Source organism: Cnephaeus nilssonii, assembly GCF_951640355.1.
Source record: "Cnephaeus nilssonii genome assembly, chromosome: 9".
Classification (NCBI taxonomy): domain Eukaryota; kingdom Metazoa; phylum Chordata; class Mammalia; order Chiroptera; family Vespertilionidae; genus Cnephaeus; species Cnephaeus nilssonii.
This window is the reverse complement of record NC_137080.1, coordinates 17,216,810-17,288,898: the sequence shown is the minus strand read 5'-3', so window position 1 is coordinate 17,288,898 and position 72,089 is coordinate 17,216,810.

Genomic DNA, 72,089 nt, shown 5'->3' with positions numbered 1-72,089 from the left:
ATCTCCCTTACTGGGCTATATAGTCTCACTGATTTCAGTATCTCCTATGTTTCCCAAGACAGAAGTTACAAGAAAGCCACATCAAAAGAACTTCTATATAATTGAAAACATTTCCCTTTTTACATATCTAATTCACTTATGCATTCATTTCATAAACAAGCTTTCTATGTATTCGGTTCTATATGTGGCACTGCAAGGCATATAAACTCATGGAAGGCAGGGTCTCCCCACATCAGAGGTTATAATTATGAGGAGAAAAAAATGCTCCAAATCTACCTAAAAGGCAGTGTCAGATAAGCATTATAAAGTGGTACAAGCTAATTCTTAGAAAGGTACAGAAGAAAGAGCAATTTCCCTTGGCTGGGATGACCATGGGCAATACCAAAGAGGCAGACTTTTAGGTCAGACTTATAGGAGGGCTAGATTTTTAACAGAGGAATTCCTAATAGCTGAGAGGATAGGCGTGAACCAGAGAGAAGAGGTGAGAAATTTTCCATTTGAATACCCAAAAGAAGGGTGACTAATCCACAATGACTCATGCATGCATCATGACCTATGATGATCCAATAAATGGTCGGACCAGAGTGAAGCACAGGGCAACAGCCCAGGCTAATAGGCTGGGATTTAGCATAGAATAATGGTATTCAAACTTTTTTGTTCACAAACTTTAAAGGATTTGAAAACTAGATAACCCCTCACATATCTTTAAGTTAACATATAATGGGATCATTATAAAATTAAATAGTTGCAAAGGCTATAATTTCTGGATCATTGTGCATGTTGGCTACTTAAATAATGTCACATCACTCTTTTAAATATATCCAATAGAACCCAAGAGGTACTTCGACATATACTATCATCCACCTAAACAAATACAGGTAATCTCGCTTTTAAATTTTATAATGTTAGTTTTTTATCTTGAACTTATATCAATTCCATGCCCACAACATAGTTCTACCTCATATGCTTGAAAGTCTTTAATTGCTAAAACACTTCACTGACAAAAAATAATATAAATAGAAAGCAATATAATCTATTTCCCTTGTTGTTAAAGTCTGTAGGGTTAAAATTAAATATTCTATATTGAGTTATTAATACTCCTAGCAGTACAGAATTTATAAAAACAATATACCTAAATTATCAAATGTGATAAATAATTATTAAATATAAAAGTAAATCTTTGGGAGAGAAAATACTCTCTCAATGTGACAAATAAGGCAGTTTTTTCAATTGGCTCATTAATAAGTAAACATCCTTTGTACTAAGATGAACAGGGCATGTCATCAATTCTATCCTATTTTTCACCTTAATAAATGAAGCATAAAAATGTTCATAAAATAAAGAGATGGGAATGGAAAAAATTGTTTTCATAAAAATGTCATAAAATTCTTTGAACTCTGTCAGCACTTCAAGCCAAAATTCACATGGTGATCTATCATCAAAAATTATTTTTAATGACCTACCAGCTGACAACAAGATTAGGTTTTCCTTCAGTTTTGTTGAAAAATAGGAAACCACCTGCCTTGAAAAAAAAGGATGTGGAGATCTAATCATGCAAAGAAGTCCTGTGACTAGAACATTAAAGAGCAGGAACCAAAGGGAATGCTCATTCCTGCAATCATACTGGGAAGAACATTCTCCTACCTGTTTCCCTCACATAAATGCAAAATAATGCAGCTGCTGTAATATTTACTCTTAAATTCAGAGAGATAGTATGTTTGACTTCATCAACTTTAAAGTACTTCACCACAAACCATGTCAGATCTACAACTGTCTGCGACTTCATTTGATAAGGTTCTAATTGTGGCATGTGAAATATAAGTGATGATAACATGCATCTAAATGCTTAAATTAGTGGAGATTAAATAAAATCGGAGCCATCTTTATCATTCTATAGAAGATAAAGCCAGTGTTATATTGTAAAAAGAAAATAAATACTTTGTTATGAAAGCTTTTAAAGAGAAAGTCTATTTTTATACATTTCTTAAAATAATTTCAGTTGCCTTAAATTTAGGACACTTCTTTCCAGGAAAACGTAAATCTTTTCTTTTCTTTTTTTCTAATTGAAAAGGTGTTTACAATGTGCAAACAAGTTTCCTCTGTGAAATTCATTCTTTCCTTCAGAACTACCAGGAGAATTGAAAGTAAAAGCAAACCAAAGTCACATAGCTAAGCTGAGCCAAACTGATTCTGAGATGTGCTCCAAACTTAGAGACGACAGTTTTTTGAGTGAACCGTCTTTGAAAGTTGGCTAAACAACTTCGCTCCTATTCCACATAGAGCACAAGGAGATTTGACTTGGACCAGCAGTCTCACACACTGATCTTTTTACTAATTCAAACTAGTTTCCCACCACTCATTCTCAGAATTCTTCATCCCTTTCATAATTAAAATGTAGCATCTTTATTTAAGCATTTTTAATAATATTTTTTAAATATGTATTTTTTTAATTTTTTATAGAGAGTAAAGGAGAGGGACAGAGAGTTAGAAACATCAATGAGAGAGAAACACTGATCAGCTGCCTCCTGCTTGCCCCCTACTGGGGATCGAGCCCACAACCAAGGTACATGCCTTTGACTGGAATAGAACCGGGGTCTCTTCAGTCCATAGGCCTACGCTCTAACCACTGAGCAAAATTGGTCAGGGCACATTTTATAGTATTTTAAGAGATAAGATATGGACTCCCTAGAAAAAGCAAAATGAAACAATATAGAGAAATTTTACTCCCAAGAAGGATAACAAAATATTTTAAAAAATAAAATTGTGGTGAGAAAATATAGCAGCATGCAAACTGACTTACATTTCCTTCTATGACAGTGTGCTAAACTTTGCAAATTAAACACCTCTGTGGCACCTTCTTATTTAATGTTTCAAAATCTACCAACATTATCAACTTTATTGAATTTTGTTTGGAGAAAACAAGCAGGATTTCCATTGTAGACTCATCTAGGTTTCTCAGTATATTTAAATATCCAAGATTAAGAAAATGAAGGTAGAAAAAGTAAAAATTCATTCATTATTATTTTTTATTGATTTTAGAGAAAGGGAGGGAGGGAGAAAGAAACATCAATCAGTTGCCTCCTGCCTGTGTCCTGACCAGGAATCAAACTCACCACCATTTGGTATACTGGACAGTACTCCAACCAACTGAGACACCTGGCCAGGGCAAAAAAAGTCCATTTATTATTAATTAGTACTTATAAAAATCCATATTTTAGGAAATGGAAACTTTTGATCTCAACCAAAAAAGCAATACACAATTGATCATTTGGGGCAGTAAGAGTAGCATGTGTCATATTATTTTTACATTTTTCTATCATACAGTGTTCTCCCAACATCTGCATATGTCTAATACAAAAAACACACACTTTCTGGTCATTGAAAATAATCTATACTAATAAAAGGGTAATATGCTAATTAGACCAGATAGACCAGATGTCTTCTGGACGTCCTTACAGACAAAGCCACGGTAGCGAGGCTGAGGCAGAGGCGGTTAAGGGTGATCAGGCTGGCAGGGGAGAGCGGTTAGGGGCAATCAGGCCAGCAGGCAGAGGCGGTTAGAGGCGATCAGGCAGGCCAGGCAGAGGGATTAGGGGCGATCAGGCAGGCAGGCAGAGGGGTTAGGGGTGATCAGGCAGAGGGGTTAGCAGCTATCAGGCAGGCAGGCAGAGGCAGTTAGGAGCCAGCGTTCCCAGATTGCGAGAGGCACGCCCTGGCCTAAACTGGCATTCAGACATCCCCTAAGGGGTCCTGGATTGGAGAGGGTGCAGGCCGGGCTGAGGGACACCCCCCCAATGCATGAATTTCATGCACCGGGCCTCTAGTCTAAAAATAAAAGAATATATTTATTATTAAATTTAGAGAGTATATTTGATTTCATCAACTTTAAAGTACTTCACCAAAAAACCATGTCAGATCTAGAACTGTCTGTGACTTCATTTGATAAGGTTCTAATTGTGCCATTGATTGATGCTATGTTATCAGAGACTCAAAATTGTTCTATACACATGAAAGATGTTAAATAGATCAATATTTGGGGTGCTGAGAGATATATTGGAATAATATATCTCTGGAGGATTCCCCTTTAATTAATCAGTTGCTTTGCAGAAGGAATTCTGAAAGAAAAAAATAAATCCATATATGTAACCCTTATTCATTTAACTTATGAAGAATTAAGAAAAATAAATTTGCCTAAAATTATTTTTAGATTAAATCCAAATAGTTGGAGAACATTCAATGGTCTTAAAGTACTCAGAGAAATGGAAATAAATAAACGATCTGTTATAAAAATTATATTGCATCTGGTGATATCTGATATAAAAATGCTGAATAGCCAGTCAGAGAAAGACATATGTGGAATCTAATGAACAGAAATAAGCTAACAAACAAAAATAGGAACAGACTCATAGAGAAAGAACAGACTGACAACTGTCAGAGGGAAGGAGGTTACGAATCTGAGTGAAAAAGGTGGGGTGATTAAGCCAAAAAAACCTCATGGACACAGGAAACACACTGGTGATTACCAGAGGGCAAGGCGGGTGAGGGAGGTAGAAGAGGATAGTCGGAAGGTAAATGGTTCAGAAGGAGACTTGAGTTGGGGTAGTGAACACATAATGCAATTTACAGATGATGTGTTGTAGAATTGTACACCTGAAACCTATGTAATTTTATTAACCAAGGTCATTCCAATAAATTCAATAAAAAAGTAAAAATATTATGAATAAAAGTATGAATTAGAATAGAAAGAGGGCCACAAATATAACTAAGTATTGCATATTCCAGCATACCCTCCAACAGATTAATACAATTACATTTTCAAAATCCACAAGCTTAGTTCTCTTTAAAGATACATATCCTACCAAAGAAACAATTATAATTTGTTTTTCAAAAACAAGAAAATAATTATTTCACACCACAAAAAAGATCACAAGGGTCTTCCAATGATAACTGAATTTCTCAAGCCTTGAAAAAAATATGGATTTAATTAAGCAAAACAGCTGTTCTGGTTCCACCGTCCTTTGTAAGTTTTTAGGCTTTTCTTTAATAATGTTCTCAGAAAAAAAAAAAATCTGTTTCAAGGTCCATGAAAATACATGTAGTCCCGTGTATCTTGGTAAGTGCTCTCAAAACATTCAGGCTTGGTGCCCTTCCAAATACTTGTTAAAAACCCATTGCTCCAGGACACTGATGGATTTAAACACCGGGGCCTGGAAGCAAAAAGATAGGTGTGGTGATTGAACACTGTGCACAGAGTTTTCAAGGTAATCCAAATGAAAGCCTTAAACTAGCCAACGTGGGACAATTCAGCATCTCAGAATTATTGCCAACAGCGAGGCTTAATTTATTTTAATTATATTCATTGTTGTTGTTCAGAGTTTCTCATCAGTCATAAGATTAGAGCAGGGAAAGAATAAAAAATTCTGATCGTGTTTTACCACAGAGTTATAATTCATGTCCTCAATAATCCAAGTCATGTGAATAAAAGACATGCACTAATTGAAAAATAGCTAGGACAATACCATTAAATTTTTATGTGGAGTAATTTCTAGCTGGTATCACACACTCCGTGTACAACTCCAGACTCCCACCAAACCAAAGAGATGTCCCAGCAGGGGATGCTTGCTTAACAGAGAAAAAATCCTTTAGTGACAGCGCATAATGCATACCCCATGCACAACCACAGGGAAGGCTGATTTCTTTTAACCCCTTTAAATAACATTCACAGTCAATGGATTAGTTTCTTGTCTGCTTCTGAATTCCTAGAGTTTTCTCTATATTTTATATCCCTTTATTGACCTCAAGTGACAATTTTTTTATGCATCTATATTTTATTACTCTCTAGAAATTTCAATCACTTTTTACTGTGAATTTTAATTCAGTACAGTAGTGTTTTTATATTTATTTTAATTCAGTACAGTAATATATATATATTATCCTTTATAATAAAAGCCCAGCAACTAAATGGCAGAACAAGTCGACCAGTTGCTATGACACACACTGACCACCAGGGGGCAGACACTCAACACAGGAGCTGCCCCCTGGTGGTCAGTGTGCTACCACAGTGGGAGTGCTGCTCAGCTGACTGGGATGAGCAACCGCTCCCCCTGCGAACCCCGGGCTGACGGGCCAGAACCCAGGCTGCGATCATCACCTCCTCGCCCCAGGCTCCTCCTCCTCGCTCCCTGCTACCTCCTCCAGATGCCCGCAGCACCACCACCGGGTTCACAGAATTGACCCTGGAGGCTGGGAGACAGGTTCGAGGCTATGCGGGACTGAGGCCGCCTCTCAGTGCTATTGTCCCTGGGCCCAGCCCCAACCAGGTCCCCTGGAGAGGCGAGTGCTCCAGCTCCACAGAAGATGCCAGAGCAGGGAGCAGCCACTCAGAGGGCGGGTCCACAGCCACTTGGCTGACTGGGATGAGCGGAGCTCCCACAGTGGGCTGATCCCTTCAGGCCACGCCCCCCACCAGTGCACGAATCCCATGCACCAGGCCTCTAGTTTTATATATAGATGGCTATTATTTGCAGTAATATTTTTATATTTATTTTATATGTATATGGCTATTATTTGCTAAAATACATATATTTTAATATATATGGCTATTATTATATAAAAATAGGACCACTAGACTTCTCTATTCTAATTATCAAAGAGAATTTGGTTGGCCCATGGTTTGCTTGTTTGTTTGTTTTTAAATCCTCACCTGAGGATATTTTTCCATTGAGTTTTAGAGAGAGTAGAAGAGAGAGGGAAAGAGAGGAAGAAGTATCGATGTGAGAGAAACACATCACCACTTGATTACCTCTTGTTTAAGCCCCAACCAGGGCCCGGGCCAGGGAGGAGCCTGCACCGGAGGTAAGTGCCCTTGACCGGAATGGAACCTTTGGTCCCAGGCAGGCTGACACTCTACCCACTGAGCCAAAGCGGCTAGGGCTGGTTGGCCCATGTTCTATTCACTATTCAAAGGCCCCAGGGTGTAGCTGGGGAGGGAAGGAAAAACGGTGGTTATATACTGAAGAGAGCTCAGTTAAAAGTATATTTCAACTCCAGATTGGCAAAGGTAACCATGCTTTGAGGGCTGATTTCAAATGTCAGGACTATCAATGTGTTGTCTTTTGTACCCAAATGACACCCCTCACCCACCATGGGGCCTTGTCAGCTCTAAGCTGAGGCCTCCTTGAGAACAACTTCCTGATTTGTAAGGTAGCTGACTTGGAGATGTGGATGTCCTTTGTTATTACAAAGCAAAACTATTTATCTTCAGTGAAAACGGGCACGTTAGTGGGGCTTTGTGTTGTAGTCCACCTTTGACACACTCACTACACTTTTTATCTCAGTATTTAAGCACTTGTAAAAATACATCATTGACACACCCCTGGTGGGAGGCAAGCAGCAGAGTCATTTGGCATCCCTGTGAGAATGGGTTACAAGAAAACTGAAAGATGCTTATCCTTCGTATTCATTTTTCTTCCAAGGACTTCTAGGTGCTTTCTGTCTTGTTCATTCTCATGACATTTGCCCTAATAGGGCACAAACATTATGCTTTGCAGGCGGGACTGTTCAATCAATACTCAAACCAGAAATACCATATCACATTATTAAGGCTCCTCCTGTTTTTAATATCATCTACATTGAGTTAAACTGACATACGTCCTTCAAAAGTTTGTTACATTCTTAGACAGGGGTATGTTGCTAAGAACTTTGAATTTATCAAGGGTGGGTGTAGGGCATATCTCTCAGGGACATTTAGGTCTGATCCTGGTGGATGGCAGGAGATGACCAGGAAAACAGTAGTGCTCCTGGGGTGAATTGTCACATTTAGGTGACCCCTCTTCACTGTCACTCCTGTTGCCAAATGCTACAGACCCCTTCCTAAAGTTTATGTGTTTTGAGAATATCCCCTCTCTTCTCTTGTACATCATCCTTAAAAGTAAGGATTGGGGCAAATCAAAATGAGTTACTTACATGTAATTTTATTCAGGCAATTACATGAAGAAAATATAACCGAGTACACATTCTATTCTATGAGAGATGGTTTTAAAGATTTGAAACAGAATCTATCTATGTCCTGATGGGGAATTAAATGCAACTCAAAGCAGCTCAGCACTTTCTGAGTTTAACCAGTTCTATCGACCAGATAGCCCTCTTGCATGGCTATCTCAAAATCCTCATTCCTCTAAAACAGGCTTTGATTTTATTTTTCACTTCAGCTCAAGTTCTCTCCCTGCCTCATTCCTTTCTTTCCCCCTCCTCCATAGCACTTCTAGATTAAGAAAATGTATCTTTTTCTTCTTTCTCTCTTTTCTTTCTGCCTTCCATCATTCCGTTTTTCTTTCCATAGTATAATAGATGTAATTCTAGATTCCAAGGATAGAAAGATTAATAAGACAGGATTTGCAATTCTCTTTTCCTGACTAGTGTCAAATGACTCCCTGAGATTTCCATAAACTCCCATATTCATAGACACTAAGGCTAAGCCTAGGTATTGAGCCCAGCTCTATCTTCATGCCTTTGTTGAGTACTTTACTACATGCCTGGCTTTCTACTATATCTTGAGATTACTGAATATAATACAGTATGTCTTTTCCCTCATGGTATTCATAATAGAGTAGAAGAGGCAGGCACCTAATTAAAATAAATACAAGTGCTATAGAAAATTGTATGGAAACCTATAGGAAATAAATAGAGGCTATGCATGGATTTTGAAGGACATGACTAGTTGATCTAAGTCTTAAATAATGATAAATAATTAACCTGAGAAGGATGAGGTAAATGAGGGGTAACATAAAGTGTATGAACCTTACCCACAAAAGAGATAGTATGAGCAAATAAATGCATTATGGAAAGAAAAAAATTAACATGGTGAAAGCAGCCAATTGCAAGTAGTTTGGTGTTGCTAGCACAGGGCACAAATTGAACATCTTGAGCCATCCTTTGTCCTGAAGATTTATTACTCTAACCCAAATAACTTCAAATGGGGGGCGGGTTGCATACTTCAGGTTGCCACAGTTCCAAGAACACTTCCTACTTCTTCTACCATTCCACTTTACTTATCTTAGTTAACTGTCTAGGCCCCAGGGGTACGAGTTTGCAAATCCAAAATTTTTAAGGTAGGAAATGGACAGAGATGAGGCTGGAATGGTTGGCAAGACACAGATTATGGAGGGTCTAGAAAAATCATAAGTTATAAAACATCATTTTTATCTTCTAGGCAATGCAAAGCCACTTTAGGAAGGAAAACCATATGGACAGATGGGACAATATTTAGTCAGTTGTATGGGAGATGAACTAAAGGCAGGAGACCAGGTTCAACTTACTTTGCCTGGACCAGAGGAAAAAACATGTGCCTGGGGTCTGAACTGAGTCAATAAAACAAGAGATGGAGATGAGTATAAAGATTCAAAGAATGCTTTTGGGGGTTAAATTTGGCAGAACTTAGATGAAGAAGAGTGAGCAAAGGAGAGCCAGTGGGAAGAGAGAATGAGAAGATAACCAGAAAGTAGAGTTTTCATGGATAGAGGAAGAATGCAAAAGATAACACAACAGGTAGGAAAGCACAGGGTAAAGGGTGAAGGCTTCAGTGGTCGAAGCGAGGGAATGTTTACAGGCATCACTCCTCTGTGATTTTTCAAAGTTAGCTTCCTCCAGTAACTACACACCAACTTCTAACTTCCAATTTTCATCTCTTTTTCACCAGTTATTACATATGAACTGTGAGCCTTGCATTTGACTTACTATTTAATTGCCAACTTGAATCCTGGCCAAACATATACCCATTCCAAATTAACATATACAAACACATTCACTTACAAGGCAACCTCTTCTCCCATGTATAACCCCAAGACAGCACCTCAGAGACTCTCACTGGATAAACTAAAGCTAGTCTGAATAATTACTGTAAAAAGTTTTACTAAAGACTTCTACCACTATCATATAATATTTTAACAGCTGAGGAATATGTAATAACACAAACCTAATGCAACATTGTACAGTGACAAAGTTCTCATTTAACTTATAATGATAACAAATTGCCACATCTGATTAATATTACCATTCCATTAAAGAACCCATTATGGTGTTAGAACAGAAAGTCAAATGGTTTCTATTTTATACTGAGATTTCAATCCTGGCCAAAAAAAATTAAAAGGAAGGCATTCACAAGTTCATGTTGAATATAGCTCCATTTAACCATTACAAAGTTCATGGAGAGTACAGGAAGTGAACTACTTATTGCTTACATTGAAAGGAACACTCCATGTACTCAGCTCCCTCCCAGATAGATGTCTAAGCAGCAGAGAAAAGGAAATAAAGCAGATATTTCTAATACTAATTAGCTTGTGCTATATAAACACTTTATACTGAGAAAGGGCTTTGTTATTTGAATTTAGGGACATTAATCTATGGTCCTTATTAAAGGGGATAACTTTTGGCAAATACCATTATTTTATTTGTTCTTTCAATGTGAATTCTCCTGTGCTGGGCTTCATGACTCTAGTTTATGCACCACTCTCATTGAGTAACCAGGTTATTTTTATACTACATATCTAAAGTTTGATGAAACTATCATTAATATCCAGTTATTAAAACATGGTGAACCCTTGGAATTTTAGCCAGTGATTCAGAAAGTGACGGTACTCTCCTCATGTTGCTTGACAGGTTTATCATCCAGTGAAAAGTGGGAAAATGTTGATTAGTCTAACCTATAAAATAGCAAACTGTATAGCACTAAAGTATTCAGGAAGGGAAAAGATAGATTTTTCAGGGCAGGAGAAATAGCTTTTTTTTCCCCTTCCACAAAACGTTCTAGCAACATTATGAAAAATTCACATCTGTTTATAAACTGTTGATACAACATGTTTCTCTCACAGTATTAGACGTCTCTGGAGATAGTTGTTCAAGCTTATATAAGACTAATTTCAACTAGTGTCCTTATCGAAATCGAAGCCAATGTCTTTACAAACTTGATCCTAAAATCTGTGAACCCTGGGCAGCTCTTGTCTAAGTTTCGTGACTCTCAGTTTCCAGGTCAGGTCAGAAAAGCTGACATGAACAAGCCTCTTTGTGTTGCCTTCATTTCTGGCAAGAATTTAGGAGAGAGAAAAAAATGAGCAGGGTAAGATTAGAGTCCCTTTGAACCCCAATATAATCCAGGACTCTGGTTGAGTGAAAGTGGCTTCGGGTGATGATGTCATTTACACATCAATGTCTGTCTCTCCCGTTATCATTATTCTACGGGGACTGTTTCTGTTAGAACTTCAAACAGTCTTTATGGCTTGCAAGTGCGTGTGAGCTATCAACAGCCAGTTTCCTGATTTGTCCTTTACTCCCTTGGCTCTTTTTCTTTTCTTGACTCTTTCATTCACACAGACTTGAGCTTGCTCAGTAGTTCCGTTCTAACAATGCTAGCACACTCTGCTGTACGCTACTACAATCACAGCATGCTCAGGGCTCTCGGACATGATTCCGCATCTCAACAGAGCTGTCTGTCCCAGTCAACTAATTTGGAGCTGATAGTCATCCTTCCTTCAGCCTTGGCATTATTTCGGTACTATTTCGCAATATAATTTGTTGGTATCAGATATCTAAATGAACAAGTCACTTCAGTCTTTTTGACCACCCTATTTATTTCATCTTCTTCAAGAAATATATTACCAATTAACTGACTTGCCTTTTTAAATCTTCTTCTTTCCTCTTATTTTTTAAACCCTCACCCCATCCATCCCATGTAAGCATTCATTAGAAGAATGCCACAGATGGTTTTGGTGCTTTAAAATAAAATTCTCTCTTAATAATATTTTTTAAAAACCTGAGAATTTTTAAGTAATAAATAGTAATGTCTTCGACTTTTCCTACTTATTGACAAATCTTTGCTGCAAAAAAATCATGAGAGTTATTTATTGAGACTACCCATTTGATTTTTCAGCTATTTCATCAATGAATATTGTGAAATAACTAAAACAGAGAATGCATATCTTTCATTTGAAATCAACATAAACCATTAATACATAGATATGTATTTCTATAGATTGTACGAAGAAAAGTGAGAATAAAATAGATAAGATGCTTTGAGAGATGGTAGGTCAATGGAACCATCACTCAGCATTTCTGAAGTTCTTTTCCTAGACCCAACATCACCAGAGCCTCATTATATTAGGGATCAAGGTCTATGTTTAAAGATCTTGTAATAGGACAGACTGTGATATAAAGCTCTCAGAATTAAGGTAAGCCTCTGTAGAGCAAGAGTAGATATGTTTCATATTGAATGTTTTTAAAGAAGGGGCTTCGATGAATAAGTCTTAAATAAATCTTAAGGTATTTATTTTGAAGATGTAAAGTATATGTATCAAATATTAATATATAAAAATCATAAATAGTGGCATTGTTGCTGAGCCAGCTAATGAGGGACTCTGTTCTGAATCTGGCCATGCCAGGTGGCACCAATACGAATAGGAAACAAAGATGTTTCATTTCTTCCTCCGAGAAAATCAGTAAGCCCATCTGTAGGCTTTCTTGTCTCCAATAAATGTTATTTCCAGTTTCTTACTTTTCCTGTTAGCAAAGCATACAGCATAAAGAATCCCTTCTGTTTGGAAGTACTGAGAACAAGTATAGCACCATTATGTCATTTACCAACAAAACCTCACAATCTCAGCATAAATATTTATAAAGTTAAAGATGCTAAAATGGTTGATGTCAAGTTACTTATAATGAAAAGGGGCAAACAAGGACAGAAATACACCAATCTAATTAAAACTATCTGAGATAATGTACATACAGAGTCCTCACATGATCCCTGGCACAAAATCTGGCTAACCCATCCTTTCCACTTTCTGAAACAGCCCTCAAAGACACCTGAAACTAAGAAGGCATGGAGTAGCCTGTGTTTCTTCCAAACTTGGTGAAATTAAATAGCTTTCGTATTAACAAAAAAAAGCATTCTGCAAACTTGTAGCCTTGCATTCAAACCTTCCCATCAAATTAAACAACTGAAGTATGATCTGAATTAGAGCTAGGAATATCTCAGGCACAAGACAGAATACAATTTTACTTCCCTATAAAATCATTATAAACTTCTTAAGTGCCATGATTTACTGCCCATCTATAAACCTGAATTCAAAATTAATATATTCTTCAAAGAATAACAACAATATTGAAGTCGTTCAGGAAAAAATGTCACCTACTAAAATAAGAGGATGGTGGGGGCACAGATAGGAGACAAAGTTGAATAGGAAGTTAGCTAGTTCTTAAATCTGCAATGGCACTTTACATGAACAGAATACATTTTGATAAGAATCTTGGCCCCAGGCAAATTGAACCATGAAAAATCAGCTCCCTGAGTGTTCCTGTCAGAGACCAGTGATGGAGGGATCCCTGTAAATTCTTAATCTGCTTTTTTTTCAGGGCAGGACAATATAGCTCTGCTAAAAGGAAAGTTGAGCTGCTGAACCTCCACAGTAGGTAACCCAGAAACCAATCAAGCTGAGCTGGCAGGGAGTGGATTCCAACTGAACTCTGTAGTGAGGTCTTTTCTCCCCCACTGCAGGTACCATACAGAAGGGAAGATTCCTAGGACCTGTGGCTTAATTTCTCTGGCTACCGCACTAATCGCACGCATCCCATAATTACTGTCTTTCTTTCTTCCTCCAGACTGTCATTCTTCTGTCTCTGAGCTCCATCCCACAGGCAGACAGTGTCTACACAAAGGCTGAGCTAGTTAGCCTGCCACCTGAGGAAACTCCATGCCTCCATCACACTCCCCCATGCCTTGTTTCTTTTTTTTTCTTTTTTCCCCTTCACTTGTCACCCCACCCATCCTCCTTCCTAAAGAATATTTAATTTGCATTCTTTCCCAGCTAAAGCAGAGTTAAAGGGCATTGCTTCGTTAAATGAGACGCCTGTGCAGAAAAGCCTCAGCAATCTGTGAACCAAGTCTGGGTTCCTATAGAAATAACAGCCGATATCCCAGATACAGCCAGGGTACCACAAAGAGATGCCCTAAACTGCCTCCAGTAGTGTCAGAGCTGGCATGGCCCTGCTTTAAGCATTTTAACAAGTGTGACCTGTAACTCTCACCATAGGCTAGGCACTGGAAGGCCTTCTACATTGATTTATGCTTTTTCAATAGTCACGATTGAGGTTGTTGAGAAGTTTCTACTCAAGCTAGCCAAGAAGTTATAATAATACGTGTGACTATCAAACTGAACAGGAGTGGGGCTTGTACCTTGTACAACAAACCTAGTTTGCCTTCTTGTGGGTTGTGAACGTCCTTCTTAGTCTGTGTAAGTCCATGATGAGTCTAACAAAAGAATATTCGAAAGGCTCTGGCTCAGAGAGTCATATAGCTCTTTCAGCTTTGTTGCTGTGTGTCTTGAAGGGACCCTGGGGTAGGCATGCTAGCCACGTATGTAAAAGGTTGATTGGTTTCCAGTCCTGGAGCATCTGGAGGCATTGTGGGGACAGTTTATGGTAACCCTGGAGGTGCAAAGCACTTCATACCATGCTGAGGTGACCCCATTGGTAAAGTGTTAATTGGCTCTGAAGGGAGCCTCATCTGGTCAATCCAGATGGAGGTGCAGATTTATCTTCCTAGATTGAAAACACCACAAAAATGCCAAGCCACCTTCTGAGAAGAATGGGCTTGATGCTAGGCAATAACAGATTGTCAATAGAATGAAAGGTTAAAGAGCAATCAAATGACTCGTACTTCCCCATTTACTATAATGAACCAAGTGGGAGTGTTTACAGAGCATAAAAGCCATTCAATTTATCTGTTTTGTTTAATTTTGAAAACTATTTTATATGCCAATTTTACTCAATTGATTATTGAGTAAAATACACTCGATAATTATAAATAAGTCAGAAGGAAAAATGATATATGAGTAAAATACACTCGATAATTATAAATAAGTCAGAAGGAAAAATGATATATGCAGACATAGTTTAATTCACAGTAGGCACCTCCTGTATACTTTGTCAACAATTTAGAGCTCTCTTACAATAGCATATACCTCAAGAGTACTTATTAAAGTGCATTAAAAAAAACACTCTGGTTTCCCCTAAAACTAAGCCTAAGAAATTTAAATAGCAAATTTAAATATTGCTATTTTATTGTTAAATATCTAACTTTTTCGGTGTGGGGATTATAAGACACTTTGTACAGCATCATGAATGTAGAGTGATGACAACAAAGCTTGGTACCTGGCATCTGCTCACTATATGGAAGCCACCATCCTCATGCTTAACAAGGAATTAGAAAATGGTAAAGATTATAGTATACATCCTCCTTTGTGGAGAGCACCTTGCTTCAACTAATGAATCTCATTGTGGTCCAAAGATGATTTATAACTATTACTTATCCCTTATCAGTCACTGTGCTATATGTTTTATGCAGGTTTATGAAATCTCTAGCCTCAGGACCACCCTGCAGAGAAGCTATTATTAATCAAACTCAGCTACCTAAAACTCTAACATCTTTAAAAGGAGAGAAAAATATCATAATATATATCAAATACTGATATCTTTAAATAATTTGTTATTCTGGGTTACAGAATAACATTACTCGTGACTCTTTGCTCATACAAGTACATGTCCATTTTTACATTTTAACACCAGACTGAAGACACGGGAAGAGAGCCAGACATGTAATCTTTACTTAGGTGACTTGTGAACAATACTGACAATAGAACAGGCCACACTCAGCTCATGGAGACAGATGGGATCGGCTACCGCAGAGAGAATACAGACAAGTTGGGACACAAAACCTCGACTATTTCTTTGACCCCTTTGATGTCCTCTGCACTCCAGCTTCGATTTACACAGTGAAAGGGCTGGTACAATCATGGCTATTACTGCTGCTTCAATATGCTTTAGACGAGCTGGTGAGGAAATTTTCCTCACCTTGGCTATTCCACTCAGCAAAAACAGTTTGGAAAAGGCTATAGCTTAAAAGATTGCATAAAAGCTCAACCAGTATGCTGGGCTCATCACAGAGGTTTAATTATTTGGTGTCATGGTTGTTCATGTAAAAAAAAATTAGCTATGTTTGTTTGTTTGGTATATTTTCTCACCAGACAGTCTCAAAAGCAGTATAATGACTAAGGAATGGGACCATCAAAGGTTGCATTTTCCAAAACCTGGTTTTCCCTTATCCTGACACACAGAAAGCCATTTTAAGAAACAGGCATGTTTGTTTCTTTTTCTCCAGAATTAAAGAATTTCTTCATTTATCTAAGCATTCCTGGGGAATGGGAAAAGGTATTTATTATCTAGGTGAATTTTCTATATAACTGAAGATTACCCCTGTTAAAGCCAAATTGTTTTAAAAATCAGTTTTGGTCAACTTTTTCCTAAAACCTCCATCTAAATAATTGAATCTTTAAAATTGACTTCTTAAGTAAGAACAAGATAATGTTCATATATAATCAGTCACGTCCCTTGAAAAGGTTTTCTAAATTTAGGCTGCATAAATTAATCTCATTTTCTCAATGAAACAATAAGCCAGTTTTATGTCCTTAGCCAAAGACCTGTTGTTGATTGAGGCAGAATCATAAACATTATATTTCACCATCTCTCTGATCAATCCATGAAGATTCACATAAATTAAAAAAACACACACAAATTTAGTACTGACATAATAATGTGCAACAGTATAATTAATAGTCAACATTTACTGAATCCATTTCTTAATTTTGTCTGTAAAAAAGAGGACATGAGATAAAGCAACAGCTTCATTCAGAACAGCTTTATGAAGGTTTCATAGCTATCATTGAGGAGAGTTTTACCAAGGACATGGGACTAGTTACAGAACTTGTTAAAACAAACTCAGGAACACATATTGTGTTGCTTTATAAAATTCTTATTGCATATTTCTCTTTGTCGAACATAGACATTTAACATAAAACAATTTTTCCACTTTGAAATAAATTTCTAATTGAAAACTGCCATTTTCATCAATATAAACAGCTTTCCCTTGTGTCTTTATGAAAGTGGGTACTGCATTTGAAAAATTATATGTCTATTCCATTTTATATTGTTTCATTACCCATTATTGAATTGTCTTTTACAGGCAACTCAAAAACATGTGACATTAAATTTAACTGTAAGTCCACAAAATCAAATATCTTTGCCTCTTAGTTAAGCAGTTCTGTACAGCTAATTAAAAACCTATTGAATTAGCCCTAGCCATTTGGCTCAGTGGATAGAGCGTCAACCTGCGGACTGAAAGGTCCCAGGTTGGATTCCGGTCAAGAGCACGTACCTTGGTTGCAGGCTCAATCCCCAGCCCTAGTTGGGGCACATGCGGGAGGCAAGCAATAGATGTGTCTCTCTCACATTGATGTTTCTCTCTGTCTCTCCCTGTCCCTTTCATTCTCTCTTTAAAAAAAAAAAAAGGAAAAATATTCTCGGGTGAGGGTTAAAAAAACAAAACAAACAAACAAACAATTGAATTATTATCTATGGCTCAACCAGACCAGCAACACTATGGGAGATATTAAGAGTAAATAGGAGATAGTTTTATGGGTTTAGTTTGTTCTTTGACATTCCTGTTCATATTTGAAAAATCACATTTTGTGATATTGGTGGTCTAATTTTGAAGATGATTCCTAACATAGGAAACTAAGGTAAATGCCTTAAATACTTAAATACCTAAGAATACTCACAGAGGCTATCAAGAATCAAGAAGGAAATAGACCAATTAACTTAAAGCTAGTTTTGCTAGGAATTCTTCACAAACCAAGTGCCCAGCTGCAAAGGCCCAATAAGTTAGTTACCCATTCAGCCACCACAGATTGTCAGGGGTTGTTTCCAGGAAGAATAATAAAGTTCTATAATCCCTTAGAGAGTCATGAAAATATACAGTCTTGAACTTATAATGGCTTGACTTATGACTTTTCAGTTTTACAGTGGTACAAAAGTGATACACATTCAGGAGAGACTGCATTTCAAATTTTGAATTTTGATTTTTCATCCAGGCTAGAGATACACGGTAAGATACTGTTGTGATACTGGGCAGTAGCAGTAAGCAGCAGCTCCACATCAGCCACGTGATCATGAGGGTAAACAACTGATATTCTACAGAATCTATAGTGTACTGTGTTGCTGATGGTTTTCGGATAGTGCTTCCCATCATCATATAAAATGCCCATCTTGTCTCCTGTTTCTGATGAGAAGAGGAAGGCAATTACTCCAAAGATGAAGGTCAAGAAAATTATTCAACTATAGGCTACCTGAGCATTTTTTAAGGTAGACTAGACTAGGCTACGCTATGATGGTCAGTAGGTTAGGTATATTAAATGCATTTTCTACTTGCAATGTGTTTACTGAAACATAATCTGATTGCAAGTTGAGGAGCATCTGTATTAAAATCAAAGTACTGGTTTTATGTATTGAAGATATATATTTTTAATTCCTACACAAGATTCCAGGCAACCATGTGTCAAATTGGAAAGAAAAAAAAATCTGTATTTTTGAAGATGGCACAAGGATGTGGAAAACATCTCTTTAATCTTTGTCTTTGAGGGGACAAAGCATTCTTAAACAAAGGGAAAAAATTAAACTAAGAAAGAAGTTAAAGAGAAAAAAATGCAATAGTAGCAAAAAGAGAGCATAATCAAAGTACAAAAGTTTGAGAGTGGAGCAATGTGATATTATGACAAAGATAAAAGTAATTGAATATCAACAATATTAGAGAAAAAGTATAACAGAAAATTCCTAGCCTCCAGTTATGGCAAGACAGTAGTATACCTGAAATTATCCTGTTAACAGAGTGGAGAAATATTAAAACAAAACAAAACAGTAATATAGAAAGTATTATAAGTATTTCACTGAGTTTTCAAGAAATAAAAGAAAATATATAGGTTGGGAGGCAAAAACAACAACAACACAAAAACAAACAAACAGGGACCTGAACACAACAGCAATTAACCATCTGTGGTTTCTGTAATACTGGTGGTAAAATGCAGGATGAGAGGGTTAGTTTGGGAGTGGCAGTCAATATTTCTAAGCCACACTTTGGTTTTAAAGTCTATGTGTGAAGAGGAGAAGAGACATTGTACCTTTCTGAGGGAGTAGTTGGAAAGCATGAATAAAGGCAGGACTCTCAAAGGGACACACCCTGGTATAGGGTAGACCCCAAAATTCTGTCCAACACCACAGGGAGATATTTAGGCAGTTGTTTCTGTCAGAACTCTGAATGACCAAAAACAAACTAAATAAATAAAAGCTCTCCTGAGATTTGCATATCTGTCCCTATGTCAATTTAAAGTTTGAAATCTAATCTCTGCATGGTCTGGAAAAACCTCAAGTCAAGAAATGAATTTAAAAATCCATCTTCATCTGATGACATCACTAAGACACATGGTAGAATATGAAACTGCTAGAGAAGTGAGAACCATTAATTCAGGTCACACACAATTCCCATTAACAAAGTCACAGTGCAGATGAGTTCACAATTAAGAATTGTAAAACATATAAGAAAACAATTCATTATGAGCTAGAGTCAACAGAAAAAAACAACAAGAGGATTAGAAACCCAAGAACTTAAAATTCAGAATAATCCACTAGATATTATAAAATGTTTTTAACCAAGATATAAAGAAATTTAAAAAGAAATACACACACACACATATACAGAGCTGAGCAGTAGGAATAAGTGGATGTGAAAAGAACAAAGAAAACCCTACAAAAGTAAGATATGGTCATTGAAATCCTATATAATAAAAGGCTAACATGCAAACTGTCCCCTCGACCGAAGTTCTACCAGTGAGGAGGGCCAGTGGGCTAACTGCCTGTGGCCCCTCCCCCCGGCTGGCCCCACCCCTGATTGACACCCCCCCATCATGGTAGGGGCCGGCCAGCCACCCTCTTGTGTCCCCTCCCTGCTGCTGGCCCAGCAGGGTGGGCCAGCCGGACTCCACACGTGCACGAATTCATGCACTGGGCCTCTAGTTTGAAAATAAATAGCAGAGCAGGCATGGTTGAAAAGAGACTTAATGAACTGGAAAAACTAAGTGTGAGGAAATTACATAGAACAAAGCATAGAAAGATTAAGAGATAATAAACACAAAGAAGACTTTAAGATATATGAAAGGTAGGAAGAAAGGATTGTTTTACTTCTGATAGGAATTAGGAGAAAAGAGATAAAGGATAGGAGAGAAAATATGCAATGAAATAATACTTTAGTTTAAAGAAAGACCACAAGCCCTAAATAACATAAATAAAACTAAATTCCTTTCTAGAAATGTTGTAGTGAAACTGCTAAATGTCAAAAAGAAAGAGCTCTTAAAACAAGCCTGAGATAAAAGATTATGTATAAAATAGTGACATTTTAACTAATAACCAATTTCTTACATCAACAGAGAAAATGAAAGACAATGGAAAAATATCTTTATAGTACTGATGGACAATACCTTTCAACCTTGACTTCTACAACCACATAATCATCATTTACTACTGAAGATGAAATTAACATATTTTCAATAAAGACTATATTTTCCATTAATCATGATCACTGAAAACTATTAAAAAATGTATTTCAGGATAAAGACAGAATAAAAGAGTTCATATTAAAATACAAAATGATAAAAACCTAGGAAATATCTACATAAACAGCAATTAAAAATAGTAAATCCTATGAAACAGATATAAGCAAAAATTGGTTTTGTGAAATCCAATGGAATCAATGGAGAGAATCAGAACAGATAGCTTAACAAGTTTTCTGGATGAAAGAAAACTCACAAATATTAAGCAACTCATGAATATAAATATCTTTCTTCCTCCTCAGACCACCTAGAAAATATATAGAAAATAAGATGCCAGCCCTAACCAGTTTGCTCAGTGGATAGAGCATTGGCCTGTGGACCAAAGGGTCCCAGGTTCAATTCTGATTAAGGGCATGTACTTCGGTTGCAGACTCCACCCTGATCTGGGCCCTGGTCAGGCTCCTGCAGGAGGCAACCAAACAATGTGTTTCTCTCACATTGATGTTTCTCTCTGTCTTTCCCTCTCTCCTCCACTGTCTCTAAAAATCAATGGAAAAATATCCTCAGGTGAGGATTAAAGAAAAAAAAAGAAGAAAATAAGATGCCACTCTGAAATGCAACAAAACAATAAACCATCTATAAATTAATCCAGCAAAATCCTCATGAAGAAATTTTTTAAAAAATATTTTAAATGGCATAGAAGTGATTCTGAATAAATGGAGGGATATAGCAGTCATTCAGAGGTTCTGACATATCCTAGACCACCAGTCTAATCCTCTGCATGCTTTGCATATTTTTAAACTGATGTATAGTATTAAATTGTCTGAAAATAGTTGTAATTATGGACCTCTGGTTCAACTCAGAATACCAAAAGGCAAAAAAATCTATTAAATTAATGTCTGAATGTAAACTTCAGGAAAATGGATTTAATTCTGTGCATATTTTGGCCCATTAAATCATGATCTTACTCTGTGTATGTAGTGGTATCCTCTCTTCAATTCAAACTCTCCTGAAATTCATTCATTGTGTAAGTCTACTATAAGAACAGACCACAGTCAATCCCTTTTTCTCTTTTACAGAACATTTAGGTTGATAACAATTTATATGAATTTTCCTTAAAAAAGCAAAATACTATAAGTGTATTTTTGTACACATTTGTGAAAATTTCTCTAGGGAATTTATGTAGATTTTTTTCATTTTAAGAAAGTTGTTTGCTCTACATCCTTTGCCAACACTTGAAGTTAAGAAACTTATTAATTTTGTCAATCATATAAATTACTGTTTGCCTCTTTACTAGTGAAATTAATAATATTTTAATTTAATCATTGACTACCCAAATTATCTCTTTTGTGAATTAACCTTTTGCCCACTTTCAAAAGAAAATTACAGTGAGAATTTTTTGTATAATGAAGTACTTTTTATTAAATGAAGTACTAAAATGATAAATAAGGGGAAGAATAGAGACATCATACAAATGAATTTCTGCCAGGTATTTTATTTGATAATATCTGGAGCAGGGTAAATATGGACTTAGTGATATGATTACTATAGGTGGAATTACATTGAACTGAATGATTTTACAAAAGGTTTATTACTATTTGTTTAATGCCATTCTAAAAGGAGATTGCTTAGGATTTCTAAATTTTCTCTTTGGCCCCAGTTTTGTTCAATATTTTTCTCAATAACCTACAGAGAGAAATGGTATGCATATTATTTACAGACATTATCTAAATGTGGAGTTTAATGTATTGAATCATATGCATCCAACTTATTATAAGAATTAAATATAGGGTTTTTGGAGATTGGTTTGTTTTTTTTTTGGAGGGGGGATAATGAAAATAATGAATTAATTAATCCAAAAATATTTCAAAGAGTTAGAAAAATTGAGTTAAATCAATGTGAAATTAATCATTTATACTTAGATTTAAAATGAGTAAAACAAAAGCTACGCATAATGAGCTATACATGCCATTAGCATTTGAGATGAAAAAGACAGCGATTCTACCTCCTTGAAAGCCCTAAATGACCAAAACTCTAGTGATTCTTTTAAAAAAACTAATGCAATCCTAGACTGTGTATACTCTGTGTGTCACTATGTTCTACTCTAGTTATAGCCATTTGCAATATTATTATTCCACTTTTAGTTTTTTCCCCCATTTTTTTAAAAATAGAGGTGTCCATAATTGATGCACAGAAGGGGAAAAGAAAAGCCAACTTTTTTTTTTCTCTGAGGAAAGGGTAGAAGAACAACTATTGCTGTTCAATTGGAGGAGACTCAGATGGCATGTGAAAGCAGTCTTTAAATATTTAAAAGACAATTGAACAGCAATTAAATCAGTTATGTATGTCTCAAGAGGAGACACATTAGCTAAATATAACCAAATGATGAACCATTATCATGCGGCAAAATTTGACTCAAAATGCAGAATTCAGGTCAAATCTAGCCATATAAAAACTGAATCAGCGATTTCAAGTGGTAGTGATTTCCTTATCACTGGGAAGATTGCCAAGTATATTGTAATGTGCATCCAAGCTAGGATTAGAGCAGAGGTTTTGTTGGTAAATTTCAACATTAATGGTTTTTAATTTTATTACAAAGACAATTTTTTAGTTACACATTGACTCCCCCCTCCTTTTCAAACTTTTTTTCAATTGTTTAATAATTAGCAGCAAAAATTTCATAATCTGACAATTGATAGTTTTATGATCTGATTATCCTTCCATAGTCAAAATTGTTAGGGGAAAAAAATCTTCCTCTCTTAAAATATCTTCAAGAGATGAACTTCAATTCTGAAGGTTTCTTTCAGGTTTTGTCTGAAAATACTAGGATAGTGAAATTCTAAATATTCTGAATCATCAAATTACTCAGTAGAAACTACTAAATAACTTAACTATGGATTAGTTAGTACCATAAGTATAAGACAGATTTGAATGTGTTTTTTTAATCAAGGAAAGAAAAATGGTTTAGAAAACTAGATATTATAACAAAGTCCAATATAACTAATTAAGTGTCTGTAAACAAAAGAAATGTAAGGAAAGTTTTACATACTTCAAGATCATAATAAAAAAGTAGACAGAATTCAAATTGAGCAGTAGACAAAAACTATTGGTGATAACTAATCCCATTTTAAAGTGCATTTTTAGTGCTACATACTTTAAACTAACATCTATACAATGATAGAGTTTAGAATAAAATGGCAAAAATGAAAATTTATAAATAACTCATGATTTTGTATCATCATTAAACCATTATTGATTTGGCACCTCTTACATGACAGGCACTATTTACTCACATATAAGATTTAATTAAGAAATTAAGTTTGGCTCAGTGGATAGAGCATCGGCCTACAGACTGAAGGGTCCTTGGTTCAATTCTGGTCAAGGGCACATGCCCAGGTTCCGGACTTGATTCCCAGTGTGGGGCATGCAGGAGGCAGCCGATCAATGAGTAGCTCTCATTGATGTTTCTATCTCTCTCCCTCTCCCTTCCTCTCTGAAATCAATAAAAATATTTTAAAAAAAGAAAGTCAGTAATCAATTAAGTCTAACAAAACATGCAATTTTCATATAGGATTTACTGTAATAGTACTTTTAGTTAAATGTAGTGTTGGATATTTTAATTAAAGGAGACAATTTTATCCTGGGGATCACAATATAAATCTTCTTTATTATAATTCTTCTCTGTAAGAATCGTAGAAACACTTTATGGCATGGACTTCATAACATCTAATTAATTCCTCAAAAGAAATATTTTCTCTTTTGCTGGGCTCTCATCTATGTATACAGAACCCTAGTTTAATGCACTCTTTGATACAGTTTCAAACCTCACAACATACTAGTTAAACAGAAAATCTATATATTTAAAAGGCTAAGTGTCCATCCAACTGGTAGATATGACACACACTGACCACCAGGGGGCAGACGCTCAATGCAGGAGCTGCCATGATGCGCACTGGCCATTTAAAAAACAACAGCACCACGGACCTGGCACCGACAAACCACCACCCAAAGCGACACCCCACCATATCACAGCCAACATTGCCAAGACCCCACAAAATGCAGCCCACAGCCCAGCCCGGAAAAAGTCGTTGTGGGCGCTAGGTAATGACATCATGTAGCAACGCCCAGCTTCCTCTCCCTAGCCACTAGCCTACCTGGAGTTTCTTCAGCCCAGGAACACTACATGCTTTATAGGCAGGTGCAAACATTTTACAGTTTAACCAAATGTCTGTGAAACATTTTCACATGCCTCATCTCATTTGATCCTCACAGAAGTCCTGGAATAGGTTGATAGGAGACTCAGTAGAATCCTATTTTCTTTTCATTTATCTATCAATCAGTTCTTAAATTGTGTCAGATAGTATTTAAGAAGGCAAAGGGGAAGATAAATCAGAAGTATTCCCAACAAAATAGTTATAATGACAATGGAAAATGGAGATTTAAAAAGTTTAGAAACTTGTCCCAACTGAAAAGAAGTAAGAAGTGTTGGACCTTGAAAATGACTTCAGGTTTTCTCACTGTGCATAATATAGTAAAACACTGCTGCAGTTAAATATTTTACCCTTTGTTCTCCCTGCGTGATCTACAATAATAATCTGCTTCATGTTGATATTTACTGCTATGTTGCTGACAATTACCTAAAAGAGAAGTTGGGGTGTTTCACTGGGCTGGAAAAAGTTTAGCTAAATCAGAAAGCAGGTCTAATTAAGCAAGCTTATCTATATATGTAAAAGGGTAAGTTGACTCGCACGTGCGCAATACATATAAAGCTCTCGCTGGCACCAATTACACTCGTGTGTTTTGATCTGTCATTGTTGATCGTGAATTTGGCTGATACTTCTATTATAGAGCAGGGCGAATAGCGATATTAAAATATTTCTTCTAATTAACTTTCTTTCAATGTGCACGAATCTGTGCACCAGGACACTAGTAATAAAATAAATAAAAGATAAGGGCTGCTCAACTGTGACACATTGTCAAAAACAAGAAATGATAGTTAAACTCTCCACAGAGGAGAAGATGAAAAAAGGTACTATATTATTTTATAAAATAAACTATAGATATTTAGTGTGAGCATTGCCCTTTACATGTCAATAATCTCAGAAGAAAATACAGTTTTGTCTAATAAAGTTTTAACAAAAACTTGGTTGGTTGATCTATCAATCAATTCTTAAATTGTGTCAGATAGTATTTAAGAAGGCAAATGGGAAGATAAATCAGAAGTATTCCCAACAAAATAGTTATAATGACAAAATTTTGATTCTTAAAGATATGTTTCAAATATCTGATGCCAGAAAAATAAGCTTTTATTTTTAAATTAATTGTGAATTGTTTTAAAGCAACTGGTTGGCCAAATTAGTTGAGTCAAACTACCAAATATGGTAATGTTTGTGTTTCTTAAATATTTTTTAAATGAAAATCACTTTCATTTATAAAAATAGCATTTCCAAATTTATAGGAATTTAAGCAATACAAAAAAACTGTGCAAGGTTGAAAAAAATCACCTAAAAATAACTATTGTATATTTATATGGAAATATAAATGGAGGATAGATGGATGGATGACTGGATGAGTAATAAAAATACTTGTATAAAAATGGGCTATCACATGTGCTGTTTTAATGAAAATAATTAAATTTATTTTTACTTTGTGGGAATAGGAGATATATTTAATAAATATGAAGACATTTCTAAGCACCATATAAGTATTTATTTACAACAACAGATAGTATTTCTTAAATCAGTTCAATTCTGACATGGGCATAAATGAAGTATCTATATATATATAAAACCCTAACATGCAAATAGACCAAACTGCAGAAAGACTGAACAACTGAACAACCGGTCGCTATGACGTGCGCTGACCATCAAGGGGTGCGTGTGGAACATGGTGGGCATTGGCTGCAGCGGGATGGTGGAGCAGGTGAGCGGGGGTGCCAGACCAAGGCAGGGTGCCCTTTGCTGTCATGGGGGTGAGCCTCTGAGGGTTACTGAAAATTCTTTGGTGCCACATGCCGCGGTCCCACCAGGCACTTGCACCTGCTACTGGCGCCGGAGCCACCACTTGCACCCACTGCTGGTGTCAGAGCGGCTGCTCGCACCCGCTGCTGGCGCCCAGCACCGGTCCCGATAGCTTGGTGCGGTCAGCAGGTGCCGGCCCCAGTCGCCCCTGAGGGCTTTTCCACCTCCTTGCTGTCACTGGCCCCAATCACTCCACACTGTCAATGTGTGGGAGCGGTGGCAGCAGGAGCAGGAGGGGGGCTGCTAGCAGACAGGGGACCGGGTGCCGCGGTGGGAGGGGCCAGGTAGGGGCGCAGAGGATGGGCCAAGACCCACCCCTGTGCCCACCATAGCCTCATGGCCCACAATTCCTTTCAAGGTGCATGAATTTGTGCATGGGGCCCCTAGTTAACTACACTAGTATTTTGTCAGTTTCCTTATAGTTTTATTTTATTCATTTACTAGAGGTCCAGTGCATGAAATTTATGCACTCAGGGGGGTGGGGTCCCTCAGCCTGGCCTGTGCCCTCTTGCAGTATGGGATCCCTTAGGGGATGTCTGACTGATGGCTTAGGCCCGCTCCCCTAAGGGGTCCTTAACACTGCTGCAGAGGTGGGAGAGACTCCTGCCACTGCCACCGTGCTCACCAGCTATAAGCCCAGCTTCCGGCTGAGTGGTGCTGCCCCTTTGGGAGCGAACTGACCACCAGGGGGTAGCTCCTGTGTTGCATGTCTGCCCCGTTAGTCAGTGTATGTCATAGCAACTGGTCGTTCCACTGTTTAGTCAATTTGCATATTAGCCTTGCATTATATAGGACTAGAGGCCCAGTGCATGAAAATTCATGCACTGGAGGGGGTCCCTCAGCCCGGCCTGCCCCCTCTCACAGTCTTGGAGCCCTCAGGGGCGGGAACTGACCTGGTGATCAGGGGAAGACGATGCCCCCATCACACCTCTGCTGCTGCCACTGCCAGCAGCACAAGCCTTAGCCGGACCTGGTTACCTGAGCCTCAAGCGGCCCTGGGCAGCTGGGCAGCCAACATCCGAGGCTTGCCTGTGCCTCGGGCCGGCCCTGGGTAGCTGGGGGACTGAGGGCGGGTCTGGCCACACCCTGTGCCTGCCAAGGCCCTCGCCCCGGGCTTTGCTGAAAGGACTGTGGAACTCTGGGGGGCTGAGGGGACTGGGCGCCGCCTTCTTGTGGCTATGTGTGCTGCCATCTTTGTGACGGCATGATGGTCAATTTGCAAATTCCCTCTTTATTAGATAGGATTTGCTATCATGGAAACACACAATTTTGTGACTTTTTGAAAAGTTGTGCATTTTATCATAATGAAATGTCCTTGTCCTGGTTAGTGCTTTTGTTTAAAGTATACTTTTTTGAAATATAAAATATGTACTGAAAATTGCACGTTATAAATATACAGCTTGATGATTCTTCAAAATTCACCAAGCATGTAACCACCAAAAGATCAAGAAATAGAAAGTTACCAGCAATCCGTAAAACTCACTCATTGCTCTGCCAGTAACTACCATACTCTGATGCAACCGCTTTCCTAATTTCAATCACTGTCTATTGGTTATTTCTGTTTTGAAATTCATGTAGATAGAAGCTGGCTTTTACTCGCTGTTTGTGAGATTCATCCATTGCACTGCATGCTTGTTCATTTCTCCTTGCTGTAAGGAATTTCTTTGTATAATACAAATTTATCCATTTACTATTGATTGATATTTGGTTGTTTCAGATTTTATTACACTGGTAAATAGTACTGCTACAAACATTCTTATTCCTGTTTCATGATGGATATAGGCACTCATTTCTGTATGCTATATACCAGAGAGTGTAATTATGGGTCAAAGTAGATGGCCCCAAACAGTTTCCAGTGTGGCTCTAGACTGAGTTCTTTAAACTGTTTGTTTGTTTTTTCATACAATATACAAACAATAGCATGCTTACAAGCTGCCATGCTATTCTCTTCTTGCTGAACCTTGCACAGACCTGTCTATTCTGATGTTCCATTTCTCTGATGTAGTGGATGAATTCCAAACTCTCCTTTATCTGAGAATAGTTTACTTTCCCTGATGAGCCAAAATGTCAGGGATGGGTAACTCATGTATTCATTTATCTCCTATCGTGGAGACATAGCAGAAAAGGGAAGAGGTCAGGGGAACCTGTGCAAGAACCGTTAACAGTTCCTGGGCTTCTTTATCATTTGTGAGGTTCTATTAAATGCTTATACCAGACACTGCTTCTATTTGAGAGTGTATTAAAGCCCAATAGCTTGTGAACCAGAGGCCCTTCCCAAGCATGGAAAGGTGAGTGATGCGTATAGTTCTCTTCCTAGCCTCTCACTTGCCCGCCCCCCTTTTTCAGAGGACAGAAAGGAAGGGCAAAGAAGATCCATTTTATTATTTAACTTGGTTTTATTATTTAAAAAATTCTTTTCTCTATACAAACATACAGAGAAACAAAATAGTAATCATATACAACATTCCAGAGTGGCAAGGAAAAGGTTAGAGGAAATAAAAATATTATTTTCATTTAAATACTTAATGTCACCATTGGTATCAATCAATGAAGAAGAGATTCAAAAATAATGGAACAGGAAATCATAATGATAATTCAAGAATAGCTTACAGAAAAAAAGGCTTGCATCTATAGATTAAAAGACTAGCACAGTGAAAATGTAATACAGTCTACTAAAATACTGGTCTTCAAAGATAAGGGTATAATCTTTTGACCCTTGAAGTAAAAATAAAAAATAAAAAAAGAAAGAAAAATCAAAACACACGCTGTGACAGGCTGCATAGATACAACCTGTGATGAACTGAATTAAAGTAGGCTGGCCTCACCCTTGTCTATAACAAGAAGCAAATCCAGAAAGTAGAAGACAGTGAAACAAACAATGACTATAAAATACTCAAGAAAAAAGTGTAACTTTAGATTTTTATACACAAACTATTATTCAAATAGAAAGTTTAACTATTTTGCACATGGAAGAATACAGGGAATATAGTTTTCATAAGTTTGTAATAAAAAGTCTACTAGAAGACAGAAATACAGAATTGAGCCATCCAAGAAATCTACAAAAAGAAGCAAAAGAAATAAAACAAAACAAAAGTGAAGATTATGGTTGTATAATATAATGCAAATATTATGAGAAGTTAAGGGTATGTTGTTAAGGGACATGAGAGATAACTGAAAGAAGGGTGATTTCCTTTTTAAAATTTTTTAATAGCCAGGAGTCAAAAGACCACATTTAAAGCTGACACTTAAAGCAACAGTGGCATAAGTACAATTGTTCTGCTACAATGCATTTCTGTGCAAGTCAGTTCATCATGGATTGTTGACAAAAGAATGATATCAATATGTGTGGAAATCACTTGTATCATAACTTAGTTTTTACAGATGAATAGAATCAGAAGAGTATACATAAACTTTTCAGTAGAAGGGTAAAAGCTCTCAGCTACCTTGCTGATAGCAGGAACTCTTAGGCATATTTGAAGAAAATTAAAATGAGCATCAACACCCTGAAAAGGACCTCCTGCTTTGTTTGCATGGCTGTCATACTGTGGCGGGTGCACTGCTTCCCCTGTATACCATAACGACAGCCCTACTGGCTCAGAAATCCATTTCCAACTGGATTGTGTCAGTATCCATCAGGCCAGCTCTAATTAAAGTGCCAACAGCTTTTCCATTTAATTGTGTTGTGTATTTTAAATCTCTACTGTGGCAGCCTCTCGTCACACTGAGATGCTTACTGTGTTCTAAGTTACTTCATCAGGAACTAATTATTGTTTTTGTTAGTTCTCCTGTTTGCACTGGTGTGAATTGCATTCTTCTAACCCTCCTCTTTTCAGAAGTATTTACTTTCGAGAAAGCAACTTTGCAGAATATAGATTTTCAAAATTAAATACATGTCAGGGCCAAAATGATTTTGCATTGAAAAGTGTATAATTAACACCAAGAGCACTAAGTTTATCAACTAAAATAAATAAGGGTTATGGAGAAGGAAAGAAGTGGAATTAAGTTAATTCTATCCTTGATCGTCATAGGTCAGAGTTATTTCTAAAGAAATAGAGAATTTCCCTAGCCGGCTTGGCTCAGTGGATAGAGAGTTAGCCTAGGACCGAAGGGTTCCAGGTTCAATTCTGGTCAAGGGCACGTACCTTGGTTGCAGGTTCCTCCCTGGCCTGAGCCCTGGTTGGGGCATGTGCAGGAGGCAACCAATCGATGTGTTTCTCTCACATCAATATTCCCACTGTCTTTCCCTCTCTCTTCCACTCTCTCTAAAATCCTTGGGTGAAGATTATTTTAGTACATAAAATATATGTATTATGCATACAGTGTGTGTGCAAAAGTAGGTTTACAGTTGTGAGTACTTGAAACAGTTTATTCTTGTATTATTAATTATTGTATTATTTTCCATATAAAGAACAGTAAACCTACTTTTTCGCCACCTATGGCAAGCAATGATAAGAGATTATACTCTTTGCTGAGTGACGGCCAAAAACCAGTGACTGGCAGAAACATGGATACAAAAGGCTGAGTCCATTGCTATAAAATGAGACAATTCTGTCTTGTCATTAGATGATCCATATCTCCCTCTGGCCATAAAGAAAGTAGATTTCAGCAGAACCCAAATCTTTGCCCAGTTTTCTTTTTTTCCCCAGTCTTAATTTTCCTACTCCCTCACAACTTACACTTTGAAGCACTCTCTAAATAAATGATGTGCTTAAGAATCTCTATCTCAGACTCAGCTTACAGGGAAACCAACCAAAGACACTAATATACTAGAACAATAGAGGAAAGGATGTACAAAATATATAAAAATGGAAAATTATAGCAAAAAGTTATCTATTAAAAACGAAACAAATATAGAACTGAAAAAATATCTGAAATTAAAAACTCATTGGAAGTTTATAAAAATAGACTGAACAGAGAAAAAAAACAAGTTAATGAATTGGAGACAGGGCAATAGAAAATGTCCAAACTGAAGCAGAAAGAGAAATGTGAATCAAATCTCATAAAATAGTATAAGAAACGTGTGAGACATGTTGGAGTTAGAAGGGCTACAGAGAGTGGGCAGAAGCAATATTTAAAGTGAAATGGATGAGCATTTTCTAAAACTGATAAAAGACATCAACCTAAGAAGAGAACCTATAGCAGTACAAATATAGCAAATGTAAGAAATAGGCGCATTATAGCTAAACTATCAAAATACAAAAACAGAATGTAAACTTTAAATTAGTTAGAGATTTTACCCACAAATGAATAACTGTAAGACTCACCACTAAGTTTTCAACAAAATCAATGGAAAGTGGAATGAAAAATTTAAAGCCCTAAAAGAAATTAAAACATGCCCAGTGAAAGTATCCTTCACAAATGAAGACAAATACAATGCAAGACTATAAAATTTCTGAAAGAAGACACAGGAACAATGTGTGTGACCTTGGATTTGATTATGAGTTTTTAGATACAATACTAGGTTTTGATCCATAAAAAAAAAGTTGTACTATCTTAAATTTTAAAACTTCTCCATGAAAGACAGTGTTAAGAGAATAAAAGGAAGAGTCAGAGATTGGAAGAAAATATTTTCAAATCACATATAAGTGACTTATATCCAGAACAAAGAACTCAACAGTATGAAGACAAGCAACCAAATTACAAATAGGCAAGAGATTGGAACATCTTACCAGGGTATACAGGGAGCAAATCCTATCTAATAAAGCAGGAATATGCTAACTGACTGTCACGCCCTCACAAAGATGGCAGCACCCACAGCCAGTAAGGAGGGAATATGCTAATTGACTGTCACGCCCTCAAAGATGGCGGTGCCCACAGCCACAAGATGATGGCGCCCAGGCCCCTCAGCCCCACTGGGGTGGCAGGCGCGCGGCATGGTGTGCACCTGCCTCCGGAGTCCCCCAATCCCCTCATCCCCCCAGCCACCCAGGGCCGGCCCAAAGCACAGGCAACCCTCGAATGGCGGCTTCCCAGCCGCCCAGGGCCGCCCGAGGCTCAGGTAACCAGGGCTGGCTGAGGCTTGCGCTGCCAGCAGTGGCAGCAGCAGAAGTGTGATGGGGATGTCACCTTCTTCTGATCACCGGGTCACCTCCCGCCCCTGAGGGCTCCCAGACTGTGAGAGGGGGCACGCTGTGCTGAGGGACCCCCCCTCCAGTGCATGAATTTTCATGCACCGGGCCTCTAGTAAGCATATAAAAAAATTGCACATTACTTGTAACTAGGGAATTGCAAATTCAAACAACAATGAGATACCACTGCATACCTACTAAGATGACTAAAATTCAAAACACTGACAACACAAATTGTTGGCCAAGATGCCCAGCAATGGGAACTGTCATTTGTCACTAGTTGGAATGCAACATGATAGAGCCACTTTGATAGACAGTTTGGCAGTTTCTTATAAAGCTAATCATAGTCTCACCATAATCCAGCAATGTGCTCCTAAGTATTTACCCAAAAGATTCAAAAACTTTGTCCATACATAAACCTGCACATGTATGCTTACAGCAGTTTTACTCATAATTGTTAAAAATGAGAAATAATTAAGATGTCCTTCCATAGGTGAATGGATAAACAAAGTGTAGTATTATTCAGTGATAAGAAAGAATAAACTATCTATAAACATAAAACATGAATGAATATGAAATGTGTATTCCTAAGTGAAAGACACCAGTATGAACAGGTTACATAATGTGTGATTCTAGTGAAGCTAAAAATAATTTAAGACAGTGAGAAATTAGCACAATAGATAAGGACACTACTGAAATAAATTAGAGAGTCCAGATATAGACCTAATCAAAAATACTAACCTAGTTTTTATTAAACACTATTTCAATTAAATGTACAACAAATGTTCTGGGTCCATATAAAAAGAAATTAAACTTAATCCTTATGAAATACCATAGAGAAAATCTATTCAAGAGCCATAAAAATCTAAATGTAAAAGATTAACAATAAGGCCTCCAGGAGAAAACATAAAAGACAACTTAATGACCATTTCTTAAAGAGGATACTTTAAAAGAATAAAAGATTGATAAAATATTTTTATTTTAAGTCATCAATGTCATAGTAAAATCATTGACCACATACTTGAAAAAAAATATTTGCAATATATATTTGTCTGACAAAATATTTGATTGGTATATATATAGAATGCTTATAAATCAGTAAGTAAAAGACAGACAGCACAATCGAATAGTGGGCAAAAGGATTCAATAGGAACTTAACAAAGTAAATAATCAATAAGGTAATGAAAATGTGTTCAATATCACTAGGAGATGCAGACAAATACCAAATTTAATATTACCACTTACTTATCAGAGTGCCAAAATTAAAGTAACTGACTATACCAATTGTAGTGAGGACATAGAATAATAGGAACTCTCAAATGATGCTGGTGGAAATTTAAAATTGTTTTATCCACTTGGAAAACTGGCAGTTTTATAGCAAACATATGTCTAACATAAGACCCAGCAATTGCATTTCTACATATTCATCCAACAAAATTCAGTGCTTACTTTTATCAACTACACAATCCAAAATATTAAAAAATCCAGAATTCCATGTTTGAGGTCAGATCATTGGAAACTAGAAATCTCTATAAAATATATCCCACCAAAGATGAAGAAAATATAGGAAGAGGTAGAGAAAAACACGAATGCAATACTAAAGCAATGAATTTAGTAAATTAGTCATTACCACAAGAGAAGTCTATTAGACCTATCCATAATTCATGCATGCAGCAGAGGTGCAAACTGAGGCTGACTCCATTTGACCCAATGATCTTATTACCAAGTTATGTGTGGTGGTTGAGATTTTTGGCATTCTCTTGGTCCCTGAGGTAAGAGACTTTAGAGTATAAATGTTTTACCTCTGGTAAAATATAGCACATTGAATGCTAATGTACTTGCTGGAAGGCACTCATCTGGCTTCAGGAGATATACTTATTTTATTGAGCAGATCATATTTTACCCTCAGAAATGTTGGACTGAGAAAATCAAGCTTGTTCAAATAGCTCAAGAAAACTATGGCATCCAGTAAAATGTAAGTCAATGTCTATTCTCTGAAATAAAAAAAATTTGCTACCACAAAAGAGGCCATTTAACATGAGGGAGTTTCCTCCAGCATTTTGAGATGTTTTTAATGAGTACTTGCATAGTATGCGTGTTCCCATTCATTTTGTGGTATTTGAGCTGACCTATCAATAACAAATTAAATATATTATGATTCTAAAGAAATCAGCATTTCTTAGATTCCTGACAAAACATCAGGGCATTATTTATTTAGCTGAATTGTCACTCAAATTAATGATCTCCGTGTTGACTAGAAGTCATGAGGTAAGTGAAACAGGGATATCAGGCAATTTGTCCACGGCCACCCACTGCGCTAGTTTTAGAGCCAGTATTAGTTAAGAACGTTTCCTGGTTCTTTGCTTCATGTTCATAGACCACAAGGCCATGCCTCATAACACAAAATGGTGAAATTAAGTATTATAAACTAAAAGAATATTTTTATTTCCTCTAACCTTTTCCTTGCCACCCTGGAATGTCTTATATTATTACTATTTTGTTTCTCTGTGTGTCTGTGTAGAGAAAAGATTTTTTTGAAATAATAAAACCAAGTTAAATAATAAAGTGAGTCTTCTTTGCCCTTCCTTTCTGTCCTCTGAAAATGGGGGGCTGGGGGGGGGGGGAGAAAGTGAGAAGCTAGGAAGAGAACTATAAGCATCACTCACCCTTACATGCTTGGGAAGGGCCACTGGTTCACACCCATGCCCTCCATGCATGGTGGGAGGTCAGTTTGGTCAGAAGAGTACTTATTTTTAAGACATTGAAAGCCATATATTAAGTGGTTGTGTAAGCAGTTAGGAAAAGCGTTGGGAAAATTTTCCCAGGATGTTAAGGAAAAAAAAAGGGTAAAAATAAAATAAAATTATGGAATCTGGAAGATACTTCTTAAAATTATAGTGTTCTCATGTAACAAGTGGAAGATTTTATATTACAGCAAAAACCTGAGAGAAATTAAAGATTAAATACAAATCCTTGCTTGCTAAAAAGAAAAAAATGAATTCAGAAAATGGGACTTGAAAATACCAGGGAAAGAGGTCTGTGTTCCCTTTCTCCCACACCATCAGCCTTTCTCAATATGCTAAAGAATATTTAAGAGATAGAAGGACACATTTTTAAAAAATGATAAATTATGAATCAGGGGGTAAAAGAAAATTCAGAATGTGGCCCCTGATGTTTTTGGGAGGGAGCAACCAGATGAATGATAATGATTATGGTGGGAGAGAAGTATTAAAGAGAAAGAAGATAAAGATGATTAGGTCTCATTTAATGATGTAGAATCAATGTACTCATGGAATATCCAGGGTGTAATACATATATAGATAGTAGGTACAGGTAAGGGTCTAGAGCTATGAATAGAGATTTGGGTTATAGATAGAAATCAGAAAGTTACTTGTTTATAAGTAGTATCTGATGGCATAAGGAAGAATGGGGTGTCTGGATTGGCGGCTGAGTAGGAATAGAAATGGATTAAAGCCCTGCTGGTGTGGCTCAGTGCTTGAGCATCAACCTATGAACCAGGAGGTTAGGGTTCTATTCCCTGGAGGGCACATGCCTGAGTTTGGGGCATGTAGGAGGCAGCCAATCAATGAATCTCTCATCATTGATGTTTCTCTCTCTCTCTCTCCCTTCCTATCTGAAATCAATAATATATATATATATATATATATATATATATATATATATATATATATATATATTTGTTTTGTTTTGTTTTTTTTTTAAAGGAACGGATTAAAGACACATGGTCCTGGGACAACAACCTTTATAGGGAAAGCAGCTGAAGAACAGCCTACAGTGAAGACTGGGAAGGAGAACCAGAAGAGCAAAGAGATAAAACCGAGTAAGTGTGACACATAAACCAAGAAAGAGGGAAGAACGAACTGTGTGCAGCAGGCCCAGGACTTGGATGTGCAGGATTGTCTGAGGAGCTGGTAGGGAGTACATGAGAAGGTTTATCCAAGGGATTTTGGCTAAAGAAGAGAGGCCTTTCTTCACATATGCACCCTATCAAGAGAGAGGCAGCTGCAGAAGCCAAAGTTTTTTCATCAGAAACTCTGAAACATGGAAGCCCAGCTGTGTTGCTTTTCATGTCTAGATAACAAAGTGAGAATGAGCCAAGAAGATTCTCCTATTTCTTCACAAATAAGAGTGTGGCTGTGGGACTTCCATTTTAGCAGCTCTTGTGCTCTGGGACATTTGGGGCTATCATTTTCGCACACCAGTAGCAGTGAGCCACAGACAGGTAGGTCAGGTCTTTTTAAAAATGGAAATGACGGAAATCCAACTGCAGCTAGCTTTAGTAAACAAGGGTTTTGTGGCTCACAAACTGGGATAGACAGGAAAGGATTCAGGGACTCAAACACTGCCTCCAGAGGACATACCTTTTTCTCCAACTCTTGTTTCAGCTTTCTCTATGTTAGCTTCATTCTATTTTTCTTCAAATGTCTCCTTCCATAGTGTGTGTGTGTGTTCTATTTGGAAGGAGGTGGACACAGATGGCTTCTGGCAAAGCTTGGCTTTTCTTCCAGCTTAATGACCTGGAAGAAAAATGAGGGCCTTCTCGTTCTATTTTTTTATTTAACGATCTTAGGAAAATCACCAATTCACCAGATTGGCCATTTCTTATACTAAACACTACCATTGTCTGACTGGGTAAACTCCCTTCTCCAAGTAACGGAGTCAGGGGAAGCTCTTCACTCAGAGGAATCGCTTTGCTGGTATAGGAATGAGGGGGAAAGGGACAGTGGGTGTATAAAAATGAGATATAGGTTATTCCTGTGAACTTGACCAATGGCATCTACAGCCTTTAGAAGTCAGAAAAGGTTTGGATTACAAGGATTAAGTGCTGCCTGGGTCAACTAAGGCAAGGATTGAAAAGGGTTTGTAGAATTAAGAAATTAATGATCATTGTTTTCCTATAGATAAAGCAGTTTCAAGCAATGTTGAAATCAAAAGCCAGATGTCAGTGAGCTGAGGAGTAAACGGGAGGTGAAGAAGTACAAACTCCATCAAGAGAGGACTCCTTCTGGAATCTAGAAGCTTTGCTACGAAAGAAAAGAAAGCAAAAGGATATGAGGATCAAAAGACAATTGGGGGAGGGATTCATTTGGAAACATCTTTTAAAAGTTATCCTTTAAGTTTCTGAAAATACTTGCAATCCTATCACATTTCTTTTCTTCACTCATACAAATTCAAACCTTTACACTTCAGGGTATAGACTCCATTAGTCTTTGCTCAAATCCTACATGCACAAAACGGGGCAAGACATTTAACCTCTTTGAGTCTGTTTCTTTATTTGGAAAGTGGAATAATAGTACTTATCACAGAGTAGTATGTGAGAATAACCTATATCTCATTTTTATACACCCACTGTTCCTTTCCCCCTCATTCCGATTCCAGCAAAACGATTCCTTTGAGGGAGGAGCTTCCCCTGACTCCGTTACTTGGAGAAGGGAATTTACCCAGTCAGACAATGGTAGTGTTTAGTATAAGAAATGGCCAACCTGGTGAATTGGTGATTTTCCTAGGATTGTTAAATAAGAATTAAATGTATTATTTGCTGTCAGAGAGTTCTTGAAAATAGTTCAATAATCTGTCACAAATTTGCTCATGTAAATGTAATACGTCATCAGCTCAGAGACTAAAAGTTGAGCATGAAAAAAAGTGTTATTGAATTTTTTTACTTTATCAAGATCCTTTTAGATTTGTTCTCATGGGAACCTATTTTGTTTGTAATGATTTGCAATTTTACCTTTTACTAATGTTCTTTATAGGTATCAGGAAACTAGTTTTTAATTCTATCAGTCATTCTTTTGGGGAAGTAAACAAATTTTATATTGTCATTGTACTCTCCTAAAGGATGACTGGTGTTTGTTCAATAGGATGTTGAAGACAAGAGGATGTTAGCAAAATCAAGGTTCATGGGGAAAGTGTGACCCAGACTATTGAAGGTAGGTTTGAATTTTCTCTAAGTCCCTGTTATCCTCATGCTTTCAATCTGGAAAGAGATTTCTTTAGCTTTTGTTTCTCTAATAAACTTCAGTTTATTTTTTGATTCAGGATATTTCCTTTTCTCATTTACTGTATATAGAGAATTGAGTTAGAAGAGTCACACATTTAAACTGGTAAGGCTTCACATACACTTTTTCACCCTTCTGTCGTTAGACACTTCCAGAATTCTGGCTCTGATAATCACACAGATGACATAAAAGGTCAGCTCCCATCAATTTCTCAAAGCATCTGCCTGTATGAATGAGAAAGAGGTTGTCTAACTTATGTTACGTGTCCTTCAGAAGAGGTTCAGATACACCAATATTTTCTCAACCCCAGATACTGTAAATGCTACAATGACCTAAAAATATAGCTGGGAAGTCTTAAATACAATCCCCAAATCAGAATTGCAAGGTCTCCATAAATCAGAACCGGGGTTCTAATGAAAGCCATTTTGCAATCCTCAAAGTGGCACACAATGTGACTCCTCCAGTCCAAAAATATCCAAACTGTGGTTTCCATACAGGATTCACTTGATAAAATCAAACACACAGTGGGGAAAAAATGTTGCCTCCAGATAAGCCACATTAGTGCTTTGAATAAAAGCACTAATTCTCTCATGATTTAAAATCAAAATTCTTTTAAAAGAATTGATCATCACTAATGCTAATAGAAAAACATTTAGAATCTTTCAATAGGAAGCTAAAGGACATGTTGATCAGTTTAAATTCTTCAAAGTAATATTCTAAGAAAAATTAACAATAGGAAAATCACCACCAAATGCACTGCTCAGTGGCAATTGTCCACAATGCACAAGACAATTGAACAAACACAAACTGTCCTCTAATTAATAGCCAACTATCCCTGATGGGTAACCTGGACATAATTCTACCACATTTCTGTTAAGTAGGAAGAGTTTAAGTCCTAAAAGGAAATAGTTAGGTGATCTTTTTTTCCTCCTAAAGGTAAACTAGAAAGATGTACTGGCAGTAAGGTAGAAAAATGCTGAAATTACAGTCAGAAATTTGATTTCTAATACCAGCTGTGCTGTTAATGCTAGCTTTGTGACCTTGGATAGCTCTTAACATGATGGTGACAGTTTTCTCAGCTGTAAAATGAGGGAGTTGGTGGCAATTAGATAATTTCCAAGGTCTTTTTTTTAGCTCTGGCATTTCATATATAAAGATGCCATAGCTATCAAGAGTAGTATAAACTAAAGAATGAATGCCTAAGCAACCTCAGATACTGTAGATACCTGTAAATAATAACATCATCTTTCAATGCCTTAAAAGACCTTATGTCAAAGGTTTTATATGTATACTAGAGACCCGGTGCACGAATTCATGCACAGGTGGGGTCCTTCGGCCTGGCCAGTGATCGGGGCTGATTGGGGCCGTCTCACCCAGGCCCAACTGGGATGATCAGGGCCTGCCAGCTGGCCTGTGGGAGAGACTGTGGGAGGTTAGCCCACCATGGGAGGTTGGCTGGGTGATCGCACTGACCACCAGGGGGCAGCTCCTGCGTTGAGCATCTCCCCCCTGGTGGTCAGTGCGCATCATAGCGACTGGTCGACGGGTCATTTGGTTGTTTGGTCGTAATGGTCACTTAGGCTTTTATATATATAGATAGTTATAATTTTTTAAAACTATCTTACACAGTAAATTACTGGTAAGCAGAAAAAAACAGACTTCTAACTTCAGTCTGCTAGATATAGATATAGAGCCTTTTCCTTCCCAACATACCAAATATTTTGCCAGGTTATGGAGATTATTGACAAAGCCTGACTAAACATGACTCTTTGTACCCCAGCCTTTATATGTTGAGAAAATGAAATTGGACTGCAACTCATAGATTCATAAAACCATTCATTTCTTGTTGTAAAACCTTCTACTAATACAGAGATGTCACTCACCACTTGTATTATTTTGGTATAGTTTCAAGTTTTGCATTTTCAAAACAAGTACTATTATAAAAATAAAATCAGGTTAAAAATAAAAATGGAAAATTTCAAAGATCTTTAATTTCAGAATTTTTAGTTGTTGCTTTTTCCTTTTTCAGAAACAGATGTTCAAAAGGACTGTTTGCTGCTGCAAAGTATTCACCTTCCACATGCCACATATAATGTGATTATGAGCCTTGTAAGATATACAGGCTAGTGTAATACAACCTTTCTCTTAATCATGTGCCTAAAATTTGCTTTTGTATGTAGGAAAATAAAATTTATGGAACCGGATAATGTAGCTGTTTTATTTAAAACCACTTTATTTTTACTAGCTAGGACTAATAAAATTCTTCAATGGATTCCAAGTTTACTTTTAGAAATCTTTACATGTCACTGTAGTTAGTGATCACAGGTGAAGAGAGAGCAAAATAAGTGAGTGAGAATAGATGCCTGGTTTGATGAAAGGTAGTGATACCTTTTGCATATGACTTAAACTCTAAAGTATTTCCTTCAGAGGGTGATAAAATATTCTAACCATCTTCAGAGTGATAGTAATTTACTGTCTTGGAGAGAAGACCCTTCGAGACATGATGGTTACAGGAGATAAAAAACGAGAATTCTCTCTGTTGACTATAATAACTTTTTTGGGGAAACACCTGTTATAAAAACATTCTAATTCCTTTTTGCTCTGGGCCACATACAAAAATCCCCTATACCCCCAGTGAGAAATATGAAAGCTGGGTCACAGTGTGGGATCCCAGTAATTGGTTCAAGCCCTCTCCAGAATTTCTGAGCTTTTAAACCCACAAGATTTTCATGTGGAAAATTATATTATACTGGATCCTTAGCAAGCAGTATAAAAACATTTAAGAGCCTAATTGTTCTGGCTAAGACTGCCAATAATACACTGAGCAGAAATGGCCAGAATGGGCACCCTTGCCTTATACCCTAACTTAGAGGAAACATTTTTAGTGTCTCACTGTTGTATAAGAAGTTAGCTGTGGGCTTTTCATAAATGCCTTTATTGTGTTGAGGTCATTTATTTCTATTCCTAGTTTGATGGAAGTGTTTATCATGAAAAGGTGTTGAATTTTGTCAAAAGCGTTCTGCATCTATTTAAATGAACATGTTCTGTTAATGTGGTGTATCACACTAATTGATTGGCAGATGAGAAGCCATCCTCATATCCCAAGGATAAATCCCACTTGGACCTGATATGTTGGCCTTTTAACGCTGTGGAATTCAGCTTTCTAGTATTTTGATGAGTATTTGTGCATCTATGGTCATCAGGGATATTGGCATGTAGTTTTGTTGTTGTTTAAGTGTCTTTGCCTGGCTTTGTTATTTTGGGTGAGGGGAAGGGGGGGAGGAAGTTTCCAGACAGATTGGCATTAATTCTTCTTTAAGTATTTAGTAGAATTTACAAGTGAAGTCATCTGGTCCTGCATGCATAAAGAAAATGAGGGATATGCATACAATGGAATATTACTCAGTCTTTAAAAAGATGTAAATCCTGCAATATATGACAATGTGGATAAATCTGGAGCATATTATGCTAAGTGAGACAAGTCAGTCTCTGAAGGACAAATACTGCATTATTTCATAAAAACCAAAATCATACTTACCAATCCTAAAAGCATTTGTTAGAACCAGAAACAAGTCAAAGATGTTTATGGTCACCATAATTATTTAACATTGTTTTGGAAATACTAGCATAGTTACAGAAGAGAATATGAATCTAGATTAGGAATAAAGACAGGAAAAAAACTCAAGAGGTTTGGTAGCTAAGGGCTAAGTTCTTTCCCTCAAGAATGTTTATAGTGGATTAACTGAAATGGGTACAAACATGCAATAAAGCATCTATCAATTACTTCCAACTCTAGCAGCTCATGGTGGCTTGCCCAAGAGCCAGTCCCTAATAAAACTACCAGTAGCAGATGAAAAATGACAGAATACAGTACAGCATGTCTGTTTTGTTGAGGTAAAATTGCTTGACTATTTTTTTCAGAGTAAATGTTTTTCTGAATTGTGTCATTGTTTAAAGGGAATTGGCAAGATTTCATATTCACCTTGTAAGATATTCTCACACAATTAAAAAGAAAAAGTAACATAACTAGTCCAGGGTGATAATATAAATTGGCGTCTAAGCTGGGGGAACTGAACAGTAACCAAAGGCAATTGCATACAGTGACATATCAATTAGGATCCTGAGTCTTGAACCTGGGACAATCTGAGTGGAGCCAGAGCCTTCAATATGCACAATAAATTCTCAAGAGCATCCATCCAAAGAAATAAAATAGAGTGTATACATTCTAAATCAATGAAGAGGGAAAGTAAGACAAAGTAAAAATAAAATTATATTGATCCAAAAGAAAAAGAAAATATAAGTAACAACATGTGAGCACAGAGAGAGCAACACAAATGAAAATCAAAATCAGCCTGGCCAGTGTGAGCTTCAACCTATGAACCAGGAGGTCACAGTTCCATTCCTGGTCAGAGCACATGCCCAGGTTGCCGACTCAATCCTCAGTGTGGGGCATGCAGGAGGCAGCCGATCAGTGATTCTCTCTCATCATTGATGTTTCTATCTCTCTCTCTCTCCCTCTCCCTTCCTCTCTGGAGTCAATAAAAATACATATTTTTAAAAACCCACTGTAGTACATGAGGGGGTAACATATTAGGGCAGAGTATTGACACTCAATGCTGGAAAGATGGAGTAGGCTCCTTCTTCTTCAAAGTGCTTGCATTACACAGAAAAGCAATTGTGCAAACATGGATAATAAAGTCCAATTTCCATGACTTTCAGGCCAAATTCTCTGAAACATCAGTTTGAGTATTAAGAAGCCTTATAAAACAATATTGGTTACATTGGTTCTCAACAGGAAAGACTTTAAAATCTTAAATTAAGAGTCTCAAGTGTAATTCAGGATTCCCTCTTTAAGTAAATTTAAAACAAGTCCCAACCCTTGATGCAAATTGTTTCCACATTAACACATGTGGTTGCAAGTTTAAAGACTCTCGTGATAAATATAAATAATTAACTAAATTACCAAAATTTTGGTTTGTTTTAAACTCATAATTGTCATCAATTGAATATATTTTTCTTCCAGTTTAAATGTGAACAGCAATCCTGCATCTTTGTTTACTGAAAACATAATGAGATTTAGTTGTTCAAAAACAAATAATTAAAATTCAACCACCAAATAAAGCTTTTCTTAAAAAAAGAAATAGTTGGACTAAAAGACATGTTGATGTTAACAGGACATTATTTTGAGGCATCTAAAAGTTGTTATTGCTTACAATTAGTGTTTCAGGCTGAAGAGGTAACTATCCTGAAGTCCCAATATTTTAAAGGAATTAGTCAGGAGCATAAGGGTATGTAGAAACAGAAACTATTTAATGGCCTGTGGAATAATCTCTTTTCATACTATGGTTCTCATATGACTTGATTTGCTTACAATGCAGCTAATTCACTCTTTCTTCTTGAAATCCCTAAGATACATTTGATTCTTCCAACAGGGAATGTTGGAAGCTTGTTGAAAATATACAAAAATTGTTCAAATACACCATACCTATTTTGTTCATTTGGAAATAATTATCATTGACCAGAAAACATAAACTCTGTAGAGAGAATATAAGTGAGATGGTGGTGTGAATTGGTATTCCTAGGTCAAGGGAGAGTTGAGATAAAGACGCCAGAAATAGAGAGTTGGAAAGATGAAGGTGATAAACAGAGAGTCCTATGCATGAAATTCAGATTATTTGGTGATGACTTCCATGCCTTGATTCTGGGACCCACATATTCTTGCTATGAGGAAAACTGTACAATAAACTGGTCTGAAAGTCAAAGAATATACTTCATCTTGTAAGTAAGAACCCCATCTTTTTCAGACTGTTGTGTCCCAATGGGTGCATATCTGAATGTTTAAGAAGCCATTTCACCTTTCAGTTAGGCCAGCCACTAACAGATGATGGTATAGGTGATAAAACCAGTTAATTTATAGGCATGAGCCTATCACTGTACCTCCTTTGCTGTGAAATTAGCTCATTTCACAATGTTATGGAGAATGTCATGACAGTTGATAAGACCTTCTCTGGGTGCACAGATGGTGTTATTAGCAGAAGCATTACAGAAAGGGAAAGCAAATCCATATCCAGAATATGTTTCTATTCAAATGAGGACAAATACCTGCCTCTTTCATATGAAAAATGTCCAATGTCACCACCCAACATTGGTCAACTGGCCCCAATCCTCCCTGCCAAGAAACAGTACCACTCAGAGGGCTCGTGTGGGTTTTTCTGTTGACAGATTAGACATTCAACAGTATCATGATCCAGGTCATGCCTCCTGCCGGTTTTTTTGTACAAATGTCACCTTCTCATTTAAGCCTTTGCTAATTGCTCTAGTTAAAATTTCACCTTTCTCACTTCTCCTCCTACAGATTCCATCTCCATACCTTGCTTTCACCTGTCAACTTTTAACATATCCCATGACTTATTTATTATCTTTATTTTTGTCTCCACCCAGTAGAGTGTAAGTTTCATGAGGGCAGAATTGCTGTATTTTATTCACTGCAGATTCCTCAGCATCCTAGATCAATGTGGGCCAAATGTTGGATGCTCAATTAGTATTTGTTAAGCAATAAATGAATGAACGCTATATAAACTACATATACTCAGTGAGGAATAAGTATATTTCTTCAATTCAGAGAAAAGAGAGGCCATGCCCACCCGTTTGCAAATATACACAGCAGTATCTTGTCACTTTCTTCCAGTTTCTTGCGCAGATTTTGATGATCAATTGTCTTCCTCCGCCAATCATGGATGTTATTTGGTGCCTAAATCAGTGGCCCTCAAACTTGATAATGCATCAGTATCACCTGGAAATCATTTTCAGAATATAGTTTCCTAAGCCTCAAACCCAGAAATTGTACTGAATCAGGATCTCCAGGTGCAAAATCTCAAATGTAAATTTTTCAAAAGATCTCCTAGCAAAACTGATACCCAATTAGGTTTGGGAACGCCTGGATTAAATTATTCATATCCTGGTGTTAGCTACTCAGCTGCCAAGGCAACACAGAAAAGACATCAATTACAGCTCTACTTGTCTTAGGCCAATGTACACAATGCTGAAAATGATATCCATGTCTACCATTATTCATCTCCTGGAAGTATAAAATCTGATGTGCTTTTTATAATGCTTACTCCACAGTATTCATTCAACAGTTATATAGACTTTTTGTGCAATGACAGGAGATGAGGTTAAGGTTGATGTGTATAACCCACACTGGACAAACGAGAATAAGATGAGGAAAAAAAAACAGTATGAGAAGAAAAAGAAAAAAGTATCACTGGTATTGGCTAAGAACATAGTTTTTCTATTTTATAAGTTATGAGTAGTACCCTCAAAGACTAGTTTAAAAGAATAAATAACTATTTCTGTCTAGTCTGATATGCTTCCAAGGAATAGTAAGAAAAGTAACGCTTTAATAAAATCATTTTAAATTCCTCTTTCAAACTTTATCAAGTTTTTGTTTAAAATTTTTCTAGTTTTGACCTAATCAGTGGATAAAGCATGGGCCTGTGGACTGAAGGGTCCCAGTTTCGATTCTGGTCAAGGGCATGTACCTTGGTTGCAGGCACATCCCCAGTAGGGGGCGTGCAGGAAGCAGCTGATCTATGTTTCTCATCGATGTTTCTGACTATCCCTCTCCCTTCTTCTCTGTAAAAAAATCAATAAAATATATATTTTTTAAATTTTTCTAGTTTTATGCACAGCTGGTGTGGCTCAGCAGTTGAGCATCGATCCAGGAACCAAGAGGTCACTCGTTCCTGCAGACTCGAAACCCGTTGGGTGGTGTGCAGGAGGCATCCAATCAATTATGTTTCTCATGTTTTTTGATATTTGAAAACACTGATGCAGTAAACACTGATGCAGTAAACATTTTTGGAGGGTATCTTGCTTGAGGCTCACTGAACTTCTTGAATTTACAGTTTTATGTAATTTGCCAAATGTAAATTTTTCAGTCATTTTTCTTCAAACTTTTTTCAGCACTGCACATTTTCTCTCTTTGGGACTTGAATAGCATAAATGTTCAACATTTTACTATTGTTCTACAGGTCCTTGGGTTCTTTTCATTTTCAAAAACCTTTTTTCTTTTTGTTCTTCTGATTACCTAATTTCTATTGATCTATCTTCAAGTTCACCAACTCTCTCTGTTATTTCTATTCTGTTCTTCAGCTCATTCAATGAGAGTTTGGCTGTATTTTGTTTGTTTGTTTGTTTTGGTTACTCTATTTTTCAGTTCTAAGATTTCCAATTGGTTCATTTATATATCTTCAATTTCTATGCTGAAACTTCCTATTTTTCTTTTCATTGCGTAAGTGTTTATAATTGCTTGCTGCAGCATTTCTATAATGAGATGTTAAAGTCTCTGTTAGATGATTCCAACACCTGTATCATCTCGATTTTGACATATTGATTGTCTTTTCTATGTAAGTTAAAATATTCTTAGTTCTTCATATGCCAAGTAATTTTGGGTTGAATCCTAGATACTTTGAATATTATATTATCAGACAGTAGGTCCTATTTCAACCTTATTAAGAATGTTGACATTCTTGGTTTAGCAGGCCATGGATCTGGTTAAGTTCAGGCTGTAAGTTCTAAATCACTTTCTGTGTGCTATGGTTCTAATGTAGGTTCCGTTTCCGAAGCCTTTGCAGTTCTGTTTGTATCCATCCCACATGAGCAACAGCCAGTGATCACTCTGTGACTGGGATGGTATCTACTGGTTAGTTCACTTCTCAGAGTCCTTAGTATAGTGATTAGGCTCAAATCAGTACATGCACAGCTCCAGGGTGAGCCCAGAAGTTAATAATTAACTTATGGAATCGTTTTTCATAGTACCACCCTCTCCATGGTCCCTCCCAAGTTTATTAATTCTCTTGGGCTCCCCTTTCACACTTCTCATCATAAAGCTGGGATTTTAGTCACTCTTCCTGCCTATACACTACTGAGACCACACCCATATCTAGAGCCAGTGGCGGGAGAACAGAGAGGGGAAGAACAATGAGTGGTAGAAAGTGAGTTTATCCAAACTTCTTGGATTAGAGAACCAACTCTACTACTTCTAACTATATGACATGAGGATGCATCACTAATGTCTTCAGACTTTAGTTATCTCAACCATAGAAAGAGGTATCCCACCAGATTTGGTGTAAGATTCATCTTGAATACCTAGTAAATGCTTCACCCTAAGATTCCAATTCAGTAAGTTAGGACTACAAAATTACACTTTAACAAATATTCAAAGTGGTCTAATGAATGTTATTTAACAACTGCAAATAGAGTTAAATATTTCAAGTTCCTTCTGGTTTTACCCTGAGCCTTTTTATTAGAAAAAAAAAATACTAGCAAAAGCAGAGCTCAAATGTTTTTTAAAAAATCCAGAGCTTCTAACCATCAGTGTCCCTGGAACCTTGCTTTACTAATTCACTTAGGTCATTTTTTTTTTTTTTTAGTTTCTCATTTCCCATGAATTCTTTCAGTACTTCTGTCCTTTTTCCTTGCATTAGTGAGCAAGACTATTTATAAGAAGGCTTGATGGATAGGAAATTATTCTGAGGATTTTAAGTTATTATGTTTAAGAGCTGAGAAGGGTATGTTTATACTAGGGATAAAATCAACATTAGTTATTTTCTTTGTGAAATTATTTACTAGTTTCACCTAATCCACAGTCCCTTTTGACACAGCAGAGAAAACAGATAAATTTTCAAGGATTAATTAGTCCCTGCCATCTCAGTGTATCAGTCAAGTATCTTCTTAAGGGTTTGAACTCTGAGTTATCTTACTAGTTAGCCAGAAGTTTGGTTAGCAATACACTTAAGAAAGATAGGATGAACAAAGTTCCAGCATTTGGAAGGAGCGAAGAGATCATTCCTCTTTTTTTTTTTTTCATTCTATAAATATTTATTGAGGTTTTGCAAGGCACCACTAGGCACTGTGGGGATTTCAAATATAAATAATATCCAGTCTTTGTTCTCTAGAGGCTAACAATTTAGTGGGAAAACAGACACATGTACAAGTAATTACATTACAAGGTAGATTATGTGATAAGGGTTATAATTTTAGTAGCATCTCTAATGAAATAAATATGTCTACTCATTCAAATAGCACTCAGGGGAGTTGGAGTATGTTCTCATTTCTCTTTTCAAGAAAGCTCAATAAAGAGTTGTGATATCTTTAAGAGATCAAAGCAGGTTTTTCAAATACATATTGTGAGGTAAATATCTGCAACTTTTATCTGTAAAGATAACATTGCATCAGTGTAATTCGTTCAGAAATTGTAGTTCATGTTTAACTTACAGTAATGACAAATAAGATGTCACAAACTCTCTAAGCACAGCTTCTGGTTACTAGCAAGATAGTTTTAACTGAATACTCTGTTTGAATATTCAATTTGAATGAATCATGAAAAAATGTATATGGATATTCTCTTGCTTCTTATTATTCTACTTTTGGGGAGGAGGAGATGTATAGCCTTAGTATTATTTTATTTCTATTACTTGGTTTATTTCTTTTTGTCTCAGCACCTGGTTTGAGGGTGGACCAATCATTTGCAGGGAGTTATATGAATGGCGTGTTAAAATCTATTACAGTACCAGTGACAGCAAAGCTCAAATATATGGGTGCTTCTTTGACCCTGGGATTTACCCAAGGATCTCAACTGGTTTTATAGGCATTAAGTAGTCAAGCCTCAAATCAGCTCTGAAACATGGATATTACACAGAGTTGGTGTTATGAACCAGCGGGGCACTGGAAGACATATATTTAAACTGAATCCTTGGGGAAGCATCAAGCTGAGACTGAACAGTGCTGCCCTCTCTTGAGTGCGGGCATGTGTGCTAATGCAGATGTTCTCTAACTTTGTTATGCCTAAAAACCATGGAGGCGACTTGTTAAGTGCACAGTTATCAGTACTTCTAGAACCTGGGTATTTTGTTAAAATACTGATTTTACTTCAGCAGGTCTGGGATTAGACCATATTTTAAGAACCAGCAGCCAGCACTAGCATCATCTAAAACCAACAAGTCCAAGTGGAGCCTACTTGTTAACACACAGATTGCTCGGCCCCATTCCCAGATATCCTGACCCAGTAGATCTGGGGTAGAACTCAACTTAACATTTCTAACAAGCTCCCAGGTGGTGCTAATGTTGCCTGTCTAAGGATCAAACTTTGGGCAACACTGAACTGGATTGCTCACAAGAACTACTGGAAACTAAGCATTCTTACTTTTAACATACTCCCCTGATAATTTCAGTGAACATAAACATTGAGAACCATGAGGTCAGTAGGGGGCTGACTCTGGAACAAGAGCAAAGGGTACATATCCCCAAAGCCACATAATACTATAGTCAATGCCACAAGAAACAACATAAGAAGTGGAACAGTGAGTGGAGGTAACAGTACAGAGTCCTAGCATTTCAAGGCATGACCTGGCTCATACCAGTAGGTAGAGGAAGTGGGATCTGGCCAAGGCAGTGGACAATAATGTAGCCAGAGCTGGCATGGCTCAGCAGTTGAGCATCGTCCTATGAACCAGGGAGTCATGGTTGTATTCCCAATCAGGTCATATGCCCAGGTTGCGGGCTCAATCCCCAGTGTGGGGCATGCAGGAGGCAGCCAATCGGATAGGTGATTCTTTTTCATCATTGATGTTTCTCTCTCTCTCTTTCCCTCTCCCTTCTTCTCTGAAATCAATAAAAATATACTTTTTTAAAAAGAGAGAGAAGTCTAAATTGTAATTAAAAAAGGGAAGCCAGAGGTCAAAGACACTTCTGAGGATTTATTAGCAGAAAAATGAGTCATGGGGTAACAAGCTAGGAAATCAGCAATGGGTCAGGACACAAAAGTATGAAGTAATGCAGAGCGAGCTGCTCAGAACAGAGGCCCAATTTTAAGTTGTACCAGCTGGCCCAACACCTCATCTGGAAGAACTGAGATAAATCAGTATGAACATTCAAAACATATCTATTTATTTAGACACTAATACCTGCGCACTAATGTAAGTTTCTAATACTTTACAAAACATACTTCCATTCCCTAGTCAGTTTTCTTTTTTCAGCTACCTATCATTTTCACAACTTCTGTTCATATTTATCCCAACTTTTTCTCTGCCACTGTAAAATATCTTTTTCAGAAAACAATTCTATCTTGGACACTAAAGTTCCCAAGTTGTTTTTAGATTTTTTTTTTTTTTTACATCTAAAATTCTAATGACATTATCTCTCAGACTAAGGCCTGAAGACAATCTACAGCATCCTGTTATAAAGGCAGATTCCTGGGCATCACCTACTCAATCTAGGACTGAGCCCCCTTGAAGTATGCATTTTAAGGGGTTCCTTTAGAAATGTTTATGTATGTAAAAGGCTGCAATCACTGTAATTATTGTTCTTTCCACTCTTTTCCCTGTTTGGGTAGGCCTAAACTAGTAGCTTAGGTTACTTCTTTGAGATAAATGATTCAAAATATTTTGTTAATGGCACAAGATCTATATCATTCTTGGACATCCTGAAATTATCTTAGTAAGGTTTCTATTAGTTAAAAACAATTAACAATTTTTTCATGTTAAAATATATAATGTAAAGATTGTTTTAGACCAGATCCTCATAATATTAAACCAACAGAATTATACTGTTGGGGACATAAGGTAAAAAAACTAGCCCCAATGTTAATTTGAGACAACCCTATGAATACTAATATCTACGAACATGGAAAATAAATAAAATCAGGTAGAAGGCTGAGTAACATTGTCCTCCACTTCATAACCCAGGATATCATGTTCATTCAATTATGTATTTATTGATTTTGGGTTAAGTTGGAAGGATAAGCCCATCACAGTAGCCTCTGGGCACATTTACAGCATTTTAGACAAGACATTCTACAGTTTCTGTATAAAATCTGAGCAGCTTAAAGTGAATACTAGCTCTGTTATTTAAAAGGATTTCTGGTTTGTTTCAACTTGAAAGTGATTTAATAGGAGGCCCACAGAGAAAATCTGTCTCAGTAATCAAATTATAACAAGTAAGGATTAAAAGTATTAAGAACTTTAAGCAAACTTTTTAGCTGCCCTGGTTTTTTCCTGGTTTGGGGGGTTGGGGTGGAGGGTCATTTAAAGTTGGCTGTGGGAATAAGGACAACAAAATTATAAGAAGGGAAAACACAAAAACTGCAAAAAAATCTTGGGTTCACTGTCCATCTCCAACAACAGTGTTTTTCAAACACTTGAGTTTGGCCAAAACCTAGCAGCCTTTTTCCCAAAGATATTTTGTCTCAGTCTACTATTATTTTTTATTTTAATTTTTTTATTTTTTGTTAATAAAGCCAACTGTATTTTACAGGTAAATTTAATTTACATTTCTGGCTGCATTTGTACATAAGTCATCAAAGTGTTTTGTCAAGTGAGCCACTGGGTCTTGGAGAAGCCTTGTGATCTTTTCAATAGACTTTTAGAGCTTTTTTCTCCCTTTCTTAGAAATGGGAAACAAGCAAATAAGGTTAAACTCCAAAGCGTTCGATCAGGGTTTGACATTTTGGAAACTACAGATCCAAATGGGTCTTGAGCTTGGCAAAACATTTCTTCTCTTCTTTATTAGGTGAGAAGGAAACATTTAGGGTAAAAACAAAAAATGATTAGAGTGAGAATGCACTGCTTTCATCTTTTATAAGCAAAAATAAGTCCACATATTCTTTTTTCTAATAAAAAATATTTTAAAAATTGGGGAAAAAAATTAATTTTCATATACCTTTTATGACATACACTGCATAAATATATAGTACATATAGTAAATGTATGGATATATATAAACATATACATTTCTAAAGCTATAAATCCATTTATAAAGTTTCTATTCGTTCAGAATTTATTTAGTCACTGCTTTTCTAAAGTGACTTGTATAGGACAGAATAATGGCAAAGATCTCAAAAGAACATATTGTTGAATTCACAGATTTCTAACAGATCAGTGTCCCAAATATGCAAAATGATTATTAATTAATTAACCTACTTTTAAACTCTTCAAGAAAAAAAGTTCAAATCCTTTTGCAGTCATGAGATAAGATTAAGAATAAATGGACTAGTGGTTTCCGGCAAGATAGTATGGCAATACTGGCCTAGTATTTTATGTTCCCAAACCCCCAATAAAACAGAGAAGCTAGAATAACAAAACAAATTTCATGACCAAAAATTGCATCAAAATTCAAAAAAAGAGTATTCCTGCAACCCCCAAACTTGGACCTGCTATCAAGCCCCACATAGTATCAGCCAACCATATGGGAGAAAGTGGAGGAAAGACAAAAGCATTTCTAATGAGTAAAAGAAACAGAAAACAAATTACTAATAGATATTTCCCCAAAAAAAGCTCAATGAGCCAATTTATAAACAGCAGACACATGTGGGGGGTACCATTTGAAGCAATAATTCATCAGTGAGTTCAAGGAACCACAGAACAGACAGATCATGCAGGAGCATCTCCATACCAAGAACCTTCCAAATTGACCAGCCTAAGGCCCCTTTCAAAACAAACCCTCGACCTAAGGAGAATGGCTGGGAAGAGAAGCTAAACTGGCTGGGGGGAGGAGGGAGAGACTAAGCAAGGGAAAGAGAAGCTACTGAATAAAAGTATAGGGAGTAGGGCAGACCATGAAGCTAGGAAAGCTCATTTGACCCTCCCTTTACTTAAATACAGGAAAACCCTTCTTATTTAAAATCAGAAAGAGGAATACATTATGGACAGATCCCATGTAAAGTTTTTGTATGGGAAAAAATGTAATGACCAAACTAATATTCATGTATGTAATAGAAGCATGACAGAAAACATCCCACAAAATAGATAAAAATATTCCCTAATGTTCCAAAACAACAAAATAAGCTATAAAAATTTAAGAAAATAATCAAAACTATGAAAGAATACCTGAATTAGAAGCACTCAGAAATGAGTTGATTGGGGGAAGGAGGAGGGAATATTTAAAAAGAACAAATAGAACTCAAAAAAGATTTAGGAATAAAAGTAAAAAATTGTTTCAGAAATAATGACTAAACTAGAAGGAACATAAGAACAAGTAAATGGACTTGGATAAGGGATAATGCCTTTGGACACATATATAATGCCTTACCAAAAAAAGACTATGAAAAAGAGAAAATTATAAGAAAATATAAAAGTTAAAAAAGAAATTAAACCATTTAAAAGAAAGTAATAGAAAAAAGCAAACAAATCCACCACCTATGTAGAAGTCCCCAAAGAAGACATCCAAAGAAATAGCATAGACTCAATACTAAAGTATATAAGTCAAGAAAACATTTCTGAAATAAACAAAAGCTTTAAGCTATTTATGTATTGAAAAGGCAAACCACATACCTAGAAAAATTTAATCAAAAGAGGCCACATACTAACTTTTAAGAAAACTAACTTTTAAGAAAACTAACTTTTAAGAAAAAAACAATAATCTTTTGAGTATCTAGACAAAAAAGGACAAGGTCACTTATAAAGGGAAGAAAACCTGATTGTCATCTGGCTTTTTAACAGGAACACTTTATGACAGAAGACAATGAAATATCTTAATATATTTGAAATACTCAAGGAAAGAAAGCATGAGCCAAAGCTTTTGTATGCAAAGTAACCTTCAAATAAAAATGCTGAACTTTTTATGAACATATAAGAATTCAGGAAATATTGCCCCATGGAGACCTTCCTGAGAATCTGCTACAGAACAAACTTTGGACAACCAAAATGACTATAGAGCCCATGGCATAAGGATGGATGGTGAGACTTTAATACATGTTTGCCTATAGTACTAAGGTTAAATGATGGATACAAAGAAAACATTATAGTAGATAATGCCTACATGTTCTGGTGATGTACACACAGCACAATTATTAAGCAGCAAAGGGAAGGAGAAGTGAGAATATAGAAAATAGAATAAACTTGCTAATTACATTAAGAAGTTGCTAGATGATCAATGGAAATATACAGTTAAAATATCACTAACCATTAATGAAATAATGCATCTACACTATAATTATTAATGGCAGTTAACATCATAAAAAGTGAAAAAACTAGACAAAATGTGCCTCCTGATAAAAGTACACGACTGTCTATGAAATATTTTGTTATAAAAAAAATCAAACATGAATTTGAATTCTAAATTCTACTAGTTTACAGAAAACACAGGGGAAGGAGCATGTTAAATAATTCCACAGGACTGCACTGAGGAAAACTCAGACCATGGTAAATTCTTCAGTATAAATTACTCAGTTTCTTTTACAAATAAATTGACAAGGGGAGAAGGGTGAAATGAGCTTATAGAGCAAAAAAGACTTCAGATACACACCAAACAATTGCAATGTATGAACTTCATTTGAATCTTGATTTGAACAATCTTAAAATTGAAGCAATTGAAATTTGAACATTTTTTGAATACTGTTTAATAGTAAGGAATTAATGATGGATTTTAAATATGTCATAGCTCTCTTCCTTGGAAAAGAATAAACAACTGACTCTAAAAATCCCATCTTTATTTTTTATAAGGTCACATTATTTAAGTTACCAATACGCTAGCATAAAATATTGTAGGGCACCATAGAGCCATTAACATCAGATTACATTGGTCAAATAGAAATTTAGAAGTCCTGTGGATAAAAAACTAAAACGCTAGAAAATATGTTAAATGAAATGTGCACTAAACTAGAGGACCGAAGCACGAAAATTTATGCAAGAGTAGGCCTTCCTTCCCCGGCTGCTGGCACTGGCTTTCCTCTGGCACCTGGGACTGGGCTGCTTCCCTCCAGCCCGGCTTCATCTGGAAGGACGTCCGGAATGATGTTCAGTCTAATTAGCATATTACCCTTTTATTATTATAGATGATTGCTTGGCCGCAAACCCATCATTTTAAGGATGTTCATTGGTGAAATTTTGAGTTCACTAATTCATCTAGTCCAATGCTATAATAAGTCTTCTATGAAATCATTTATTTTTGTGTCTAAAATAAGCTCTATATGGTTTACATTTGAACCAATTTTCTTTATTTGGCCTTTTTAGTAATGACCATATTGAGACAGACCTGGACTTGACTAGTGAATACTGGGTGGTTTTGAGAAAAAGCTTCAGGGAGTAGATGTAAAGATTAACTGAGAGAAAAAAATGATTAAGTGGGTAAGGGGGAGAGATCAACCAAAGGACTTGTATGCATGCATATAAGCCTAACCAATGGACACAGACAACAGGGGAGTGAGGGCATGATTGAGGGGGTGGGGCGGGGGGGCAATGGGGCAATAAGGACACATATGTAATACCTTAATCAATAAAGAAAAAAATGAATGTGAAAAGCATTCACAAGTTATTATTATCATATAATAATTTTTATTTATAGCTGTGTCATACAGGATCCTTACTCACAGAAAAAGTAATCCACTACAGCTACTTTTAGAAGAGAAATTATTAAAAAGTAAATTGAAGCACTTTACAGAATCCCTGGGAGAACCAAAGTTTGAGCTTGAATACTACAACGCCAGGAATAGAGCACCAAAGAAAAATGACCAAACCTCCATGTCCTATTCTTATGCACCCACGACAGCTAGCCAGGTATCTGTCACCTTGCTGCTTGACACCTAAGACATCGGGGACTGGTTGCCAGAATCTCCAGAAACTTAAACTCCAGTTTGCCTTAAAGAACTAAGCGCCTCCACTCCCATGATGGCCAACTGTTTGATCTCAACGTCACCATTACTGCTCACTTCTGCCTCCAGGTCTCCATCAGGTGTGTCAGGGTGGTGGAAGCTAAGTCATAAGTAGAACCCTGGCCTGACTACACAGGGTTCTCAGAAATACAGCTTTAGTGGGCTAGTCTTTATTGTACAAAAGTTATGATAGAAGGGAGTTAAATACTTACTAGGTGAACTAAAATGTTTTCCATTGAGTTCTAAAATATTTAAGTGCTATTTATATTTTCCTTCTTTAATACAAGTCTTTTTGACTCCTCTAATCCTCCTCAAAAGGACCAGTCTTTTGTGAATGCCTTCAGCTTTCCTGGGCTTCTCCGGTCTTCCCACATTCTGTAGTAAAATGTTATTGAGCTTCTCCCTATATTCTAATGTATCTAACACCAAATAGAGCAAAAGGATGACTTTTTTAAAAAGCATATGCATGCTAAAATATCCCACTGTATTCTGAACTTTATGAAAATAAATTGACTTTGCAGATATATGTTTTACTTGTTTGATTTTGTTTTCTTATGTAGCCATCTATAACATATTGCTTATATATTAGCTTGTATTCTTTTTTTATTGATTTCAGAGAGGAAGGGAGAGGGGAGAAAGATAGAAACATCAATGATGAAAGAGAATCATTGATTGGCTGCCTCCTACACACCCCACACTGGAGATCAAGCCTGCAACCCAGGCATGTGCCCTGACCAGGAATCAAACCTTGACTTTCTGGTTCATAGGTCGATGCTCAATCACTGAGTCACGCCAGCTGGGCTTAGCATGTATTTTTTAATTAAACCTACAGTGGTTTTAGATTTTTTTTCAGGTCATTAATAATACTTTAGAAAAGTTTTTAGAATACATTAAATGTACTTTTTAAAAGCAAAAAAGAACATATATAACCAAATTATTTTTTCAAAATAACAACCCCAAAATGACACTTTGGCTAAAAAAAAAAAAAACCAGGGGTGAGGGGGGGTCAAGTTCCAAAATTCAGAATCTTTAAAATGGAAAGTCCTCTGTTCCTCTTCTTCTCAGCTCAGCACTCATTGTTCACAGCTACTTTTGGGGCTTAAGGAATCACACAAACTATATTTATTTGTGTTCTCACCTCCAAATAGAATTCCTTTATTAAAGGCCTTTTTTATTTTTTTCCTGACAGCCACACATACACATAAAATCATTTAGATATCAGGAAACCCAATGAAGGGTGAGGAACTTTTGTCTTCTAGGGGAAGTGAGTTAATACATGCATCAGCTCATGTGAATTTGCCTGCCAGATGTGATCTGACTTAGACATTTCCTAATTCTGTTTGCAATCAAAATGGGAAAGAAAACAAATGGTCAAATAAAAGTTGTTGAAGACCGTGAATTGAAAAGTAGGGAAATGTGGAAAGAGATGAAGGTAGGGCTGAGGAAATTGCTTGAAGGCAAGGATGAGTGGTTTGAATATGATACAGAAGTTATGAACAACAAATGGTTTAATGATGCCAGGGGAACACCATGATTCTGACTATAAAACTCTGAAATGGCCTGGAATATAAGAAGGTGGAAAGAGAGTGGTTAGAAATCTTTCATTCGTTGGCCTAAAACAGGTATATTTCAAAGTTCCCACTTTTGCTAAAACTACAGGCGGGTTTTCAAGTGGCCAAAATAACAAATCAACTTGCTACAAATATTCGTGTACAAATATTAGTGGTCAGTTGTTCAGCACACAATGGCAATGGGCTGATGAGCTGAAACTTTATAACCAACATAATAAAGAAATAATAAATAAAACCAAAGGAGAGAAGAAAACTACAAACTGTAAAGTGTCTGTGCCCCTGAGAACTCCCAGAGTCACCCTCACAGGTAGTATCCAAGTTTGATAGACCACAGAAAGACTGGCAGTTTCAGGCTTCCTTCTTGCTCCAAGAGTATCGGGCCATTGTCAGAAACAAGGACCAATCTCATCCAAGTTGGCCCAAAGGGGTCTGGCAACCAAAGTTCAAATCTCTGGAGAATTTTTCCATCCTTACAATGAACTACAGGCCCTACTTGTGTTTGCCATATGGGTTTATTCTTCAGTCAATTAAAAGATAAGCAGCCCCAGAAACATGTGGCACAGATTCCATAATAGAGAAACTATCCTGTATCTTCCATAGGATCTACCATTTAACAGAGAATAAAAGTCTGCATTACAGTCGCACGGAAGCTGCCAGTATCAGATGGTTCTTAGGCACGAGTAGGTATATTTATGTTGCCATTCTTAACAGAAGAGAAATTGCAGACTACATAGTGTAGTTAGTATTCTGCAATTTTTCTCCTTTTAAGAGGCAAAAATATAGTCTTTAGCTAGCCATAATATAGTAGCCAATGTACACTGTTTTGTATTTATGTAAGCCACTGTCTTCATAGCATGTAATGCAGTTTAAGCAACTTTTGTCTATTATGCCCTGAAGAAACATATAAGATGATTCTATCGATTGATGTTGATATACTCTGTTTATTTAAAAGTACAACAGTGTGCAAATGCTTTTAATAATATTTTCAATCATTCTTTAAGTCCTAACTCACTTAAATATGATTTAAGATCATAATTTTTTCCTCGGAATAGAATAACATGTCAATTTACAAGGTATGCCTAGGAAGTACTCAGATATACCTATCTATTGAGGAAAGTATGTTGGCACCCAAAGAGAGTGACAAGATCCCTTTAATTTATAATGTAGAGCAACCATGCTATTTTACCGCAGGCAATTTTTTTACTTCTCTTTTTGTCTTTATTTTTAGTCTCTATGATGTTTTGTTCCCAGATGTAGGAATGTATCTGAACAGGGGCTGCTGCTAATTATTGAGTAAATATCCACATGAAGTCCAGATGTTAATGTGTGATCATTTTTTTCTATCAGCAAATAGATTCCTTCCTGTGTCATGTTGAGATCAGATAAGACTCATCCTACCCTTTACATTAGTCATTTGGAGCCCTTCTTTACTTTATTTAGTTTTCAATCAGCTATGTATCATTAACCTACACACTTATGAAAGGTTTATATCCAAATGAAAGAACTTCATTTATGTCTCTTATTTTGTTAAGCACAGTCTAATTTAGGTTTCCATAAAAAGGGAACCCTTTTAAAAAAAGATAGTTTATTTGTAATTTAGAAAGTAAGCTGTTGAAAGAAAGCACCAAGAGAATGTCTGGAGAGAGAAAAAAATAGAGAAAGACTATATTTTGCTAGATGTTAACACAGAATGTTTTCTTCCAGACTGGTTATTAATAAATAATAGCAGAGTAATACAAGACCCTCAGTTAATTTGGGAGATTTTGAAAGTCTTTCTGCTGGAAGAAAACAAAACAAAACACAGTCTCTCAAGGCTTGCCAATACATCAATAAATGCTCACCACATAAAAAAAGATTTTATATTTTAATTTGAAATTTATTTACTGAGCCTATACTCCACAGCAATGCAGCTGTTTAAACAGCAACAATTACCACAATGTTCTCTCAAAGTGAAACCCTTATTGTACACTGACTTTACATTGTTCTGACTCCTCTAACTATTAGCAGTATAACTGAGCACTCAACACTAGAAATGTTGATTTTCCTTCTATACCTGTCACACCAGAATAAAATGAGATTGGAACAAAAGCAAAATTTATCATTTGATGTGAAAAATCAATGAGCTTAAAATTGTTATGGTAACTGTCATACAATTCTTTTTTTATTCTTGAAAATATTAAAAAATACTTTACTAAAGCATGTCTCAGTTACTCCATAAATACATACATTTATTTCCATTTGTGGACAAAAGTGGGTGAAGAAATCCAGGAGACAGTATAATGTCAAGCTGTATTTTTGCTCAAACTGAGGTTCTGACATTATAAACTCTTCCCACTAACCAAGGAGCCAAAGAGCCTACTCATTTTCGGATTTGGCTCAAGTGATGGGGGCCTACGTGTTGGCCTTAAGTAGAGTTAGATGGAAATCAAGTCCAACTGAATCAAGATGTACTTTTTATTGTTGTTGTTCATCCTCACCCGAGGATATTTTGCCATTAATTTCTAGAGAGAGTGGCAGGGAAGGGGAGAGAGACAGAGAGAAACATCCATGTGAGAGAGACACATTAATTGGTTGCCTCTCCATGTGCCCTGACCAGGCCCAGGGATCGAGCCTGCAACCAAAGTATGTACCCTTGACTGGAATCAAACCCCGGATCTTCAGTCCACGAGTCAACACTCTATCTACTGAGCCAAACCAGTTAGATATCTGTAATATTATCAACAATAAAAAATATACTTTTTTTAAAAAGTTCAACTCGGTCATATTCAAATTCTGAGCATGATACTGATACATCTGATAGTTTGTGTAAGAATTTATAGTATGAAATGATTTAGTTAATAGATATGTAAATGTAAACTGGCTTTATTTTTTAATTTTCTGATAAATTTAGGTTTATTTTTGTCATGAAATTTTGCTTAGAGGACATGAAGCATTCAAACACTCAGAGAAAACTTTTGGCATTTAAAATAAAAAGTCACTGTCTGCAGACTTACCTTTGGTGTGCCTGATCTATGAAAACCCTTCAATAACTCATACACAGGTTAAGTAAATGTAGCTTATTAAATAACAAGCCAAACACTATGAAAAAAAATTAATATATGTTATAGACCTGTGAATCTTATAACACTAGAACACTAAATCTCCAACAGTAAACTATTTCTTCTTACATCACAATGAATAACAATTATATGAATTAATCCGTTAATTTGGCACCAGAAAGAAAGCAGGCCACATGCCTAAAAGAAATTGGATAGTATTTCTACAAATTCTATTTCTCTTTTCTTCTGTTAGTAAACTAATATATCTAACAGGAATAAAAATGAATGGGAGCATATAAATTGTGTGTGTGTGTGTGTGTGTGTGTGTGTGTGTGTGTGTTTCATTTAGCCTAATGGCATATGGAGAAAAGAAAGTTATGATTAGCTATTAGTAAACATGAGAAAGGTTTTTAAACATTTTAAAGGAAAGGAATGTTTTTCATGAGATCACAGGTCTTTTACAATATTTTCCAAAGCTGTCATCTTTAACATTGTGCTTTACATTTCAGGGGCTTGAGCCCCCACCTGCATCCCAACATCAAAGAAGTATTTGAAATATTAGATTTCCTTACAATGCCAGTCAATATCTAAAATTTAGGAGGAAATAGCATATTTGGGGGATTCGAGTAGGTAAAGCTTCTATTCAGAGCCCTCACTAAAGATCGGCCCCTAAAAGACACTATCATATAAATTTCATAGTAATTATGTTTCAACTAACAGAATAATGATTGTTATCTTTATGTAGCACTAACAATCTGGAAACAAAAAGTATCACCCTAGCTGGTTTGGCTCAGTGAGTAGAGCGTCAGCCTTTGGACCAAAGGGTCCCAGGTTCGATTCTGGTCAGGGGCATGTGCAGGAGGCAACAAATTGATGTATTTCTCTCATATTGATATTTCTCTCTGTCTTTCCCTCTCTCTTACACTCTCTCTGGAAATCAATGGAGAAATATCCATGGATGAGGATTAAAAAAAAATTATCTTTGGTGGACTGAAAAGCATCTTGTTAAAATTACCATTTCCTTAACTACTCAGTTTTATAGAACTATAGATTAAAAAGTCTTTCGAATGTGATTATTATACCTACCTGATTTCAGACAAGAATATACCTACATTATCTAGTAAATGTATTCGGTGGGAGGTAGGGGGAAAATACAGAAAATACATTAAATTATTTATTATCACTTCTTAGTCTCAGAAATTTTATCGTTAGGAAATACTTGTATATATCATTATAAGCCTTTTTACACACTTTAACTCCGGAACACGAAACTCTGGACAATAAGGTTGGTCCTAAGATGAGCCATTAACAGACCAACTTTTTAATGATAGCACAATAGCATTCAACATCATTTTTATATCAAAAAATATAGTATTTATTTTCCAAAATTTTTCACTGCATTTCTTAGTACATTTTTTTCAAGAACAGAAAATTAAGCACTTAGAGTACAAAGATTTAGCTGCACAAATGAAGTGACGTATTAGCAATGTGGTCTTGTGGGAAGAACAGGGGTCCAAGGGTTTCCGGATGACTCTGACTAATAATCCATAACACTCTAGGCAAGTGACTTGGCCTCTCGTTTACTGTTTTTAAACAGTAAAATTGGAATAATCCTGGCTACCTGAGAAAATTAATTAAAACAAATAACATACTAGCTATACTGGTTAATAATGCGGATTTTTTTCAATAGATGGAGTTACGCATATGCTGATATATATGCAATTTGATATGTATGCTATTTTGTTGTATTGACAACAAGCTTCAAAATTTCATATGCCAAATTTGCTGAAGGTGTTAACATTATAGATATTTTTACACTTAAAAATGTCGAATTTTGTGCCAAAAAAAAGAGCATTTGCGGGAAGTTTTAATTCATTACTTTATTTTGAAGAAAAGTGCTGTTGAATACTTCAGGAAGCTTATGGTGAACATGCTCCATCTCAAGATACTTGTGAACTCTGGTTTAAATGTTTTAAAAGTGATGATTTCTATGTGAAAGACAAAGAACATCCAGGTCAATCGAAAAAGTTTGAAGACCAACAATTACAAGCATTATTGGATGAAGATGCGTGTCAAACTCAAAAAAAAACAAAAACAACTTGCAGAAAGATTAAATGTTGCTCAGCAAACAATTTCTGATCATTTACAAGCAATGGGAAAGATTTTAAAGGAAGTAAAATGGGTGCCACATCAACTGAACGAAAAACAAATGGAAAACCGAAAAGTCATCAGTAAAATGTTGTTTCAATAGCACGAAAAAACGTCTTTTTTGCATCGAATTGTGACTGGCGATGAAAAGTGGATTTATTTTGAGAATCTCAAATGCACAAAATCATGGGTTGATCCAGGTCAACTATCAACATTGACTGCAAGACCAAATTGCTTCGGAAAAAGACAATGCTCTGCGTTTGGTGGGATCAGGAAGGTGTGGTGTATTAGGAGCTTCTAAAACCAGGTGAAACCATTAATATTGATTGCTACTGACAACAAATAATAAATTTGAACCATGCTTTGATCGTGAAATAACCAGAATATTCCAGAAGACACAGCAAAGTAATTTTGCTTCATGATAACGCACCATCACACACTTCAAAACCAGTTAAAGACACATTAAAAGATCTTGCCTGGAAAGTATTAACCCACCCGCCATATTCACCAGACCTTGCTCCTTCAGATTACCACTTGTTCTGATCAATGGCACACACACTTTCTGAGCAGCACTTCAAAACATACAAAGAAATGGAAAATTGGGTCTCTGAATGGTTTGCTTCAAAACAAGAAAAGTTCTATTGGGACAGTATCCACAAATTACCTGAAAGATGGGAAAATGTGTAGCTAGTGATGGACATTACTTTGAATAAAGCACTTTTGATGTTTTTCTTGAAATTATCGTGTTTCCTTTTATTACAAAATCCGCTATTATTAACCGGTACACCTAGTACAGTGGTTGGCAAACTCATTAGTCAACAGAGCCAAATATCAACAGTACAACGATTGAAATTTCTTTTGAGAGACAAATTTTTTAAATTTAAATTTCTTCTAACGCCACTTCTTCAAAATAGACTCGCCCAGGCCGTGGTATTTTGTGGAAGAGCCACACTCAAGGGGCCAAAGAGCCGCATGTGGCTCACAAGCCGCAGTTTGCCGACCACTGACCTAGTAGATAGCAGGAGTCATAAAAAATGCCTAGTCCACCTTTTTACTTAACAGCAGGTTATGGGACTTAAATTAACTTCCTAATTTCCACAACAGATATAGTATATTGAGAAGTCCCAAAGTTTTCCTAAAGCAGCTAGAATTTCTCCCTCCAAATAAACAGATATAAGATGGATGAAGTCTAGTAGAGCACCAGAAAGGCAGAAAAATAAAACATACTATAATCATAATGGCAGAGAGATTAAACACCCTATTAGTACAAAAAGTAAGCTTACTATGAAAATATACAGATTTACATAGACAATAAGAAAAATAATGCACTTTTCCATTTTTACACTTTCATTAAAAAGCTTTATTAAATTTTAGTGTTCTCCCTTCTGAAAGAAATACTAAGCACAAAATTTCCAGAGCCCAAGAGAAAGCTGTTAAAAGGACAGAAAGGAATTTTTACTAAACACAGGTAAAGAGGTTGAGATGGTTTAAAATGAAGAGGATGCTTTACTACTCTCTCCATATGTAAGGCCATTATCAGGGAATGTTAACCGATTGCTCCATACCATGACAAGATGAAAGAGTTTAAAACAATAGCAGACGTAGCATATCTGGGGGATACTAGTAAGACTTAGCAGGACAGGCCATAATTGGGATTATTACACAATGTTTCGTTATGTGGTTAGGCATTAAAACAGGCTGTGAAGACAGGGCATGTAATCAGGATATTTAAGAATAGAAAAGATAGCAATTCATCTTGAATGGGGTTCCTGGTACTTAACCACTGACCTTTGAGATCACTTCTAGCTTTTATATTTTATAGCTTATTCTCAGGAAAAGCAATGAACTTCTTAGATTGACTATGGTTTACAAATTCTTACTTTATTACACTTATTGTAATTCTAACACACTAGTTTTTTTGCCAGGTTAACAGCAACATGATAGAGGAATATGAGAAGCTCTGCATTCAGTCATGAGTCTAATGTTGATCTAATCACTTTAACCAGGGCAGTTTTGACACAGATTAGCTATAAAATGATTGAATTTCTAACTTAGTTTAATACACATGGTGAATACTAGTAGGTTTCCATTTCTAAAGGTAAGCATAATTGCACATGTCTAGCCAGGTATAATTAAGTCTGAAAAGTTGAAATATGTTAGCCAGTATTCAGAAGAAATGTAATCGTACGTTTTCATTATTAAATGTTACATGCCCTATAAAATGCCACAAAAGAGACATTTCATTTTTAACAGATTATTGGTTATATTCAAAATGGCCTTCTAGACCATTAGGTAGATTTGTTTCCTTGGAGAACTGAAAGTGATACAGTCCTCATCATTTAACGGCTGACCTCTTGGTTCCCACATATTCCAAAACTAGGATTTGGCCTGCGGAGTTTTGGCAAGCTTTATGTTGGTATCAAGCAAACTCCCTTCCAAAAAAGTGTTGGATAGCACTACCATAACTCTGAGTTGTACTGAAATCCAAATGTGAATTTCCTGGAACACATATGGGAACATGTAGTCAACAGATTTCTGAAACTACGTACTAGCACTTTGCTTTGTCTCTACAAGTGCTTCCCTTTCTTGGAAGAAAATCTATTAAATTTTTTTCCATTGGGTTCAGAGAGAAAGTGCTGCAACTAAAACAGCCACTTTGCCAGTCAGCTTCAAAGTGTTATACCCTAACTTCCATGTAAAGCCAGGTGAAGTTAAAATGTTTATTAATGTACATATGAGGGCATACTTCCGAAAGAGCAAAAGACTAGAGTGACATTAACAAGATCACACTCATCATCATTATCATCATCGTCTATGCAAATTTCCTTAAATTCTACCCTTTGCCCCCCATGATTAGGACAAGGTTGAATATCAAGACTCAAATATGCCATTTTGTGCTTTTGTCCATCAGAGATTTTGTTAAAGGTTGTTTACATTGCAATTTCTTAAACTACTTAATTAAAACATTGGTTTCCGTATATTTAAGAAATTATTTTTACTTATTTATTTCCCACCACCTTCCACCCTTATTTCTACAAGAATTCTTGTGTTCCTTACCTGAACATGTTCTCCACTCTTCAGATTTCAGGTACCTGGAAAGAAATGACAAAGTTGAGCCAGTTTCTGCTGTGCCATACTGATTGTCTTAGAAACTCAGGTTAACTTGAGAAATGCTTAGTCTGCTCTCCATAAGTAACCACTAAATTTCTGATGGATTCAGAGTATTTTCCAATCTGGTTCATTCACCACTCAGGTAACCCTGGACTTTTTTAATTGTCATGATAAATAGATTCTAGCACAAGGCCTAATACATAGGAGAAAGAGGGGGAAAGAGGGAGAGTTAAGTACGAAAATACCTTTTCCAGAATTTAGGAACTACTAAATATAGTAGACAAGATATCTCTCCTCAGGATAAAAATTATTTTAGAATGAGGATCATATATTTTCTTAAAGAAAATTTTTCATGCATGATCTAAAAAATATAAATGACTTTTTAAAGACAATACACTGATATATAGCATGGATATTGAGAGAGATGAGCCTCAAAGCAAAGAATCAGGGTTGATGGGCCTCTGCTGAGCCTGAGCAAGTTAGACAAATTTACATGAATCCAGGACAGCTGGCACAAAGTCACTGTGTTTGCTTATTACCACTCCCACCCCAAAGTGTTTTGGAAAACGTGTTTTATTCACAAGATGACCATCTGACAAAATGCCTCCTGACATTATTATTTTAGGTATGAGTTTTTAACCATATGTATGGCAATGACTATGAATTAGAGAGATTGTCCCACGTAAATGTGTACACAGCTCAGATTTACAGTAGATAGGTGTGTTAAGGTCTGGCAGACGTCAGGCTAGCAAGAAAGATGTTTATCTGAGTGAGGGGCAAAGAATCTTCTTGAGTTCATAGCCCAATAAAAACAACTGAGTTGGGAAAAAATGGCGGTGGAGTAAGTGGATGTTGCATGGATACACTCCCAGGTACAAACTGGAATTACAATTAAAATACAGAAAAACTTACTGAATAATCAACAGAAGACTCTCTGAAGAGAACCCTGATACCGAGGACTGAAAATGGAGACTTGATAGAGGCTGGTAGGAGGGACTGAGGCTCCAAAGGGCTGGCCGGGCTCCACAGACAGCAACCGAAAACCCAGAGAGATATCTCAGCTTTGGGAGGTTGCCACTGAGAACTCTGGAGTCTAATTCCCAAGCTGCTCCCTCGAGCAGAAAGCACCAGAACTGAGAAGGGTACCCACATAATATCTGGCTGTGAAAAGCAGCAGGGTTGCCGTCTGCCCAGGGAGAGAAGGCTGGGAATTCAGGCACCCTCTTAAAGAGCCACCCACCTGGTGCTCCAGCAGAGGGAGGATGGAGAAGACTGGAGGTGGGTGAGCAGAAGCCAGAATCGGGGTCTCTGGGGTTAGAGCTCAGAAGGTAGACATCCCAGTTTCCTGTGCTGAGCCATTCCCCCACTCCACAGAGGTAAACTTTCTCATGAAGACAATTGCAATACAGGTGGTATTGCCTCGGGGGAAGACAGCTGACACACCCTATTGAAAAACGCCTTGCCCCCTATGAGACTGAGAATAACAATTAGCCTCCAGGCAGAAACAATTACCTCACCCTGTTGAAAAAAAAACTCTTGCCACACCTGTGGATGATTCCCAGAGGGCAGATCAAGAGGAATCCTATCAGTCTTCAGCCAGAGGCAGTCTCTGGAGGCTTTGAGTCTTTGCCTGATCTGATTAGTCAAAAAACAGGATTTGACACTGTCCTGAACTAGAGATTGAAAGGCATAGCAGATCTACTTAATACATAGTCACAAACCCAAATAGGCAGCCAAAATGAGGAAACAAAGAAACAACCCACAAATGAAAGAACAAGAGAATTCTCCAGAAGAAGAGATAAATGAAACACAGATAAGAAACTTATCTGAAACAGACTTCAGAATAATGGTGGTAAAGATCCTTAACAGCATGAGAAAAGATATAGTAACTAGGAAAAAAAAAAACTAAGTTGGTTGATGGGGTTGTACTAAGTGTGATAATGAGTACAATAAATAGTTTACTACTAATCAGATTTACCTTCTGAGTCAGTCGGATGTGTAAGTAATAGGAGATAGAGACTGCAAATTAGAAAACAAAACTTATAAAGCTATTTAAATAAAAAGCTATGTAAAATATTAAGTTTCAAGCCAATTGTTGAAGATATATTCATGGGGGAAAATAATGCTAAGTCAACAGAAAAAAAATATTCCCCAATGCCCTTAGAGCATTGTGGAGTTCAGGATACCCTGAGAAGTGAGATGCAGTACACAACTAACAATGCCTGCAATGGTAGTATTTCCCAAGGACAATGGCATTAGGAATGCAGGGGGTAGAAGCCATGGGCTACCTGTGGAGATTGAGAACTTGTTAGAGATCACATGTATGTTATCTGGTGTAATTCCAATAAATTGATAAAGACAGAATAGAGTCAAGTTTTAAAACAGCAGATGTAAGTGAGAGCCAAAGAAATATTGCCCATTTCTAGTAATCCATCTCTATACACCTTCCTCCAGGTTACTCTGGCCTGGAATGACATGGTTTGCATATTTATCACATATATCAGGTAGGATTAGAAGTAGTTCAGATTATAAGAACTCAGGAAAAATCTGACACTTGGCATTTTCAAGCAGAGCAAACAGTTTGTTAGAATCTAATGAAAGTATACTGTTTGATAAACTCACTAGCTTAGTTTTTTAAAGCATTTTTTTTTTCTTCAGAGAAGAAACAAGTAGAAGAGAGAGAGATAGAAACATCAATGATGAGAGAGAATCATTAATTGGCTGCCTCCTGCACATCCCCTAATGGGAATCAAGCAGCATCCCAGGCATGTGCCCTGACCAGGAATCAAAGCATGACCTTTTGGTTCATAGGTCAACACTTAACCACTGAGCCACACAAGCTGAGCTCACTAGCTTATTTTTAAAGCAGTAGGTAGCCATAACCAGTTTGGCTCAGTGGATAGAGAGTCAGCCTGCGGACTGAAGGGTCCCAGGTTCGATTCTGGTCAAGGGCATGTACCTTGGTTGCGGGCACATCCTCAGTGGGAGGTGTCCAGGAGGCAGCTGATCAATGTTTCTCTCTCATTGATGTTTCTAACTCTCTATCCCTCTCCCTTCCTCTCTGTAAAAAAATCAATAAAATATATTTTAAATAAATAAATAAAAATAAAGCAGTGGGTAAATCAGAGAATTGACTAAAATATCAAATGCTCTTAGAATCAACCACTACTTTCTTCTTATTTAAATTCTTCCCTTGGTTTCTATAAGCCTGATTTTTATCCTAACTTTCTATCCATTCGAATTTAGATATCTCAGTTTCTCCTTCTGTTCACCCCTTAAGTGGCTATGTAGTCCAAAGCTCCATCTTTTGTCCTCAGATCTTTCTCTGTACATTTTTTTTGGGAGATTTCATCCCAAATAAAGTTTCACTTACAACTTATATGCCAATAATTTTTCTAATTGATGTGATTAAGAAATAAATCATGACAAGTATTCAATTCTCAGGGGAAAAGTGAGGACTGGGGATCTGGTGAGCAGAAATAAGAGTAAATAAAGTTCAGGTAGGAAAAAAGTGTATTTTAAGCATAGCATCTACAACAGTTTTCAGAATACTGGGCTACTCAAAAGACACCTTACTTGAAAGCGGTAACACTCTTAACCAAGGAGAGGCATTTGCAGTCTTTTCGCCAACATAATCAGGCCCAGTGTGTGTTTGGAGAAACAATCCCCAAATCTCATACATTTTGTTTAGCCAGGAAAAAAAAACGTGAAGGATGAGGGAATCTCAGCCATTGCTCTGTTTTATTTCACCAGTGAAATTGTACATCTTTTAAAAATATGATCCAACATTAGCAGATTCAGAAAAAAAAACATTGAGGTCAGAACACTTGGGAGGTCAAAGAGAAAGTCAATGCTCAATATGCCAAACTCCGGCCCCGGGGGACAGTCATTCCTCTAATCATCCAATGGGTTAGAAGATTATGTACTTTTAAATCAACAGGTGTTTATCTCATAAAGTCCAATATTATACTATTTAACAGGCTCCTTGGCTGCCCTAAGGATACTTAGGACAAAATAGGGGGAAAAAACCTCTTTTGTCCCTGAGGCAATGATTTCAGCTGCTGGACAATGTCTGTGTACATGTGTGTAGGTTCATGGTGCGAAAGATATAGTAAAAATACGATCATCCTTATTTTGTAAAACACTCACTAGATGAATTGAGGACATCAACTATACAGATGTCAACATCTGGCCTCTCCCAGACCCATTGCTCTAAAGCAGGGGTCCTCAAACTTTTTAAACAGGGGGCCAGTTCACTGTCCCTCAGACCGTTGGAGGGCCGCACTATAGTTTAAAAAAAAACTATGAACAAATTCCTATGCACACTGCACATATCTTATTTTGAAGTAAAAAAAACAAAATGGCAAAAACACCCACATGTGGCCCGCGGGCCGTAGTTTGAGGACGCCTGCAAGAGTTACAGTCTTTCCCGGAGCAGTGAGCATGGCTGCCTCACCAGGACCCACAGTGAGGAAATCTTAGATTCATGTGCAAAATATCACTCTGCCTGCTCCATGTCTAGCAAAGATATGGGCCATAAGCAGTGTGAATATGTCAATGATACTGACATGTGTCTTTTATATTTTATTTGAATGGGTCACATGTAAGCAGTCTTATAATTCTGAATTAAAGTTTAAATATATTCTAGGCAAATCATCCTTTTGTAGTTTGCGTATGAGTTCATCTCACTTAAGAGAGCTATAAAGTGCCAGTCTGAGTTGTACTTAGGCTGCCCTTCATCACCTATTTGTACTGCGTGCCTCATATGCTCAAGATACTAATAAATCAAGGGTGGGAGGGGGCCCAGAGAGAAATAACATGTGGTCCCTGCATGGCATAGCTCAAAGTGTGTTCCAGATACAGACACAGGCCACTAACCCTAAAGCTAGGATTCCCATGATAAGTGAGGTAACAGAGAACACAAAATACTGTGGGAGAACAGACACTTGAGTGACCTTGAAATTTGAGGACAAGACTTCCCCAAGTGAGAAAGGGTAGTATAGGCAGAGGGACAAGCATGGAGAAAGACATAGAAGCCTGAAGAAAATGTATCAAAATTAAAATATTTCATGTTTCCCCTGGCAAGAGAGGAAACAGTTTGGGGGATGAGTAGAGAGGCATTTTTAGGATTACATATCTCCATGTATCTGGGGAAATTTTAGATCCCTGTGGAAATTGTCTGGCACACAATAAGCCTACAAAGGAATAAATATAAATGACTAATAAATACTTTTTTTTTTAAATCCTCACCTGAGGATATTTTTCCATCGATTTTTAGAGAGAGTGGAAGAGAGAGGGAAAGACAGAAATATCAATATGAGAGAAACACATCGATTGGTTGCCTCCTGCACGAGCCCTGACCAGAACCCAGGCCAGGGAGTAGCCTGCAACCAAGGTAAGTACCCTTAACTGGAATCGAACCTGGGACCCTTTGGCCCGCAGGCCAATGCTCTATCCACTGAGCCAAACCAGCTAGGGCACATTTTAAAAATTCAAACTAACCAGATATTAAAGAAACACAAATTAAAATGAGATATTTATTTTTCATTTATCAAATTAGAAAATTAAAAATAATAAACTATGATTTGGCAAGAGTTTCCAGAAAATGAACATTATTACATATTTCTTGGGATATATGCTAAGGAAATAATCACTAATTTGCAAGAAGATATAAAAACAAAGAAAGATTTATAGTGATTATTTAGTAGTAAAAAGGAAATAAAAACCTTGGGAAAAAATTAAATGTACAACAAATTACTGTACAAGCAATTTACTGTACAAGCATTCAATACAATATTATGCAGTCATTAAACATATTGAAGAAGAATAGTTAATATAAAGGACTTCTGTGAATCCTTTATTTTAACTGAAAAAAATTATGTCTGTGTATTTAGAGACAGAAAACTGTGATAATACACACAGAAATAGTGGTAAATCAGTGGTGGACATAATGCCGATTTTTGTTTCCTTCTTATGCTCATCAGCA